Source organism: Nycticebus coucang, chromosome 9 (genome assembly GCF_027406575.1).
Source record: "Nycticebus coucang isolate mNycCou1 chromosome 9, mNycCou1.pri, whole genome shotgun sequence".
Classification (NCBI taxonomy): Eukaryota; Metazoa; Chordata; class Mammalia; order Primates; family Lorisidae; genus Nycticebus; species Nycticebus coucang.
The window spans coordinates 32922265-32987381 of record NC_069788.1 but is presented as its reverse complement, the minus strand read 5'-3'; the positions used below and the strand labels follow the sequence as shown (position 1 = coordinate 32987381).

The following is a 65117-nucleotide window of genomic DNA, read 5'->3' as shown; positions in this document are numbered from 1 at the left end:
TTGGATGATACCACAATTAAAGGTAACCTGTGTTTTTAAAACAAAATATTTTATCACCCAGAATTGCTGAGTCTTAAAGATACCATTATGCTGAATCCCTCAAATAAAAATGGTTTATTAATTTCTTTGGATGTTGGTAGTAGGGGGGAAAAAACCACTTTAGGTAAAAATGTTTAAGTTTACTTATGGGGATAAATAACCAAGCGGAAGACTTCTTGAAATATCATAGAAAATGTATTTCTTGATTGAATTAATCTCAAAAGTTAAATTGTGAGTTGGATATTTATATTTTAAAGGATTTCTTTAGCGTTAGTGTATATGTTCAAATTATCTTTGTCAAATCTCTTAGAATTTCTGAATTTTTAGCTTATCTACATAAAATTTAGCTTGTTGGATGTTCATGGTTATTGTATACTGTTCATAAATAACACATTGGTTCTTCAAATCTGAGGCACATTGAGAGTAAAACTCGCTCTTGGTGACTTTGGTATTATGTGAAAAATATACATTGATCAAAGAGAACAAAGAACTAATTGATAGCAGGCTTGTTAATATTCTAGCAGAATATATAATATTCTAATTTCATCATCTTTTAGAGAGACTTAAAAATAGGCAGAGTATGAAAAACAAAATACTAAAGAGAAGATAAAACCTTTCTCTGTAGGACTAATTCACTGTGATAATTAGATTTGTTCCCCTTCCCTCCTTTTAGAGAACATTAAATTTATCATAGTAGCACCCTTGTAAATAATTTTTTTGTTTTCATGTTTCTTTCTCAGCTTGAGGTTTTTCTTTTCTCATTTCAGAAAAGGAGTCTGGAAGTGATGTAGTCTTAACTGTGGATCCATAGATGTGACTAATCAGAAGCTGCTCTTAAACAAGTGACATCTTACCCAGACCAAGGGAATATTTGAAAAAATTGAAAATAGTTGACTATGTAGTGTATTTGTAGTGGTACTGTTGTCTCCAAAGATCTGGGGTATTTCCTCTGCCTTTACTGTCTTGTATTTCTAATCAGTTGGGAGGATTTATTTCACTAAACAATTTTCTAACTCATTACTCGCATTTCAAAAAAAACCCTATTTTGACATCTTTTGAATATAGTGTTTCAATTAAAAAGATACAGGCTCATGACAAGTGCCTTGTATGATGCTTCTAGGAGGATAGCTTTGTTAACAGTAATGTCTTCGAAATTTTTGTTTTCATTTTGAAGCTTGGGCTGTCTAATAAAACATTCGACTAACATTCTGTTTGAATTTGGAAGTATTCGAATATGATATGAGATCTGAATAAAGTTTATCCTTCAAGGTGTGGTGGTCTTATTATATTAAAAAGAATATAGGATTCTTAAGATGGTGAATCAGGAAGACTGTCAGGCCCAGCTCTCCCAGAGCAGCTGAGAAACAGGTAGTCAGGCAGTGTTTGGACCGGACATTTCGCCTGCGGCTGTGGCTCCGGGTTCGCTGCGAGGCCCCGGGGTGCTCCTCGCTGTAAGTGAACTGGAGCAGCAGGGCGGAGACCTCGCACAGGCCCCGGCGGGAAGGCTCTGCAGCAGCCCTGGGCAGGAGCTGCAGAGGCTGGGACTCAACGAAGCCTTTTTGCAGCTTTCGGTTCTCCGGGGAAGGGTGTTGAGTGCGTTGCCTGGAAAAGTCGGCAAACCTGAACAGTACATAGCAGCCAGATCTGAGGGCTAGCTGGAGCGGACTTGCCACGGGTTTGACAGTGGTAGAGAGAGCCCTTCTGGGGAGGTCCTGGCAGCAAGGGGTCAGCCCTTATGGCAAGGTCGTGCGTCCAGACCCCCTGCAGGAACACAGCCATTCTAGTTCCGCCTGCTAGGATGGGTCCTCTAGTGGTGACAGGCTCAGGGACTCAGCACCCCACAGGAACTGTTGTCTGGGGGTACGTGAAACCTGCCTCTGAAGGATTCAGGAGGGACCTGGGTTACCAACCCAGCAGAACCTGAATGCTGAGGAAATAACTAGGTGGTCACTGTGGACAATTAAGTTGGGAATCTGGTCTATGCCCGGGTTGTAGAGAGAGGTTACCAGCTGTGTTGTCCATCCCCTAAAACTACAGCGCCGCCTGATGTCCCGGCAGTATGTTCCTACTAAAGTCTGACCTTCCCACTGTATACATGCATATATAAAATTAATTTATTATTTTCGTTTCTTTTTCTTCTTGTTAGTACTTTCTCCTTTTCTTTGCTGTTCTTTCATTCATTACTGAGGTTGCTTATTTTTGGTTATTTAGAGCTTTTTGATACTTTGTGGTGATGTGTTCTTTTGTTTATTAGTATGGTTGGTTCTTAACTTCTATTTTTACTTTCATCAAGAGCATCTATGGCCAGAGATTCTTCTACCTTTCTCATCTCTCTCACAATATTCACCTCTGCAACAGCTAAGACATCCGCTTGTCATTCTCCTTTCATTCTTTACTCCGCTTCCCTCTGTCTCCTCTGTTAGGTACAACAGTATTTTTTAAATGAATTTCCTTTATTCACTCTTATTTTTTTCTTTCTGTCTTTTTTTTTTGCTGAGAGCTGGGAGGACATAGCAGTGATCGGGCTTATGGGGGCTGAGAGATCTTTGTACCTCCAGCCCTAAGAAAATAGTATTGGCAAGAACGCTGCAGAATTTTTCTATTTCATTTTCATTCTTACTTAATTTTTCCTTCGTGATTTTTGTTTTTGCTCTGTTTCTTCCCTTCCTAGTTTTGGCAGAGGAAGAGGTTGGCTCTGCTCAGGCTGGAAAGGACTGCCTCATTTCAAGGAACCCTCCACGTCCAGCTCCTTCAAAACCTTTGAGTAACAAGGGTGACTTTAGCACCATCCTGATCAATACCATTTCTTCTATCACTCTCAGCCTCTCTTCCTGACCTTCTCTTCACAAATTATTTTTTCCTCTTCTTCTGTTATTCCTCCTTACCCTTTTTCTTTTCTTTTATTCTTTCCTTCTTTTTTATTCTTTCTTTTTCCCCTGTTTCTCCCTGCCTGCTCCCTACCTCTCTCTTTTCTTCTACTGGGCTTAGGTTAGATTGTCCTTCATTTTCCAATTCCATAAGATAGTTTTTGAGTGTGCTGATGCATTTACTTTCTGTTTTATGAAGGAGGCATCTAGCACAATAAATTTTCCTCTCAGGACTGCTTTTGCTGTAACCCACAGGTTTTAGTAAGTTGAGTTCTCTATAGAGAACAACATAGATCAACATAAAAAGAGCCAACAATCCCTTAGATCACTGGGCAAGAAAGATGAACAGAACCTTTTCAAAAGAAGACAAATGGCTAACATGAAAAAATGCTCATCATTCCTAATTATTAGAGAAATGCAAATCAAAACCACCCTGAGATATCCTAACCCCAGAGAGAATGGCTCACATCACAAAATCTCAAAACTGCAGAAGCTGGTGTGGATGTGGAGAGAAGAGAATACTTTTGTACTGCTGGTGGGACTGCAAACAAATACAACCTTCTTAAGGGAAGTATGGAGAACCCTCAAAGAACTCAAATTAGACCTCCCATTTGATCCTGCTATCCCATTACTGGGCATCTACCCAGAAGAAAAAAAAAATCCTTTTACCATAAGGACACTTGCACTAGACTGTTTATGGCAGCTCAATTTACAATCGCCAAAATGTGGAAACAGCCTAAATTCCCACCAACCCAGGAATGGATTAACAAGCTGTAGTATATGTATACCATGGAATACTATTCAGCCATTAGAAAAGATGGAGACTTTACATCTTTTGTATTAAATTGGATGGAAATGAAACACATTATTCTTAGTAAAGCATCACAAGAATGGAGAAGCAAGAATCCTATATACTCAATTCTGATATAAGGACAAGTAATGACCTAATACACAGGGGTGGGGGAAGGGGAGAGCAGAGAAAGGGAAGGACGGAGGGGGTGGGGGGAATCATGGTGTGTGACACACAATTATAGGAAGGTCACACAATTTTTAGGGTGGGACACAATTATAGCAAGGTCTTTAACAAATGCAATCAATGTAACCTGGTTCTTTGTACCGTCAATGAATCTCTAATAATAAAAAAAAGAAAGAAAAGAAAAGAAGATTCTTGACTATCTGTGGTTCCTTTCTCCTCTATAGATTGGGGAAGTATAATAATGTTAATGTAAGATCTTATGTATTTGTCACTCAGTTACTCTTACGTATTGGTACTTTAAATACATTTGCTCATTTGAATCATTTGAGGTATATACTAGTATTATCCTTATTTTATAGGTGAGAAAATTGAAGCTTTTTAGAGAAGTGACTTGCCTAAGGTCAGATAGTGAGTGTCAGAGGCTTGATCACACCCACACCTATCTAACTTCAAAGCCCGTGCATTTAAACATGATTTTGCAGAACAGAGACATTAGCTATATGCTCCTTAGCTATATGTGACCAGGGCAGGATATGAAGTATCTTTGAGCCTTGATCTTCCTCATTTGTAAAGTTGTGACAAGAAAACCATTCTTACAGTGTTTTTAGGATTAGACATATTGTATGTAACAATGTAACCTGATTCTTTGTACCCTCACTGAATCCCTAACAATAAAAAAAAAAGGAAAAGAAAAGAAGATTCTTGAATATCTGTGGTACCTTTCTCCTCTATACATTGGACAGGCAATTGTAAATGTTTCTTTCCATAAAGTGTACACTATGCTAGGTTATTTTTTTTTTTTAACTTTAACTTAGTGGATATTTTCAGAAGTTATTTTCTTCTTTAAACATCAACATATGCCACCAGAAAAGGATTTTTTTATAAAAGTATTCTTTTTTTTTTTTTTTGTAGAGACAGAGTCTCACTGTACCGCCCTCGGGTAGAGTGCCGTGGCGTCACACGGCTCACAGCAACCTCTATAAAAGTATTCTTAAATGGAACATTATTCCAATTGGAATGTTTATCTATTTCTAAAATGAGTCAGGACAAAGTTTGCCAAATGAGCCTGGGGAAAAGATGTTATGTGTATGAAACATTATCAGACCCTGAAGCCTAATGGGAATAAATTAAGAACCTTATAAACTTAATTTCAGTTAAGTAGAAAGGAAAGGGTTTTGCATTAAAAACAATTGAGGTCAGTGAGTATATTACTTATTCCCAGAATAAAGAGTAGAAGAGTCTGGCTCACTAATGCAGGCAATATAGTTGTGAATTACCAGGAGAAAGGTCAGAGAAGATGCATTCGGGTCAGATTATGGGAAGCCCTCAGTTTCAAGCTGAGTTTACTAACTCCCTATTTTAAAAATTTAATCTGAATGTCTGTAGGAGAGAGAGAAGTAAAACTTCTCAGAAGGAATGATTTTGCACTTTACACTACTAAGATAGGTCTGAGATATAAAATCGGGATACACAGTAAACTTATAAACTGGGCAAAAGGGATAGAGATGAAAGTGTTAACCAGACTTGCATACTAAGTATTGAATATCCTTGTGCACATAGGCTAAATTAAACTCAGTTATGGAGAATTCGTAGGAATAAGACCATACTTAGACTAAAAATATAAACATAACTAATGATCAGCATAATTTCTTATATCCCTTGGAGAAGGAAATCATTTTCCATGATTCCCAGATGTGTAAGTGTATAAATTTTTAAGTTGTCTTTTTACATCCATTTAATTGAATGGAATAAAATAATACTAAATAATAAAAGACTACTGCTTTTATTACTACATATAGAATTAAAACATCTATTAAATAAAATTAATTGGAAAAACAAAGAAGTTAAATGTAATTCTGAATGTTTTCTTTCTTTTTCTTCAAAGCCATACGGCAAATAATGTGTTAAAGCTGGAATCCCAGCTGTATGCTATAATCTTCAGTAAGCGGAATGCATCAGAGATAAAGAATTAAAGAAAATGCAAAACAATTACCAATTTTCTTTAATCCACTGCCTCTGCCTTGTCTCCAGTATCTGTAGTCATTATATCAAAATTGTACAGTATCACAAATCCTGTGCTTAAACAATGGCTTTATTATTAGCTTTATCTAATTTTTCTTACCATGACCAAAAGTCAAAGAGAAATGCCATCCAATTCTACCTAGAATGTTATGTTACGAGAATTCAGCCTTCCTGCTCACAATAGAGAATAAAAGTTAAGAAATGTGTTTTTGCTGGATGTGGAAGGAGTCTTATGTCATTCACACAGGTTTTCACTGGCATTGTGCCTCTTTTAATATACTTGTCCATTATTAAAGTAATATAAAAGCAATTTTTAACTTTGACACTAAAAAAGATATCTTAGTAAAATTAAAATTCACGTTGGTATGATTTTTGTATTCTGCATTCTTTCTTTTACATTTAAATGAAAATATTTTAGCGTAAGCCTCAATTTTGCTACTATAGAATAGCCTACATTTTAAAATATGCGTTATTTGGGGAAATACATTAAAATCTCTCTCTCACACACCACACACACACAATTTTAGACAATTTTGAAAAAATAATTTTAAAAACCCCTTTAATCCTAATTCTGTTCCTGTATTCCTGTAGCGTTCTGTAGAGTGACATGTTGATTGATTGTGTCAATGTTGGTCCCTGGAATAAGATTCGCATTAGCTCCTTCAATTAGACAGTCCCACTGATCAAAATCTTTATGAAGTCCTGAAAAATACAAATGTCAATAAACATTAAACTTTTGAGAGCAATAAACAGTTCAATGCCTCTAGGTGGCACAATAGAATTACAAATTATCAAATTGCATAATGATTTTAGAGGCAAAGTATATTCCATCAGCTGCCTGAAAATGAGAGAACGAAGGGAGGACCCCAGCTGTTAGACTCCTCCAAGTGGGACCACTAACTAGCATAACCCCTATGGAAAACAGTATGGAGATACTTTAAAGAACTTAAAGTAGACCTTCTATTTGATCCAGCAATCCCAATATTGGGTATTTACCCCAAAGTAAAAAATGTCATTTTATCCAAAAGACATATGCACCCAAATGTTTATTGCAGCCCAATACATAATCACAAAGATGTGGAATCAATCCAAGTACTCATTAATATATGATTGGATTAATAAAAATGTGGTATAGTTATACTATGGAGTACTACTCAACCATTATAAAAATGAACTAATACTGGGCGGTGCCTGTGGCTCAAAGGAGTAGGACGCCGGCCCCATATTCTGGAGGTGGTGGGTTCAAACCCAGCCCCGGCCAAAAATTGCAAAAAAAAAAAGAACTAACACCATTTGTAACAACCTGGGTAGAAATGGAGACCATTCTTCTAAAGGATTGCAGCAATGGAAAAACAAACACCCCATGTATTCACTATTAAACTGGAACTAATTGATCAGTACCCATGTGAACATTTGGTAGTAAAATTCAATGGAAACCAAGCAGATAGGAGGGGGAAAAGGGGGACGGGTAAATTCACACCTGATGGGTACGATACATCCTATCTTGGTGATGGGCACACTTATAACTTTGATTCAAACTGCAGAAAAGCAAATCCACCAACCACCCCATGGTTCATAGAGACCATTAGCTTTAGCAGCTAGACTTGCTCTGTAGGATACACAGTCTGTAAAGCAGCATAATTAACTTCCTGAAATGTTTGCTTTCAAATTGATTTACTGCTTTATTCAACTGTAAAACAACTAGAAACAGTTAAAATGGCACGAAAGAGACAGTTTTGTCAAGAAAGAACATTAGTTTCTTACCTAAATGCTTTTGTAAGAATGCTAATGAAGCTTTGTTGCTAAGATCAATAGCTACATTTGAATCTATATCTCCTTTTAAGGCAAACATGGATCCAAATATTTTACCAGTTGCAAAAGTGAAGTCAGCAAAATTCTGATGGACTGAACCCCTAAAAGAGAAGTGAGGAATTTAAAAATCACATTGTTTGATAAAATTATTTTTGAAGTTAGGCTACAGGAAAGATACTGGCCTGGTTGGCCTGTTTATTGAGAAGCATGGACATAAAACTTATAATTTGATCTTCTTGAATGTATTTGAGGGTCACAGGCTACTCCTTTAAGGATCCTAACGTGTATTCATTTTCCTGCTAGAAAAACAACTCAAAGAATCCTGTATTGGTTGATGTCTTGATTTTAGATGAAATGATCTCTGCTTTTTAGTATACTAGAATGCTTCCAGTTTGAGACAGTGGAGTATGTTGTGTGTTGAAGAGGCCCTGAACTCAGCCACAGCCTGCCCACCTACTCTCATCATTGAACTTGCTATCTATTTGATACTACTCAAAACACTTTGGATTTAAGCCTTGAATTAAACAGATACCTTTAAAAAAAAGAAAAAAAAAACTTTCCCCATGCTAGTTAAATGGTACAAGGATTACTCACTTTCTTGTTTAAATTTATCAACAGCCTAACATCAAATGGAATGGCCTTTTTTAAATGCTTGTTTTCTATCACCTCTGGGACAGTTACCACTTGATGATTTTCTTGTGCTTTTTATTCCCTCTTCATTTCTTTGACTTTGCATGCTCCCTTCCAACCCTAAGCACTCTGTGTTCTTCCCAGGATCTTCCCCTTTCTTCCATGGGATCCAGGTAGGCAGTCCTCAAGATTCCATTCCCAGAACAATTCTTTTCTCACTTTGCAGTCTCATCTATGCCAAAGGTTTCATCTACAATATCACGCAAATTCTGTACTCGTCCAATTTGTGGCCAGACATTTCTGCCCAGATTTCCGAGTTCTCAAGCTAAGAAATCCCACAGCTAAAACACAACGTCTTCCCAGCCCCACCCGGTGCGACTCTTCTCTCCACTTCGCTGTTTCTTACAAGCAAGGCATCAGTCTTCTGCTCATCTCATCCCAAAACAGGGCCAGCCTGACTCCCTCTCACTCTTCCTCACACTCTAGTCAAAATTTGTGTGTCAGAAACATAAAAAAGGGAAACAGAGGGGTTGTGAGAGAGCTGAGAGCATAACCCAGGTTGCTGCCTGCAGTGGAGGACAGGCCTGAGGAGAAGGAAGGAATGAGCACAGAAACCACAGAAGGAGCAAGGAGCAGAAATAGAGGCGGTCAACAGTGTCCAGCAGCTGCGGAGAGAGAGGCTGCAGGGTGCTATGCTGCAGCCTTTCCTGTGCTTAGCAGGCCAGTTTCAGCACACACTGGAGGCAGCTCAGGAAGCTAGACCACAGCAGTCAAAGAGCAGATAGAAGGGCCTGGCATGATGGCTCACGCCAGTAATCCCAGCACTCTAGGAGGCCAAGAGGGGTGGATTGCCTGACCTCAGGAGTTTGAGACCAGCCTGAGCAAGAGGGAGACCCCATCTCTACCGAAAATAGAAAAATTAGCCACAGGCTTAGTGCCTGTAGCTCAGTGGTTAGAGCGCTGGCCACATACACCAAGGTTGGCAGGTTCAAACCCAGCCCAGGCCTGCTAAACAACCACAACTGCAACAAAAAAATAGCTGGGTATTGTGGTGGGTGTCTGTAGTCCCAGATACTTGGGAGGCTGAGGCAAGAGAATCCCTTAAGCCCAAGAGTTTGAGGTTGCTGCGAGCTGCGATGCCACAGCACTCGACTTAGGGCAACATAGTGAGACTCTGTCTCAAAAAAAAAAAAAAAAAAAAAGAGAAAGAAAAGATGAATTAGCTAGGCATTAGTGTCCACCTATAGTCCCAGCTACTTGGGAGGCTGAGGCAAAAGTATTGCCTGAATCTAGGAGTTTGAGGTTGCTGTGAGCTATGACACCAGGCACTCCACCCAGGGTGACAGAGTGAAAATCTGTCTTAAAAAAAAAAGAGTAAATAAAAGTAAGTACATGAAATATTAAATATAGGCCATTCTTTCAAGATTTCTAGCAGTCAAAGGAAAAAAAAAGATAAGGTGAGAGTCCATCAAAGAAGTAGTGCTATCCAGGAAATAAACATGGTGCTCCACGGTGCTCCAGTACAGCTTTGAGGGATTTATAAACTCACATTCTTTCACAGCTAAATATATTGCAGATCTCACAGATGAGCTGACTCTTTCTTTAAAGAGTTCCTAGCCTTGTCTAATAATGGAATACTTCTCCCCCTAGCTACACCCCCCAAAATGTGTGGGTACATTCTGGTATTTAGATAAAAACAGCATGTGGTGCCATGCGAATTTACTAGTGTGTGTACTATATACATTAACACTACTCGAACATTTCCATTTTCAAAGGTACATCTAAATGTATTCAGAACCTGAGATCATCCAATAAGAATTATCTAATATTCTCCTTATTGGCGGTCTAAACAACCAATTCGGCAATTCTGTAATGGCCACCAAAGGATAGCCGTTGATACCTATCCAAGTTCCACGTTTCTTTTTCAGATGATAAATTAAGTCTCTAATACTTACCTGATTGTAATCATTTTTCTTTCTTTATCTGGTGAGTAGAGTTTTTTCATTTTTGCGATATTAGCAGGATATTGGAACCGTTCAGAGTTGATAAAAAAGAGGGGCTGAGGAATTCTGGAATACACTTCATCACCCAGTGGAAACATCCATGCATCCAGGGCAATACCACATCTGCATTTGTTGACAATGAGGAAAGAAGGCTGGTTACACACTAGCCAGCATACAGGACTTCCTAACAAGGCTTAGATTAATGGACATAGCCACACCAGTTTATTATGGGTTATCTTGCTGAGTGCAAGAGATACAATACTTCAGTGTAGAAAGGGGATATGATTAGCTTTATAAGTTAACAGTCTTGCAATTATACAACCATTTTCTTTAGAAGGCCTCTAGGAATTACAACCTTTAGAAATATATATATCCCTAAAATTTAAAGATTTTTTTTAGTTATATTGTTTTCAAAATAAATTTTAAATAAGTAATAATTTCTTGAAAACCATGGGAGTCTCTGAAAAAGTACAATAAAAGCACATTTTCCTCGTGTTTCCAGAGCTTTAGAGCACTCTGTGAGTACACTGATTATACCTTTTTCAGAGTCACAGCTATGGACCCATTACTTTCTGCTTAGAGGTGCTTTACCTGAAACACTGAGTGTTGAAGGAAAACCTATGGCAGTCATTGAAAATGTAACTTTCTTTCTAAGTCTATACTATGTTTCTTGACCTTTTGGTAAGTGGATAAAAGACAATCCCCTTCCACTGAAATAGAGTTTAAGAAATTCAGGGTGAAGGCGGGGGCTGTGGCTCAAAGGAGTAGGGTGCCAGCCCCATATGCAGGAGGTGGCGGGTTCAAACCCAGCCCTGGCCAAAAACTGCAAAAAGAAAAAAAGAAATTCAGAGTGAAATGTCACACATTGATCCTCTCCTTTTTCTATGCAGTCAGTTCTACATGACATCATTGATCTGGAATGAAATAGTTCAAGAAAGAAAATGTTTCTACAAGTTAGAAAATTGGGGTCTGGTCCTCACTCCTCTTACCCAAACAACCATGTGATTTTAGATTCAGCACCACCTTAAAAATGGAAGGGAAAAAATAACTCTTTAAAATAAAGTTCTGCCAATAGGCAAGCCCGGCAATACTACAAGATGGCAATGTTATTATTATAATCATAGTGTCGCAAAAAAAGATAGATAAAGATGTAAGCAAACACGTAAGGGAAAATGTTATATGTACGAGTGGGGAGAGTTTTTAATGGTAGGAGTACAGGATGGTTTCTGCCTAGAAAAGTACATATAGAACATTTCATGGAAGCGAAGGAAGAGACTCATAACTCCATGGGATCCTTTCTTCATTAACACTATGATTTTAAAAAATGCAGTATGTTTTCTCACTACCCCTCTTCTAATAATTTCTGTCCTCTTGCTTCACTCTCTCTTGTTCTCTTACCTGAATCTGTGGTCTTCACTCAGAGCCTGAATCACTGTTGCTCCACCAAAAGAATGTCCAATTATTGCTATTTTGTCTCTATCAATGGCGCCCTATGTGAAAAAGCACAATATAAATTCAGAATTATCTCATATGGTATTCGAAGAACAGACTAAAGGATTTGGTCAATCACATAAGTTGTTCATGTTGTGGGCATGGCTAAGTACCTTGATTTCTTATGAAACAGAATATACATAAGCATATATTCCTATTATCCACGCATATATACACGTATGTATAAAACATATAACACGTATGTGAACGTTCAGAAATAAACGTAATGGTCTTCTTAGTCACCCACATTGACATTTGGACATTGATTCTGACTTCTGCCTCTTGCCACCCCATGTTTACTAGTTTGTTCATTCCATGAGTACTGATTGAGCACCTGCTCTGGGCCAGGCCCCAGTGTTTCACTTTCATTGAGCTCCCACTCTATCAGGGAAGAAAATGATACAGAGACATGCTGTAATACAACACATGGTACCAAGAAACACATAGTGAACCTGGTCCAGGGGCGGGCACCAGAGTCATAAAAGCTTCTTGGAGGGGCGGCGCCTGTGGCTCAGTGAGTAGGGCGCCGGCCCCATATGCCGAGGGTGGCGGGTTCAAACCCAGCCCCCGCCAAACTGCAACCAAAAAATAGCCGGGCGTTGTGGCGGGCGCCTGTAGTCCCAGCTGCTCGGGAGGCTGAGGCAAGAGAATCGCATAAGCCCAAGGGTTAAGAGGTTGCTGTGAGCCGTGTGACGCCACGGCACTCTACCCGAGGGCGGTACAGTGAGACTCTGTCTCTACAAAAAAAAAAAAAAAAAAAGCTTCTTGGAGGAAGTGATGTCTAACTGGAGTTGTGAAGATTAGGAAGGAGCTAGTGAAAGGGTAGGGTATACCAGGTCAAGGGGACAACATGTACCGAGGCATGGATACAGGACAGAGCAGCTGGGTGATGAGCAACAAACTTCGCTCTGGAGAGCAGACCACCGTCTTATCCTCTGCATCCTTCTATTCCCTGCACTGCACATGCCACACACATTTTTGAGTTTCTGCTCATGCTGTCCACTCTGTCTGATATTCTTCCATCCCCTCCCAAATTTTTGTCCAAAACTTTTGGCCAACTTCTCAAGATCAAGCTCAAAAACATGCAGGAGTCACCCAAGGAACTCTAGTACCTCCAGTGGAAGTTTTAAGTTGAACCATACAACACTGCCATTTTTGTAGATCAAATCTGATCGACTGCTGGCAATTTCTTGTACAGTTCGGCCTAAAATATTGTCCATTCCTGTCATTCTTTTTTGTGCAGCCCTTCATCATGTTGTACTTTGTAATATAATAGATATTCAGACAACAAAGGAGAGTAAAGAAATGCAGGACAGGGGAAAAAAAACTGGCTTTTTTTAAGTGCTTACCTTCAGTTGTTCCACATCAAACTCTAAACCTAATACATTCTTCACTGGCTTTCCATGATCAATGTCAAGAATCAAATCGAGAGCATTAGAACATTCCTTTGCTCTTTGATGTACCTAATAGGATTATTAGAAGAAGGAAACAACAAAGTAAAACATTACTACAATTATTTTAAAATGTGTATAGAAGTTGCATACAAAATAGTTGGTTAGTTAAAAACTCTAAATATCGTATGATTCACGATTAAAATACACATTAGCATAACAACACCAGCATCTGCTTTGCACATAGGTATGGCTTGGTCCAAATCCAGTCTCTGTTGTTCACCTACTGTGTGACTTCAGATGATTTACCTAACTTCTCTGAATTTCCATTGATTGTATAAAAATCCCTGCTCCAGTGGAATATGGACAGGCTTAAATGCAATAACATATGTAAAGTGCCCACTATCTCTCACTAAATGAAGCAGTCAATGCTTTATTCCACTGAATGATCCAAATATCCTTGTAAGATAGACACTGTTATTATTCACTATTTAGTGACAGATGAAACATGGAAGCACAAAGATTAACTTATCCAAGATCACCCCAGGATCTTGAATCAACAGAGCCAGGATTCGAACACAGAAAGTTGGATCCTGAGGCCTATACTCGTAATGCTATTATCTACCACCTGTGTGAAAGTCATATTTTTATATTGTCTCTGGTAGGGAAATTATTCGTTTATTTTGTAGCACTTTTGAGATTCTAAAATTAGAGGAGTTAATGCAAGAAAATTCTGAATATTCACTATCACCCCCCTTAGGATTTTTGTGTTTGCCTTTGTTTTAACAATGAATCAGATATTTCATGAAGGGAATTTTATGACTTAGAGAATCCACTGACAGATCTTTGGGAATGGGAAATAGGACAGGTAGGCACAGGACTTGCCCTGTGTAAAATTAAGTTAGTAAATGTCATCCTTTTGTGTACACTTTTAGGTCGAGAAGCCCCCCTTCTCTCACTGCACCGTACCTGCTGATTTCGTACAGATAGCTCATCCTCCTCTCGTCTTAGGGTTTGAAGGTAGAGCCAAGTCTTGTTCCCTATTTCCGCAGCTAACTGGTCCTTGAAATAGTAAGTTGCAGATGCAGATTTGTCTCTGTGATACAAGCAAAATTCATTACTCATACATTCTCCCTCCCTTCCTCATGTGTCCCTGAATCAACCTCTCTCTGATCTTTTGATTTCTCTTTTTTTCTTCCATTCTGTGTGGGTTTTTTTTTTTTTTTTTTTTTAATTAAAGAGAACCCAAAGTAAGTTCTAGAAGAAAGGCCTTCTTGTCTATTGCGGAGGAGTTATGGGTAAACTAGGCCACTCTGTCTTCACAGTTCTGGGAGGCAATGTTAGCTGTGTTCAAAACTCACCCTGGGGAAGCAAGTCTCAGCGCTGCCATTTACTAGCTGTGTGACTCGGGCAAGTTACCTTTTCCTCCCCTTCATTTTCCTCTTCCTTAGACTAATGATAATAGTCACCTATTATAGTCACCATTATATTATGACTAAAAATAGTCATAATTTTTATCAGTAAAAATCTGATAGGATTTTTACGACGACTAAATGAGATGGTGTGTGGAAAACACCTCCCATATAATACACGGCATGCAATAAACAGTCTAAAAATGTGAAATGTTTCATACATCTTAACAATCTAACTCAATATCCTTTTTGTATTACGTCATCATCTTTGAGAATTTCATTAACATTTTTTTGTTGTTGTTACGGCCATTCACATTCCCTGGATTTGGCTAAAGAATCCAGATGCATCCGTCAACGTACCTGTGCTCTACAGCAGCAACTATAAACCCGTAAGACGCCAGGTCAATGCCAATTGCAGAATAAATTGTCCTTCAAAACAAAAAGAGGGAATCATTACAACTACTGATCATGATTACAAGGCTGGGACCCCTAATAAAACTAGGAACATGGAGGCCATTACCTCCCTGAGTAGTGCCCTGCTGCAGAGTGGAGACCTGTGGTTCTCAAGAAAGAGGATAATTTAGTCCCATAGCAGATATCTGATAATATCTGGCAATATTTTCATTATCATGAATTGGGGGAGGGTGCTACTGGCCTCTAGTGGGTGAAAGAATGCCATTAAACATCCTTCAGGGGACAGGACAATCCCCCACAACAAGAAGTGATCTGTTCCACAATGTCAGCTGTACTGAGGTCGAGAAACCTTGGTACAGTGATTGCAAATATGGCCTTTGAGATTTGAGGGGTTTAATCTTGGCTCTGCCACTTGCCAGCTAGATGATTTTAGGTGATTTCTGAATTTTTTTCCTCATCTGTAAAATGGGGCTAATAGAGCCTGTAGGATCGTTGTAAGGTTTTGGTAAGATAACGTATGTTGGAAAGCAAAGAACGGGATCTGGAGTCTGACTGCTGAGTCTGAATTCTGGTTCCACCACGTATTTGCTCTGTACCTTGAATAACTTATCTTTTCTTTGCCTTGGTTTCTGATCTGTAAAAAGGTGAAGCTATAATAGTATGGAATCTCACAGGTAAGGATCAAGTATCTCATAGGTAAGGTAATGTGATACATCTTCAGGGCTTATAACCATATCTGAAACAGGGTACATATTTTACACATCACATATTGTTTAAATGATTGGACTAGGTGAAATGGTGAAAAGCATCATGTGCAACTAGGTTTATACCATCTTCCATGTCATCATTCTACACAATCTTTTTCTCACATCATACATTCATAGGAAATGACCATAAAGAATAAAAATGAGGTGGCTAGGAGTGATGCCTTCTGCTGAAGATACAGGACATTTTCAAGAGGGGGAAGTGATCTAGCATAGAGATCAGCAAACTTTTTCTGTTAAAGACCAGACAGTAAATATTTCCATCTTCGTGGGCTATATGGTCTTTGCCACAATACCTCAACTCTGCAGTTGTAGCACAAAAGTAGAGGAGATGATATAAAAAAATGAATGGGTGTGGCTGTGTTCCAATAAAACTCATTTACAGAAACCGGCAAAAAAATGAATTGGACTTGGAGTCTAATTTGCCAATCACTAGTATATTAGAAATCAAATAAGTAGCTGGACTGCAGTTAAAGGGCAGGTGCTATCCAACTTCCCAGCTAAAAGCCACCTTTTATTCCCTGAAGGTCTTATAATCTCCTGAAGTAGAAGAAGGGAGACAGGAGATGGTAGAAATGAAGAGGGTGTGCTTGTCATGTAAATGCGCTACTCGGGTGTCATGCTACAGAGAGTAGAGCTTACTGAACACCCATGCACCGGCCCCTCCGGCTCAAGACCATGTCCAAGTGAATCCTGGTTCCACCACTTATTTGCTCTGAACCTTGGTTACAGCCAAGGGACACGGCACAGCATGGGTACTAACACAGGCCTGTTCCTGTGAGGCAGGACTCTTGACAAGAGACTTGGGGTCAAGCACCTCCTCCACTGGCCCGGCCCAATCTTTCTGAGAACTGTGCTGCCATCTGACCCTCCTTCCTCAATCCTTCTCCCTTCCCCTTCTCCTTTCCAGGTGTCCGACCTGTGTCACGACCTGAGACCTCTCGCCATTACTTCCTGTTCCTTCTCATCTAAGCTTCACAGTTATTTCTCTCCATAAATGTCTTTCACACACAATCCAATCTTGGTGACTATTTCCTGGACGAGCTGACCAACGCACAGGATGGTTTGAGAATGTAACTATTCTAACACAGAAGGACAGCAACCAAGACTGCAGCAATTCTCTTCTCTGCTCCGGGGATAACCCCACCAACAAGTAGGAGGGAAAGGCAACTTGACAAGACAGGGCTGGGCTGATCAGTAGACCACAGTGAATTACTCAAGAACAGCAACTCTTCCGGGACAACGGCCCGCATGGCATTATGAACACCACTATTCCTTTTCTGTAAAAAAAAATAAAAATAAAAAACAAACAAACGAACAAACAAAATTGTCATTGATCCCTACAGGCATTTTGTTCAACCTCTCAAACATTACCTGAATGCTCCAAGACCATGAGAAAAAACAATTAGTGGATATTTTTCACCAGTCCTCAGAGGGGAATTCCAGTTCGCAGGAGTTGTCATGGAACCTAGACAACAGTGGGTGATTACAGTTAGTGTTTTCTCTGACTTGAATGGTGCTAGTTAATTTAACTTACATGTCCTTAGCATAAAATCCTGACCCCTGGAATTTATATCTATATTTTATGGATTGATAGTAAACTCATTAAAAAGTCTGCTACTAGATAGTGTTAGTGCTTTTTTCAGATTGAGGGAACATTAGGGTTATCAGTTGTGAGCTGCATGTTCTTTCTTCAAACTGTAGGATCATGAATTATCAGTTTCACTGCCAGCTCTGAACTTAAGGTGAGAGATTTTCCTACTTGCAGGCATATCCACAAAGGCTGTTACTATTACCATTCTCAGGTTTTGGAAAATCCTCCAAGGAAGTGTTTGGAAACCAAACCACACAGTAAACCTCAAGAATGTTACACTGAGAGCCAGAATCTGAGAATCAGAGGTTCTTCTCATTATGATTTGGTCATGATCCAGTGGAAGATGGAGAAACCATTGACTTCATGCTAAGGTGTGGCCTTGGAAGCAGCTCAGCCACTCAGTAGCTATTGACCTTGGCCAAGTTACACCCTCTGAGCTTCAGAATCCTCTTCTGTAAAACTGAGGAAATGACACCTATTTCATAAGGTCTTCCTGAGAGTTTTATTAGGTAGCGTATGTAAAGCACCTATCCTTCTATGGTAAGGAGCTTAAAAACCAGAAGATCATTATTATTAGCAATTATTATATTTTGTGTTTCATCTTCCCATCTAGAAAATGGAGATGTGGTCCTGACAAGTGAATGTGACAAGTGCTGGGCAAGTGATGTATACGTTGTGCAGCACCCTAACGATGTGTGTTTATGGTATTTTCATTATTTCTATTATAAAGTGGTTTTCAAGAAAACTCTAAGGAGATGTTCTTAATGAAGCCCAAAGGTTGTAGGTAGTTTTGAGGGGGATATTTGAAGACATAGTCAATGTTAGCCCAACAGTCATGTCTGGTCAAACAGATAAGGAAAGAAAACACTATTTTGCAAAGTAGGTGATGAATGCACATCAAATCATCTTTGTGAGAGGCTGGTCCCTCCAGGGTAGGTGATGGGAATGAGAGGAGAGTCACTTCATTTTTGACGAGTAAGAAATTAGCTTTGTCTCCTTTGCTTTGGATCTGGAAAGTTATGACAGCTTCTCTTCCCTTCTCTTCGTGCCTGACTTTAGCACAAAGCCTGCAGGGTAGTGGTCACTCGGGACAACCTGCTTCTCTCACATGTTCTTCCTCCCTATTGGATGGTGGAAGGAAAATGAAAGAGCAGCCAGAGGAAGATGCTCGAGCCAGTCAGATACTTCCAGCCACTCTCCTCAGAGTCAAAATGGATACAATGAGAACGCTCGATTCTTTCACAGTTGCTCAGGCTTTTAAGAAAATATTTTCCTTATCATCTTAGGACAAGTTTAGACCATCAAAAAAAAATCAACTTTGCTCTTAATTGCTTGAAATTCTTGTTTTCAAGGTTTTCTGATATACTAGAGCAGCGGTTCTCAACCTGTGGGTCATGACCCACAGGAACCGTATTAAAGGGTTGCGGCATTAGGAAGGGGAGAACCACTGTACTAGCGGCTACAAAGTAGGATCAGCAGAAATCTTACCGAATAATAAGCTCAAAATTTTTCCCATAAGCTGATGTGTTCCAAGAAATCTACTGAGACCCAAAAAATACTCTTTGTTTGGGATCCAGAGGGTGTCCAGGCGATTATCATCTTGAGATGGATAATACAGGCGTAAGAAGGTGCCCTATGGAGGAAGAAAATGAATGCACTTTTAGTAAAGTTTCTTCTTAAACATATTCCAGAAGCTACTTTGCATATTTTAATAAAAACAGTTTATAAACGAATTAACTGGACCAAAATAAAGAAGTAAAGAAGGACTATAGTAGCAAATGACTTCATACAAAGCAATAGAAATGGCAAACGGTTATTCTCAAGTGAGGGCAAGGTCACGTTTCAACACCTTCTAGAGCAGCAGTTCTCAACCTGGGGGTCGCAACCCACAGTAACTGTATTAAAGGGTCGCGGCCTTAGGAAGGTTGAGAACCACTGTTCTAGTGGGACATAGCAACAGTCCATATTAGACCTGAAGGATAAGTTGTACTAATCAAAGCTTTACCTCTTTAGTGTGATCAAACATGAAGTCGGTACAACCAACAGAGTAAGACCCATTTCCTCTGGGGATTTTACTTTGGCAATAGTTGGCTGTAGCCATCGGGGCATGTGGTTTATTGATCCATACTGAAAAACAGAAAAATATTATCTCATTTGTCATCCATCACACCCTAGACTTCGTGATGCAAAGGAATTCCAAGGGATTCAAGTTACTGCCCATCATTCCTGGCCTCCTTCATTTCTAAATCTAACTAGTAAAATACAAAAATAACTCCTGAGGGCCTGCTGAGTGCAAAGGACTGTGGGGGGAGGGGATTGGAAGGTAAAGAGCTAGAGGTAGAGTGGCCCTTCTTTCAAGAAGCTTAGGACTATTGCCTAATACTTACAGCCTTGCCCTCAACTTCTACCTAGGGTACTAAAGATGACTTCCCAAATGTGTCTTTTCCAAACATAAACTTTATCTCCCATTTCAGATTTATATTAACAACTTCTTATTGGATATTTCTGCCTGACGTCCCTGCCATAGAAACGTCAAAGCCAAAGTTCTAAACTACAGGTAAATGACCACTTCCGAACTCTCCCTCCTCATCCTCTATCCACACAGCCTACACCACCGGAAACCCGCATCTCCGGGGTCCCACGCCAGACACCTGGGCATCATTCTACTCTCCTACCTTTCTCCCCATCCCCTACCTTCAACCACATCTCAATTTCTAATGTTTGTTTTTCGCTGAGAATTATCTCCCCGATTTATCTTGGACCCTATAGCTCCAATGTCTCATTTTCACCCCCACTGTCTGTTACTTGACCAGGCAGTGGCTGCCTCTCCTAACTGTCCTTTCTACTTTGGTTCTTGGCCCCTTCAAACACATCCTTGCCACAGCTCCTCGTGTGACTGAAAGCACACGTCTCCCTGAGAAATTCACAAAATCCTTCAATGGCTTCCTATCACCACCTGGTTTTTCTTGAAGGAGGAATGTGTTGGAATCTTCGTGGAGGGCAGTTTGCAGGGGGCAGTTAAGCCTACACTTGGCTTCCTAAGCAAATACTCTGCTACTTGAGGCATAAATGTGGCCTATCCTTCTAGTGTCCTGGGGGTGGAAACATGTTGCGGTTCAGAGGTGTGCAAGTTAAATCCCAAATTCCTGGGCACTGTAGGAAAGACCACCACCACCACCACCCCATGACCAGGGGGCCCACTGTCTCAGACTCTTTCTCTGCCTCTTCCCCTGCAGGTATCCCCCTTCCTGTGCTGTAACACTCCTGAGCTCCACATGGGGCTGTGTGATGCTGCTTCGCCTTTGTAACTGCTACTGCTTGTGCTTAGAATCCCCTTGGCCAACTACTATTCAACCTGTAACACCTTGATAGAATGTCCTGTCTTCTCTGAAGCCTTCCCCGATTCCCCCAATAAATGTAATTGTTTTATCCTCACTAGCACATGGATTCCCTATATATGAATTTTAATTATTCTTCTTATGACATTATATTAAAATTACGTGTCTGCATGCTGCCTCCTACACTAGGCTATTTCTTAAAAGCCATGTCCATGTCTTTGTATCCTCCAATCTTTACAGGGTGTTTGGCACCTGGTCAGTGCTCAATAAATATTTGTGAAAATGAGCTGAACTAAAGTGAACTGCCACTGGTCTCTCCTGTTCTTTCAAACCTTTTATTATATGCCGTCTTTTACCCACCCACTCCTGAAACTCCCTTTCTCTCTCTGCTGACAAAACACTTCCACACACCCACAGTTTTTCTGTTGTCTTCTTTTCTAAATCCCAATCAAGTCCATATTTAACTTCAAAATGTTGAGCTCAAATATCGGTGTAGCCAGAATCTCACTTTTCTTGATGCATTTAACTTATCCCCCCCACCTTTTCTCTGTTGGACTGTGGGGGGATTATTACTCTGCTGGACAGACTCATTTGTATTTTCCATCACATCCTATGTCTGCCAGTCAGACACCAGGAACTATGTTAGGGCCAGCACCTGAATCAATATTGTGGGCATATTGATTCAGAACCTCCAGAAAGGTTTTGAGTCACGGGAGGAAACCTATTTACATCTCTGGTGACTCACGTGTGAAGCACCTGCCTGTGATGAAACTGTCAACATAGAAGGCCTTGCTACTCAGCTGGTGCAAGGACCAGCAGCACTGGCCCCACCAGGAGCTTGGAAACGCAGACTCTTGGACCTCACCCCAATTCTACTGAGTCAGAAAAGGTGCACCCATTAAAGTGTATGAAACACTTTAATGCTACTTCTGCTGAAATAGCAGACGACCTAGCCTAACACACGGTGTGTAACACATGGACAAATGCTAAAAAAAAAAAGAGGTAGTTCCAAGGAAGGCAGGGGGTGTTGAGATGAACAGACCCTGGGAATCGGACCCCAGGTGAGTTTATATCGGGTACCTTTTACAAGCTACAATACTCTGGCTGAGACAAGTCACTCCCCTTTCTGATTCTCATTTGTAAAATGGAACGGTTGTAAAGATGAAGTGATAATGAAGATCAAGTACCTATGACATATAATAAGCAGACAGCCTATCCCCTTCCCCAGCGTTAAGTTAACTGTAGCTAGCCAAAGTCACAGAGAATTCCTTAGTACTAAAGTGAAGCAATCACTTCTGGCAGATTCAAACTTCAAGGTGCTTCCTCAAAGACCATTTTTTCAAAAAAAAAAAAAAAAAGTTACCTGTAAAGTGAACATTTCAGGGTCCCCCCTTCTGCTCATTATGAAGTAGAAGAGATTGTTTCCCCTTTGATCCCGATATCCTAAATTGTAATCTTCTCACACCATGCTCCACTACTAACCAGGCCATGGCTTCATACAGACACCTGCTTCTTTCCCCTTGGTGCAAATAGGTTTGGGGGCTGTCTTGGTGTGAACTCCTGTGCGAGGTTGGGAGGGGTTAGGAAAGTGAGCGAGAGCAGGGTGGCACTCAGGAAGTTCTCCATGGCCACTGATTACAAGTTGAGCTTGTATCTCAAAATGTCATGTCCCAGTCTGTCCTGCAGTCATGATTTTGAAGACTGCAGGTGCTCCTTCAGTTTCAGCTGAAATGAAAAAGTGAGGCCCTGTCCCCGAGCCCAGGAGAATAGACGGTCTCCATGAGCATTTAAGAGGACTCGTTTAAGGAAGTACCAATGTGCAGCTTCTCTGGGGCTTGTTGGAGTCTGGTGACAAAGCAGATGCTCAAGCCCTTGAAAAAATAAATATTCCTCTTACCTGAGGATTTATCATGGGCAACAGGATTTAGATCTTGCCAGTCAAGAGGATGAACCAGTGCAAGGCAGCTGCAGAGGCAGAAAAGCGCATGCAATTTGCGTGGCACCATCTTGGGAGGTGAGCAGTGGTTTCAGCTTAATCTCCTTCAAAGCAGATGATTGAAAGAAAAAAAACATGCAATGAAGACAATTTATACAGGCTGACAAATCAGAGAGATAGAGGTACTAGACACATTTGGGAAAAAATGAAACATGCGTTTTCTGGGCTGGGATTTAAATAGGCATTAGGGTGGCCAAATCCTTGGTAGTGCTGGATTTAGAGCACAAAAGTAATAATTTTAGGCAGATTAGGTGTTTGGTCACTAGTTTCATAACAGTCTGGTTTGGTTACAGAAATAGCAACAAAATATAATTAAAGCCATCTATCATCATCCTAATATCTATAGGTACGTCTAGCACATAGTCAATAGAAAGTTTTGGCTGTTTCCATCAAGCAGTGATTGTATTTCCTCTTCTGTGCTGTTCTTGGTGTTAACGATAATATAGTTTTGCTGATTTCTATAATCCAACTATGCTGTGAGATTCTGAAAAGCAGAGGTCTTATTTGCTGTCCCAGTGCCTCACAGGGAGTTGGTGTTGAACAAATGTTGAATCAATGAATGAAAAGCTAAGAGTATCAGACTTGTGATAATAATAAAGTATATTACAATGAGATGGGATGCTACCATCTTATTAGCAAAAACTGTCTTGTATTTGCGTATCACTTTCCCCCTTTAAAATCTGTCTGTTAAACTTTGGGGGTGATGGATATGGTCCAAGCCACCACCATCTCTCATGGATTATTGGCAGTAATTTCTAATTGCTTTGCCTGCTTTGTTGTCCTTCCATCTGTAGTCTGTCCCCAACATTGCAGCCACAGTGATCCTGTCACTTTTCTGCTCTCAGCTTCCAAAGGGCTTCAAGAGCAGAAGCCACAGGAACTATGTACTTATACTCAGCCAACTCCCAGTACTGATCTTATTTTAGGATTATATTTAATTTATATATTAAATATATAAATTATATATTGATTTCAAAAATCCAAACCAAATAGGATAAGGGAAAAAAGTTGACTTGCTTCTTTACTCATAATAACTTGCTGAAAGATATTTTTCCAGATGTATTTCTGTGCTTGAATATACACACAGAGACATAAATATATATATACACACGCTTACATACAAATATATGTACTCATATAGTTTTAGAACTTGTTTCTAAAGCTTCATACTTACATTCAGATTGCTTTTCATTTGATAATATATTGTGGAAATCTTTTCATGTCAGTACATAGCACTATAATTTGTCTTTTATTTTAAAATGGCACTAGGAGTTGCTCAAAAAAAAGTTCATTCACTAAAGAAATAATGATATTGCTAACAATTGAAGGCTTATTATGCACCAAGCATTTTGCACAGTTCCTGGCAGAAATGATCCTATGTAATCATCACCAAAACAATCTACGAGGGGTATTGGATTATCTCTATTCTATTGATGAGGAAATTCCAGCCAGTGGAGTTTAATTGGTTTGTCTAAATCACACAAGGACCAAACAGGAGAGGCAGGGCTTATAACAGAATGTCGGAGTCCCTGTCTTTAAGCAAAACACTAATTTGAGTAATGTCAATCTCTGTTTGCTCTAAAACTGCGATTTCCTAAAATTAATGAATAGAAACACCATTGAAATGATGCCAAGGGTATTCACAAACTGCTTCCTAGATGACTCAACGAGCTAGAAATTACTCTCTAAAGAGATGGGAGTCTGTCACATTGTTCTTGCCCTAGATTGTATTTGGAGCAACATGATGAGACCCTTTGGGAACCACACAGGACTCTGTACAAATTCAGAGAAATAGCAACTGAGTATTCTACACAAGCAACAGAAGAAGATGACCTGAAGCCAGGCTGTGTTCACCAGCTTCCACGATTAACTCTCTTCTTTTTGAGACAGGGTCTCTCTCTGTCACCCTGGGTAGAGTGTCATGGTGTCATAGCTCACAGCAACCTCAAACTCTTGGGCTTAAGCGATCCTCCTGCCTCAGCCTCCTCAAGATTAACTCTCTTATGCTGTCACAACTTGGTTTTTCATCAAGTGACATCATCCGCAGAAAATATTTAGAGAGTCAGTTAGCAGAGCACTTTACAAAATCCACCCCTCATACTTACAGCCTGTGACCGAACAGGGGGAGTATCCTTCAGCTCACAGGAAAGGTCGCTGGGGATGAAGAGGAGAAAAAGGAAAGCCAAGTGGAACACAGGAGAGAACTAATGGGGATTTTTAGGAACATCACTCTCTAAGGCAGAGGTTAGCTTGCCCACAGCTCTCTGGTCTTCATCAGGCTTTTCTTGCCAATAATCCCAGACAGTATTAGCAACAACCGGCAGCTGGCACGGCTCCCCGGAACTGTTCTGCCCTCCCCACATTTCCTAGAAGACCGGTGCCAGAGCCATCCCCTTTGGTCCTCAAAGTAGAGCAGGGCAGAATTAAAGCCAAGTGACACAGCATGCCAGGGTTCCCAGCCTGAGCTGACAGAAGCCACAAAGGTTGTTGGGGAGCTTGGAACATACTCATTCCTGAGACCTAGCCCAGGCCGGTGTCTTTAGAAGGCAGCCTCACGCATATGCACACTTGCGCCCTGGAAGGTAGTGGTCGGAAACTGCTAATCCTAGAAGGTAGGGTTGGCAACTGCAGCACTGCAGTAAAAGTATCATTTTCTTAGTTTATTCACTACCCTACCATACGTAACATCTGATCTTATCTTCAAAGTAATGATCCTTTAAATCAGGAGTGTCCAACAATTTTTTTTCTCTGCCACACATTGGAAGAATAAGCATTGTCTTGGGCCACACATTAAATACACAAACATGAGCTAAAGCTGATTACAAAAAGAAAAAGAAACAAGTCCATACCTACTTTTTGTGATGTCCACCACCACAGACAAGCAAAAAAGTCCTCACAACGTGGGCCTCCTGGTCAGGCACTCCTGCTCTGAATAAATTAATCCTTGGCTGACTCATTTATCGGTCCATTTATGTTTTCATTGACACGATTTTAAGAGGGCTGTGTATCAGTCACTGTGTCTGGTATACAAAGATATTTCTAATGAATGATGTAATGGATTATTTACGAGGTATAGTAGGAATGAAGGAAGAAAAGCACATGTGGCAGCTCCATTTTTCATTTGGGGAGAGGAAGATCAAGGGAACGAAGAGAGGCTATGCAACCTGCCTAAGGCCACATAGCACGTGCTGGGCATGGGCAAGTCTTCTTTCACTCCAGTGCCCTGAGTGGTAGAAGGGGCCAAATAAACTCCCCTCTCTCTACCTTCCACTCTGCCACAAAGTTCCTTGCCCTCCCTGACTGCCTCTGGCTAGTACATTCACCAAAACTGTCCCCAGTCTAATGGCAAGACAGCCATGTCCTGAGTGGACAACTTTCATAAAGCTTCCCTGCAGTCAGAGAAGAAGGTCTACTCTGGCCCTGGCTTAGACCTTTAAAACATATAATTGGCATGGACTTTGTACCTCTCACCCCCACCCCACGCTCTGACAAACACTCCAGACATTTTCGAGTGTCCCCTGGAGGGTCTGCAGCCCGATGAGAACCACTGGACTACATAAAGGGTAAGCAGATTTAGGTAGCAGGGGTATGAACCTGACCTGGAAGATGGAACAAACCAAATACACAAAAAGGAACAGGGCTGAAAACCATCTACTTTAAGAAAAATAAGTGTAACTAGGAGCCATCTCGCTAAACAAGTAGGCTTATCCAATATTAGATATAGGATGTTTTCTGGTTTCTTTTTATTTTTTTTAGGTTTACGAAGATGTGTGATTCTTTTTTTTTTTTTTAATCTTTCTACTTGTTCTTTATTATTATTTCTATTGTAATTCAAAATGAGAGAACCAAGACACACTGCTGTTTTAATTTACAATTTCAGATACTATCCAGGGATCTTAACTCTTAACACCGTCCCCATCTCTTCCCTATCTTCTCAATGTTGTTAAAACACTATTGTTGGCTGTATAAATAGTGTTCCTTAATATACTTAAATAAATGCTCCTACAGATGAACTATCTACTTATTTTCTTCTCTTTCCCTGGCCAACTGCCATATGAGAAATACTTTGCCATACTCACCCCTCCATCCATTCCCCCAGATGCCTGCCTCAGAACCCCTTTCATCCTTTTTCTCCAATATGTTAGATGTGTGACCTTCATGAATGCATTCAACTTGTGATACACCTTTCATCTTACTCTCCAATCAGTCCAGTTGAAGATCTTGCTCCCCCCTGCTCTCCCCAAATTCCCCAGCCAGAAGCTGCTGCCTCCTCCCTATAATGCCACCGCACTGTCCTTGCTCCTCTCCTGGGGTGCCTACTTTTTCCACAGTATATTGTACCACAATAGCCTACGCACCAGACCATCCACTAGTAAACCCATCCAAGCATTTCCTAAGCACCATCCAGGTGCCAGGCAACAAACTTACTTCAAATACTTTAATCGGAAACAGAAATGAGTTATTCTCAGTTCAATAGACATGAGTTTTCTTTTCATTTTTTGGCAAAGTGCTGTCTTTATCTTAAATTCCATGTAGAGAATGAGGATGCTATGGTAGGGGCAGCACTTGTGGCTTGTAAGCATCTTCATCTTGCTCTGGGTAAGTGCTGAGAAGGCACAGAAAAGACCGCAGATGTTTTTAAAGTGTAGTTTGGAGTAAGAGATGTTTTAATAGGAATGGGTTCGGTGCAGGCATAAAGGAGAGTGGCCAGTTCTGGGGGTGGGTGGTGCTAGAAGGTATGCAAAGCCTCCTCAGAAGAGCTCCTGGGGGAGCTGACCTTGTGAGAAGCGCAGCGTTAGTGGACTGACCTGGGCTTGTGGGAAGAAGAGGGAAGGTTTCACGCAGAGGAAACGTGGAAGCAGCGTGGTGACGCAGCCAGGGACTCGGTAAGATGGGTGGCAGGAGGTGTTAGGAGAGGGGTATTAGGAAGGGGCGAGAGGGAAGCTCAAGTGTAGGGGTCAGAAACCCAGGGAACCTTGCACGCAATACATCTGAGTTTGGACTTTTGTCCTACAGGGAATGATATTCCCCACACCCAGCAGTGAGGGCCTTTCCCCCACCAGAGGTACCATCCATGTGTGTTGTATTAACACAGGAATCACTTCTGCATTGCAGGATGGTGGGTTCGTAGTCCGATTACACATGTGCATGTGCATGTGTGGATGTGTTGGGTGTTAAGGGAGATGGCGCTTAGGAGGGTCTGGAGCTTCAAACTGTTCATTGATCATAGCTGTGCCCATGACCGCAGTTCAGCTGTATTTGTGTCCTAGTGATTTTGTGGTAGCCCCTTACTCTTTAGTACACCTCCCCCCATTAGGTTAAAGTCTCTGCTTTAATAGATACACCCTCTGCCATCTGCCCTCCTATTCCTTACAATTGAGGACCTGAAAACAGTCTTCTCCAAAGATAACAGAGAACAATGAAATTACATTCCCTCCTGAAGCCCTGCTTTTCGCCTCTGATTTGGTTCTGGAACAAATTTCACCCTTTCCTCTCTGCAAACCTCTTGCTTGTCCACACTATTACTTTGCATTTAATTCATACACTGCTTTATAACATTGGCTATCTGATCTTACCCATTTTCTTTCTCCAAATACAATACCTTTCATCTTTTTAAAATTTCCCACAGTTCTATGTACCTGGTATTCCCTTCATACATTCCTCTGGTTTCTGATCCATCTCTCTACTTTATTTCATATATAAACTGTTTTATTATTTGATGGGATTTTTTGTAAGCAACTGCCAATCCTCTATAGAAGTATTATAATTTTAAATAAATAGGGATAAACATTTCCCACGGTATTACAATAAAAACAGCTCTTCCTGCTTTTCTGAACAAAGCACTACTATAAACAACCCCACGTCCTTGGCTCCCTTGGACACAGAGTTCTTTTTTCTTCTAACAGTCATTGAGATCACTGAGAGGATGACCATAGAAGCTTCCGAATCTGAATAGAGAAGACTAATTCACCAAAAATCTTTTAACGCTTACATTTCTCTTTCCACATGTAAGCACCCTTTTTTCAACCATAAGGTACAGGTTAGCTAGAAATGTATTTACATTTGAGAAGTAGGAACCTTTAAACACTCTCTTAGAACTGAAGAATCTAAGGTGGTACACTAACACCCCAGTCTTCATAATCATAATGCTAAGAAAGTCCATTACCACAGCCACCACTGGCCAATACTAAAATGTAGCTTTCATTGAGGAAGATGTAACTAGCCAAACAGATCAATAACTGGTACCCCGACAGCCTGGGAACAGAGGACATATGCCTGAAAACTACAAATTTTATCAAAATAAAATCAGCAATGCCAATGGGTATACACTGATTTTAGAATGGCAATTTGACAAGCTTTAAATTGTCTATACCCTTAACTTTTTAATTAAATTTATGGGATCAGTAGAAAAAAATCTTATATACAGCAAAATAAAACTTAAAAAAGTTAATGCACTACAGTGTTTATTCCAACTCTGTAAGTGCCAACACATACGTGTGTACACAGCTATGATGGAAACCCCACAAATGTCAATCAGGGATATCATCAAATGGGATTCTATTCAGTTATTAACATGATAGTAACAAAGCAAGAAACTCTTTACAATGCAATTTTAATTGAAAAAATATATAAAATTGTCATGTAAAAATTCATACTAAAAAAGCAATTGTTATTAAAAGGGTTATGGATGTTTTTCCCATTATGTTCCACATCTTTTATAAGAAAGTGCCATTCCCTAACCAAGAAATCATTTAAAAAGTGACTTGTAAGTCCCTATTTGTTGAGATCATGAAGAGCGTTCATATTTAAATATTAAGTAAAATGAAGGTAGAAAACTAGGAGAATTGTCCATCCCAAATACACGAAAGAAAAGAATAAGAAGAAAGAGCAGCAGCGGCAAAACAATATAAAGAAATAACAAGTGTTTACAAAGTTTATCTTCTTTTGTATAGTTAGAAATTAAAGGTAATTTTTAAATCCTCCTTTCTCATTTTCTCTTTTCAATATTATAAATTGATAGCAACAGACTTTAACAATCAATAATTTTTTAAATAATAAAGCTTGAAAATAATTTTCCTCAGTTTTGGCCCCTTGACCACTAGTTAAAATATGATCCTGGCTATCAAGAAAGGCCTTTCAATGAGCACTAAGATACAACAGTCTATTTAAATCCATTAAAAGTTGATACCACCTTCCTGCCTCTGTTCTGTGAACTTCATGTCTCCCATGGGAACCACACAGCTCTCTACTTATTTCTCAGACCTCAGCTGAGCTCTCCACGTACGTACTACCAAGATTGCCACTAACCCATTTGTCACTGTCAGGCATAATTTCCCTTTTTGAAACTTAAGACGAGCAAAAGATCCAGTTTCTGGAATCTCTATTAAGAGCTGACAAGTACACCATCCAAGTAAAACCCATTCCTGGCAAGAGAATAAAGCAAGTATGCCTCAACTCTCTTGTTGTTGATAGTCAGAAAAGAAAATGCTCCTTCACCAGTGTCAATGCTCTCTTTACCAAATTCTTTCTTATTAACTTTTGGAATGGGAACAGGTGTCAGACTGAATAACACACCCCACCCCAATCACCACCACTACCAAAAAATGTCTACATCCTAAAATCTGGAACATATGAATATGTTATGTTACATGGCAAAGGGAAATAAGATCACGGGTGGAAGTGATTTTGCTAAGCAATACACCTTAAATTAGGGAGATTATCGTGGATTATCTTGGGTGGGTACAATGTAATGACAAGGGTCCTTAAAAGTGGAAGAGGGTAGCAGAAAAGGAGGTCCAAATGATGTGATAATACATTCTATTTAAATCCATTTAAATGGCTGGCTTTGAAGGAGGGGGGAAAGGGCATGAGGGAAAAAATGTGGGTGTTCTCTAGAATCTGGAAAATGTAAGAAGACAAATTCTCCTTGGAGAAGGAAGGAACACAGCCTTGCCAACACCTTGATTTTAGCCCACTGAGGCCACGTCAGACTTCAGACCTACAGAGCCATAAGATAATAAGCTGTTTTGCTTTAAGTGACCAAGTGTATAGTAAATTGTTATCACAAAAATAGAAAACTAATATGGAGCATATCAGGTTACAGAATGAGACTAAAGAACAAATAAGGGGCCAATTTAGTAAATGAAACTAAAGTCAAAGAAAGTGGTTTAAATATCTCAAAACTGACCCATTGCTAGGCTGAATGGTGAAGAAGATAAAATCTTTTGCTTTGGGTATTTCACAATGAGATGAAGGCCGGAGAAGGCAGCTAGAACATCACCCCATAGTACTGACTTCCCCAGAGGACACTTGCAGTATCTGGGGATATTCTAGATGGAGGTGCCACTGGAATGTAGTGGGTGGAGGCCAGGGGTGCTGCTACACAACCTGCAGTGCACAGGACACAGAACTATCCCCAATGTCAAAAAGGGGGTAGTTGAGAAATCTTAGGCTAAGGATGATGGGGCAACTTTACCTTCCTTTAATAAGGAAGAAATATTTGTTTCATTCTGAAACATGTTATAGGGAGGCAGATGCCTGGGCATTAAAAGGAAGAAAGTTTCCATAGTTAGGTCATTTGTAGTGTCTACCACACCACGTAGAGAGTTCTCTGTCATGAGAGGAATTCACACACTGCTAACTGGCCAGAAGCCATGGATGCTGAGAAAGGGATGGATATGTTTGTCTTTATCGAAGACTTATGATTTTTTTTAAAAGCATCTGCAAAAAGTTTCTTGTTAGATACTTGCTCATACTGAACCCAAAAAAGAGAAAAGATAATGCCTACTCTGTTAAAATTATATTCTCTCTAGCATATTAGCTAATGGAATCAAAACTTATTCTAGACATCATCTCAAATGTATGACATTCAAGTGACTTCTGCAGAAGTGCCCAACTCCTGTCATTTTGGGCACAGTATATATAATTCTTGCATAATCATTTCACAACCTAAGAAAAGAGGTAGTCAAAAAAAAAAAAAACCCAAAACAAAATAAGAAACAGTTCCCTGTTTTGGAAGTACTTTAATAGCACAACTATTTATAAGTGCGAGTACTGTACTTAGAAGCTACAAGTAAAATAAAATTAATTGCTTCTACCCTCCATTTTGAAAACAGGAATTTGAAATTTGAAATGCATCTAACATGCAAATGTCTAGATGTCTGCTTCCCTCCACGGTCTAAAGATAAAAAAGGAAAAGAAAATTTAAGATCACTGGGTAGATTACCGCCATGCTGGGAGTTCCTGATCTTACGCTCTGATTCAATCCTTCAGGCTCCTGCCCAGACAGGTTCACCTGGCACTGACACCCCAGCTACTGTACTCCCCGCAGTCTTCCAGTGAGCTTAAAGTTAATGAAGAATGATTTTTCTAAAGAATAATTATGGTTTCTTTTTAAAGGATCAGAGGTCCTGGCATTATGAAAAACTAAAGCCACAATCAACCCTTACCCTTATGAAATAATGCACAAATGAAACACAGCAGAATCATAACACATACACACACACCCATGTATATAATATTATTTATAAGAGTAAGAGTAACTGGATCTCTTGAGAGTTGTATGCATAAAAGGTTAAGGTCATGAGTAGACTCCTGGAGAAAACCTACCTTGTGGCAGAATAATAGAGCAGTTTAGAAGTGTAGCTGTAACTTCTGGCAGCCAAAGCTCAAATCCTGAATCTGCAACTTACAGGTTTGGTGATTGTAGCTGAGTTTTTACATACTTTCTGCTTCTCTCTCCCCATCTGTCAAGGAGGAACCCTGATGATGTGGCTATTATAGGGATGTGAGAACTTAGAAGAGTATTATTATTACTCCACATCAGCCTTGTAGTGACTGGTGTGTGGGATGCAGGTGCCTGGGGCTGAACAAGCAATAGGCATGGATTTTCTTTCACTAAAAGAATTCAGTGTTCATGTTCTGCAAAAAGGGAATGCACCATTAAATCTAAATCTATGCCCCAGTACAGATTAAACTACTAAAAGAATATGAAAAAAATGATAATGGGGGCCATGGATAGAAGGCAGTCTTAGAAATGCTTGCTAGCTCCTAAAAACATCCAAACGCACCAGAGCACCTCCTACAGACCAGATTAGAAACGAAGTGCTATCTCATAGCCTTGACTGACTCACTTATCTGATGTCTTCTGTACAAACCAGTATGAACAAAGTGAGGCAGATAAGTGAGATGGTGTTTATGTGGCAGTTAGCAATACTGATAGCTTACTCTGAGGGGGCACCGTTTTCAGCATCTTATATGAGGGAACTCATTTAGTCCTCAGAGCTAGTCAATGTACAGTGAGAAAACAGAGACCACGAGGTCAAATAACATGCCCAAGATCACAGAGATACGAAATAGCTAAACCAGGATCTGAACCCAGGCCCTGACTCTAAAGCAAGGACTCTCAACCTCAGCACTGCCGACTGGCTAGCTGTTCTCTATACTGTAGAAGGGGCGGCGCCTGTGGCTCAGTCGGTAAGGCGCCGGCCCCATATACCGATGGTGGCAGGTTCAAACCCGGCCCCAGCCAAACTGCAACCAAAAAATAGCCGGGCGTTGTGGCGGGCGCCTGCAGTCCCAGTTTCTCGGGAGGCTGAGGCAGGAGAATCGCTTAAGCCCAGGAGTTGGAGGTTGCTGTGAGCTGTGTGATGCCACAGCACTCCACCAAGGGCGATAAAGTGAGACTCTGTCTCTACAAAAAAAAAAAAAAAGAAAAGAAAAGAAATCTATACTGTAGAAGATTTAATAGCATCCTTGGCCTCGACCCACTAGACGCCAGTAGCACACCTCAAACAAATGAGTCTCCAGATACTGCCAAGTGTCCCCTGGCTGGGGGGTGGGGGGCAAAAATCACTCCCAATTGAAAACAACTGCTCCCTAGTTACATGGCTGTCATACACTGAAGAGTTCCCCTATAAACTCTCAGGAATGATCTAACTGTAAAATAAGCCCTAAAAGTAAAAATAAAAAATGGGCCGGCCAAGAAAACCCTAAAGACATCTTAGGTTGTATAACAGAAGTAAAACATCTTAGCGAGAGGAAGGCCACCGTCCCATTGCATTCTGCACTAGTTAGACTGCGTCTTATTTCATTGGTGGGACAACAGGGATTTTAGCAGGTGAAAGGTCATACAAAGGGACAACAGCCCAACAATAATCAGCATGATAAGAAAACAAGGCAACCAGTCACACAAGGAGCTGCTGAAGAATGAGGGAAGTTTACCATGGGGAAAACCCAGATGGCATGTGACAGCTACAGTTCTGTGCAAAAGTCCTAGACAGGCTCTCTGTGGACCCAGATTGTAGACCTCTATTAACAGGAGCTTTTCAACAATTAGCATTATTCTCTTTGCCAGAGGAGAAGAAAAGTACGGGTCTGGGGGCACATGCAATGGTACAGGAATTGGGAGCCCTATGTTTGATTGAGGTTTGAACCAGGTGACGAAACAGCCCTAAACCTGAGGTTAAAAATCAGAAGTCTATAAAGGCCAGCTAAGCAACTTAAATGAGTTAAACAGGCCCATGTACTAGAGTAAGGACTCGCGGGGACTGTGGCAAATGGGACCATCCAAAAGAGGCAACCACCAGGGTACTCCAGTTGACTGCTCCCAAGTAGGAAAGACAGCACCGTGTGACTACAACTTCTGATTGTTTTCAAGAAAACATTCACTGATTTTTAAAGGACAGCAACTGATACAGCATTTCAAAGTATTTTACAAGTCAAACAAAATAGCTCTCTGGTCCCCAAAGAAACTGTAAAACTCTTCCTTAAAGATGTCCCAACCACTCCCCCCAGAATCCTAAGGAACTAGGCTGGCAGGCATGGCAAAGAGAAATCACACTGATCCCAGAATTACTCTCCCGTACTGTCTACAGTCTGAGTCCCTAGATGAGCCACTGCACGCTGACATTCAAACACACTGACCAACAAATAATTAATGGGCTCTGGTGACCGAAAATCACCCAGAGACTACTATGTCACAAGGAGCTGAAGTTTCCACTGCCCACAACATAAATGAGGAAGGGACTGTTTTTCTCTAAACAGATGTATCTCTTAGTAAACTGCACGTCAGCCTGAGTCAGGAAAAAGAAACAACCTTGCCTTGTGGCTGTTTGTTGTCCTGTCCCTCAGAAGACATCCCTGCCCCAGTTGGTGAACAGCTTCAGAATTCATCCTGATGCCCTAAAACTTAGTGATCAACCAAAGAAAGTTCAAGAGTTTCCTCTGAGAATGCCTCACTAAGGGAATGAATCCTCTTCCACTCCCTTCCATGCCCTCTCCAGAAATTCTGCTGTCACATATATACTTTTTAAATGACCTGCAGGTGTCTGTACAGCTGTATCCAGGAAAAAAGCGAATCTGTCTAAAATTTTTTTTTAAGTTTCCAATTTCCAGCTTCAAATATTGTTTTTTTTATTTCACCTGAGCATTATGTTAGCTTTTATTTTTAGCATTAATTTCACTATATTCTATAATGGTATGTTTTATTGGTAACTCTTAAAGGTTTCCAATGCTCTCAACAGAACAAAATATTTTTATGTATAATAAATTGTTTATTGAAAGCAAAACAAAATATATATTCAAATTAATTAGAACAAATTTTAAAATGAAGCCCAAGGAATTCAATGTAATATGATATGAACAAATAATAATAGGAATAAAATCTTACATATCTTTAAGAGCCTATTCATTAGCTTATTTTGTTTTACAGGTGGACCACGGTAGCAATGTCATCCCTTTTCCCCAAATTTAGATGGGAAATTTGAGACAGAGAAACATTAACTTTGCACTCTACCTTCAAAAAATAGCTAACACCCTCTGATGGCCTTCACCCTCTACTAGGTGACCATTAGTGAACTGCAGCTGGTTTCCTAATGTCACCTCTTTTTCCCCCACAATCCATTCTCCACATGGCACCCAGAGTAATCTCTTAAAAAATGTAAATCCATTATGTCACACTTGCGCCTTAAACTCTCTTTTGGTTTGTTACCCCACTTAGAATAAGATCCAAACTGTTTAGCTTGGCCTATGAGGCTCTTGGTGACCAGCTGATGCCTCTCAACCTCACTCTTCCAACTCTCCCCCTCCTTCCCCTAATTCCAGCCACAATGGCCTTCCAACCGTGCCTCCAACATACCACTTGTCTCCAAGGCCAGGACTTTAGCACTTGTGGTTTCCTCTGCTGGAACAATCATCTACCTTCCTGGGGTCTCATCTTAAGGCCATCTCTCAGAGAATTCAAGAATCCAGCCCCTCCCACCTGTCCTCCGCACACACCCACTCACACACACTCTCCTACAAAACAACACTCTACCATAGCCCTTTGTTTGCTTTTGCTTTCCTTCAAAACATGTTTCACTATAGATTCACCTTGCTCAGCCCTGTGAACTTCTATAAGAGCAGAGGACGTATCTGTCTTACTCACTGCCCTATACTCAGTGCCTGGCACCTCAGAACTGCACGATAAACATGTATGTTCTGAAATGAATGGAATGAATGAATACAGCTCCTTCTAGGAGCCAACCAGCCCACTTAATTCAATGAACATCCGTTCTTATAGTAGATTTTTTTCCCTCTCCTCAACTACTAAATTTATTTTAAAACAAAAACCTACATGCCTATAATTATTAGCCTGTTTCTATTAGTGTGTTATGACTCACTCCCATAAAATTGAGCGCAGCGCCAGTGAGTATGTAACAGAGCCCAGCTTCACAGGGAAAGGCAGTGAGAACCCACTGATCATGCCCTCAAGCCACAAAGCGGCCCCAGAATTCTGGAATAAGGTAATTTTAGAACGACATTTTCCCCTTCAATGCCTTGACACTCAATACTTTTTCTTTAATGCTTTATTTGCTTTTATGGAAATTTATCAACGTTTTGAGGGTTCAGTCAGGCTCATTATCATAGATCTTGGGGGAAAAAAGCAGGGTTAACATGAATCTATATAAATAACCTGATAATCTCCTTCCTTTCCAGGAAATATCCACCTTCTGGGGTGTCAGGAAAAGGAACATGGGTTAAGGGGACCCCTAAATTCCATCTGTCCTTCCCAGGGCTCCCCCTCCAGTTGCTCCGGGTGGGCTCTTTTCTTAATGGTCCATGCTAAGGGAGCCTCCAGAGGGCGATAAATTTTGTTCTTCTGCAAACGTGACTGATGAGGGAATGTGGTGGTATCCATGGCTGTTCCTCACAACTAAAGTACAGAGTGCACAGAGAAACAATGGGGAGGAAATAAGGACCCCGCTGCCGGGGTTCGGTTTGAGGGAAAAGTCCTGCGGTGTTGAGCAAGCCCTCCACACCTCAGAAGGGATTTCTCAACAAGGAGTGGCTGAACCAGATTAACATCCTGCCTGACTCTGCTCCTTCAGCCTCTGTGGCATAACTGGCAGCGACAGTCTGCGGGGACAGGCTGTGGTTCTAGCCTTGAGAACGGAGGGCTCAGTTCAATGAAGAACATCATCACCCCCGCAGCAGCTTAGGGGAAGCACCCTCAACGCCAAGTGCACGGAGCAGGCACGCTGGGAAAGGCCAAGGCGGCGGCTCTCTCCCCGCCTTCCGTAGGGCGACCAGGTTTCCCTCTGGGAAGAGATCTGCCTGGGTGCTGGCAGCTGGGCAGTGCCCCTGGGCCAGAAGGCCATGTCCTTCTTGGTCCAGGCCTATGCCTAATGCCTACATCCCCGAATTCAATGCCAGCCCAAAATTAGGTCTGGAGCCTCTTGGGATTGCCAGAGCCTCGGGGGATACATTTTCCAGCTCCTTCTCATACAGACACCAGTCTCCCAGCTCAGCATTCTCATTTGGGTCAAAGGTAATTCAGCGCAAGGCTGATTTGTTAACACGCCCCTCCCAAACCTGAGTCTGTGTGCCCTTTAAAGGTAGCCAGCTCCCACCTAGGAGCCCCACGCCCCTCTCCGCCCTCCCTCACTGCCTCCGCAGGGAACCCGAGAACCACAGGCATCTGTGAAAATGAAAAATGAACTTTTCATTTTTCGCGACAGAAGGTCCTGGTAGCAGGTCCATGAGACGATGAGATAGACGATGTTTTTTGGTTTCCTAATTTTACTGACTTTTAAAAAACCGGGCCTTGACTCAGAGTGGAACAGCCCTGGTTGTGTCCGGCCAGCGGCAGGGCGCCGGGCGGGGGAGGTATTGCCCTGATTGGTTCCCGCAGAGCTAGTCAGAACCCGGCTCCAAACCTCTAAGTAGGAGACCCACTGATGAGAAAGTTCCGAGCTCCCTGTCCCTCTGGCCTGAGTACCCGCCTTAGCTCCGAATTGTTAGGAAAAGGTTCCGCAGAACCGGGTTGGAATTCCATCACCTACCGCGCAACGATCCCAGCGCTGCTTCCGAGGGCGGCCGGGCGGTGAGCCCAAGACCGGGCCCAGGCGGCTCCCCGCGGCCGGCCAGTCTCCGTTCCGGGGCCCGGCCTCCCGCCCGCGTCGGTCCTCTGGGTCTGGCCGGCCCCTGCCCCTCCTCGCCCGGGGTGGGGCAACCGGGGTCCCTGGGCACGATCCGCTGCGCTCCGACGGGACCCAAGCGTGCCAAACCCGACTGCTCCTCGCCGCCGGCACCGCGGGCCTCTGGCCAGCCGCAGTCACCGCGGTCGCGGGGCGGCAGGGCAGCTCCGGCGGGGCAGCTCCGACCAGCAGCTGGAGGGTGGGCTGTGCCCTGGGCCCGCCCCGCGCGGCCTTTTCGCCGGACCCCGGCGGGGGAGGGGCCGGGGAGGAGCGTGCGACCGCCGGCCTCCCGCCAGCAGCGGCGACCGCCCGCCCGAGCGCGCTGCGGTGCGCCCTGTGTGCTCTCCAGGACCGCGTCCCGTAGCCTGGCCCGGCGGGTTAGGTTAGCGGCCTCGACCCGGGTGGATCCGCACCATGCCTCGGCGGAGCTGTGTTCCCAGTTCCTGCTCTCACACCTGACTCTGATCAGATCTGTTTGTTCGTGCGGAATCCACCTCAAGCTCACTTTGCTTGTCTCATTATGTTCTCTAAATTCACTACATTTCTCCGAGTCTGCGCATTGGGTGCTCCAGTACACCGCACGCCGGGTGCCCATTCAGAAGTTGTGCGGACTCTGCTCCGGATTGGAAGGCCTCCCTGGCAATCAGGAATAGCGCCTCATATTCAGGGGAAACCGTTGTTAGAAAGGGTCATCTTACAGCTCCGTTTAACTCAAAGTTATTTAGAGCTTAACGCCTTCCTTCATTTTCCAGTGCTTGCTTCTCGATGATATATGATAAATTAAGAAGCATTCATTTATAACGTCAGCTAGAAACTCAGGCAAAGTAGTCAGAGGTTTATGTGTGTCGTTATTAAAAGTTTATATTTTAAAAAAGTTTGTTTCTTGGTGAGGTGCCAGAACTGAAAATGAAATGTTATTTGTTTTATTTTGAACCTGAGGACTCGGCAGTAAGAAGACGTGGGTTGTAGCTAGTTTCTCCTACGTAAGCCATGTGACCTTGGGCAAGTTCTTCATCTGCTTCTCAGTATACTCATCCCTAAAGTGGAGATAATCAAACTCAGCCTGTCAGAGGCACTTTGCGACAATGAAATGCAAATACTTAGGAAATGGTTAGGACAGAGCCTGACACAGGGGAACCATCCAGCCCCTGTGGGTTATCAGATACTAACAGCTGTAAAAAAGCGGTTCCTTATTTAAACCTAACAACAGATAAAAGTTCTTAAAAACTACATCAGTCTAATAGCATTTTCCTGTACTTTTTAAACTAACTCACTGTTAAACAAAATGCCCCAGAATATTAATCTAAAAGAGTATACATACACCCTGCCAAAGAGATCTTGAAGGCCTTCTTTTGTTTCCCCTTACGACCAGATGAACTTAAGAGACTCAATACCACACCTAAAAAAGTGGTGGGCTTTGAGGGGAGGTGTTGAAAACAAGTGTGAAATAGCTTATTCGCTTCTCTTATTGCCAGCAACATATACCAGCTCCCATTGTCATCAGATCATATTTTCTGAGGGGAATTCCACAGTGGTTGACATTAGGCAGATTAGTGCCTGGAGAAGTACTTTGAGAAGGATAGGGTGTCCAATTATAGCAAATAAAAATTCAGGCCACTTAGTTAAATTTGAATTTTAGATAAGCAACAAATAGCTCTTTAGTATAAGTGTCCCATGTACTATTTGGAGCCTATGTCCACTAAAAATTATTTGCTGTTTACCTGAAATTCAAATTTAACTGAGCATCCTGTATTATATCTGGTGACCCTAATAAATGGAATTAATAAAGAATATTCTTCACATTCCAAAAGGACAAGTCAACTCAGGCATACAGATTATAAAGTGAGTGGCCAGGCGTGGTGGCTGATGCTTGTAATCCTAGCACCCTAGGAAGTTGAGGCAGGAGGATCCCTTGAGCTCAGGAGTTCAAGACCAGCCTGAGCAAGGTAGGGCAGGGTATGTGGAGCTTCACATCTCTAATAAAAATAGAAGAACTAGCTGGGTATTATGGTGGGTGCCTGTAGTCCCAGCTGCCAGGGAGGCTAAAGTAGAATGATTGCTTGAACCCAGGAGTTTGAGGTTGCAATGAGCTCAGCTGGTGCCACGGCACTCTAGCCTGGGCAACAGAGGATGCAAAATACATATGTACATACATAAGTCTGCTATGGGTTATGTTTTAGTTTTATAAAGCAAAGAAAAAAATAATGTAGTTGTTTTTATGAGTTGATTCTTTGTTGAGCTATTTCTTACCTCTCACTTTCTAGTCCCACTTCTCACCAACACAGCAGTGCTGATTTACTCCTAATATGAGTGAAGTGATGGTTCTTCCCTTCTATCAAGATATTTGATTAAATTGTAACAATGTACTCAGTGGACAACTCTATGGCAGGTACCATTTCAAGGAGGATAAGGAAATAGCAACATAAAGTGCCAGCCTATGTAGGCAAACCCAGAGGAATGTGGGAGTTCAGCAAAGTGAGGTTAATTGTCTTGGGAAAGGTGTGGGCATCAGGGACAGCTCATTGTATGGGACCCCAGGAAAAGTGGCTCTACCTGAAATGAGCAGAAGAGGGAAGTCCCAGAATGGCAGCAAATGCTCAGGGGCCTAAAAGTGAACGACGTACCTTAGGAATGTCAACTTCTCCACTGTGGTTACCAATGCTTTAGATATAGGGACAGAACAGAGAAAAAGTAAGGATGAAAAGGTGAGTTGGAGCTCCTAAAAGAGTCCTCTGGGTACAGCAACAGAGTCTGGACAGTGAGCACCTGGAGGACAGAAGCCCTGCCATTGTTACTCCCCTGTATTCAGTGCACAGTCCAGACACAGAACTTGTAGCGCACCACGTGTGCTAAAGATAAGAAAATGAGGGAACTGATGGTAATTTGAAAAGATAGCATTTTTTGCTAGTTAAAATGTAATATTCATATTGCTAGAAATCAAAACAGAACAGAAAAAAATAGAACATGCAGGTTGCCCTGAAACCCCAACCTCATTAGAAAATTATTTAACAGTTTGGTACATATCTTTCAGAGACTTTTCTAGATGTAAGCGTAGTGATTAAGAGGGCAGAGTCAGACAATCCAGCTCTACCTGTACTACTTCTAAGCCCCTGGGCAAGTTACATAGTCCTTTAACCCCTCAGTTTTCTAATCTGTAAAATGGAAATAACCTAGGTCATGGAGTTGTAGTGAGGATTAAAAGGAATAATAGATGTAAAAAATAATCCATGGAAAGGGCTTAGAACAATGTTTGATAAGCAGAGTGAGCACTTGATAGATGCTAGCTATTAAGGCGTGCACATATGCACAGTTTATACATATATATGTTGTTATTTTATATACATGGTTTTCATCCATGGCTCATGGCTCATAACTCCCATAACCCTTGTTAAAGTCTTTTTTTGTAAGGTTGGGCACTTTAGGCCTCAGGAACAGGCATTGGGAAACAGAATCTCTCTCTCTGACCTTCTCCTGTCCTTCTTTCACCTGCCCAAGGCAGGACTCTAATCTGATTATTGATCAAGGACCTTCATTCCAGAGAGGGTCCTGCTCCATGCCCTGGAGAGGAAGGAATGCTACATAGAGGCCAAGGAGCATCTAGACAGGCCTTGCTGGGTTCATATTGGTACTTTTTGTGTAGTCATATCTCTACATGGTTGTCAATCATGTTTATGTAACAAAGCCACCATAAAACCTCCAAAGACAGGGATTGGGGAGTTTCTAGATAGCCGATATGCAGAGGGTCCAGCAGGGTGGCACCTGAGGGAAGGGCATGGAAACTCCTCGCTGGCCCTTCCCCATACCCTGCCCTACACAGCTCTTCACCTGCATCTTTTGTTATATTGTTTGTAATAAACCAACCAGTAAGTCCTTCCTTGGGTTCCGTGAGCTGCTCTGGTTAATCAAAAGCCACTGGTCGATCAAAGGTTCCAGAGGCCTAAACTTGTGACTGGCATCTAAAGTGGGCAGGGGGGGGGAAGACAGTATTGGGCCCTCAATCTGTAAGATCTAATAGACAGTGTCTCTAGATAGACAGTGTTGGGATTAAATTGGAGGACACTGATTCAGTGTCCATTGCAAAACTGTTGCTCACTTGGAGGTGGGGAGAACTTCCCTAACACACATTTAGTCACAGAAGTCTTCTTCCGTGTTGATGAATGTTGTGGTGTAAAAACAAACAAAACAAAACAAAAATGTGATTTGAGTTTTTCTGAAACACATGCACATAAATTCTACACATACATACAGATATTTTACATACACGCATAAATAACTGTGGGAGAGATAAGATAATTCATCTATATATGAATATGTATATGAATAGCTGGAAAAAACTAAAAAATACTGGGTTTGGGTGGGTTGGAAGGAACCCCCAGGGCACAGTGGCAGAAGTAGGGAGGTAGACTATCATGGTCAGAGGCTGGGACTCACCACTCCGAGAGCTCAGAGGTGAAGCACTTCCAGAGGACAGCAGGTCCAGGATAGCCATGACTCTGAGTTTCTGAAAGAGAGAAGATGAAGAATCTTTTATTTAATGTTTCAGCCAATTCCAAAATTTATTATCTAGGGCCAGGCTCAGCCTTCGTTCCTTACTGGCAATGGACATGGTTTACTTAGAGTCCCTGTACAATCCTGGCTTGTTTTGTATGCACTCAGTATCTGGTTTTTACCATTTGGCTTGCCTAACCGGGCTCTAGGTCCTTTTCCTTACTCTAGTCATTAATAACACCCCTTACAAACCTCCACCAAGATGTAGGAGGTATTACATTGTGCTAGGTCCAAGCCTCCCATGTTTTTTTCAATGGCACTATGATTCAGTCACCCAGATCCTTTATCTCGTTGCTGAGTCATTTGATTCTACATGCACAATGCCATCCAGCCTTTCCTCCCATTCTTACTGTTGTCACACTACTCAAGGCCCTCTACCCTTCATAATTATGAAATGATTTTTTTTTTTGCTTACACAAGTTAAACATGCTTCTTATAGAAAAAATAGTATTTGTTAATACAGTGTATATCCTTTTTAAAAGCTTTTCTCCACACATATATTGAAATTATTTGTCCTTTTTTAAGGTTCTATTTTCACCTGGCAACACAATACTAACATTTTATCAAGCCAGTAAACCCACATCTACAGCATCAGTTCAAAAGGCTGCTAGTGGAAATTTGGGTTGTTTATAACATTTAATTTTTGCAATGGTACTTCAGTGAATAGCCTTGTAGTTAAAACCCTGCACATGTTTTTAATTGTCCTTGTGATTAATGCCTAGAAATGAATTTTTTGAGTTAGAAAAGATGGGCAATTTTTTTTTCCTTCTCTTTCCCCTTCCTCATAGGTGTCTGTCACCCCCAGAATACATTTTACATTCTTGTGGAAAAATTACTTCTCCAAAAGTGATGGCCTTATCATTATTTTACTTCCTCATTCAGAAACTGTCGGTGTTTTCCATTGCACACAGGGAGAAATCAAGTCCAGACATCCTGACATGACATTTGTGTTCGTCCAGGATCTGGTTGCAACCTCTTTTTCATTCAAATCTCCCAAGTTCAACTCCCTGTATGTTCAGCCATTCCGGACTTTATGCTGTGGCATCCCCTTTGCCTACATAATTCCCACTTTATTGGCCCAGGTCCTGGCAGCAAGCAGGTAGCATGCTCATACTGTATTATTCGATGAGTGTTTAATAAGGGGTCTGTGGACAAAGGAGAAAGAGAACATAGGGAATCCAACAAAGCGTGGTGCAGTCCCTTTATACAGACCACCTGGGAGAGCCCTTAACCCACTGGCCGGAAGGAGCAAGCAGAGAAAATAGGGGTTGGGACCTGGGGAAGTTAACTCTATGGGGAAGAACCTCCCTGACAGGGGCCATGACCTTCACAGCAAACCCATGGCAGCCCAGGGACTAAATATTCCAACCCCATGCTCTATCCACACTCCATTTTCCTGCTGGAAATTATTCAGGCCCAACTGGAAGCCAGCAGCACCAGAGCCTGGGGGTGCCATCCATACAGCTTAGCCTCCCCGAATAATGGAGAGTGGATCTGGCGAGACAGATGGTAGAGTCTGGCACACCTACTGCTCCCTAAATGCCAATCTTAAAGGGCTTTCCTGCCTCTCTTGTTCTCTATCACATGTTATCACACAATACCTTACTTCCTCAACTAGATTAATAGCTCCTTATAGAGAGATGTTTTTTGCACATGTGGTCAAATCCTCAAGAAATCTTTGCTGTGAATTTACCCCCACAAAGGGGCTCTTCAAGGTAAGTGACACAGGACAACAGGTCCATAGAAAAGATGATATGCCTGGACAAGGGCTGCCAGGTAGAAGAGACGTGCATTCACGACAGGAATACAGAGCACTTTTCTAAGTCCCATCCAGGAGTTAGTGTACAGGGCAGTGACACAACATACCTTCTCTGAGAGCTGAGAGGCTGAGAGGACAGCCTCGTCTAGGTCTCACAGTATCTTAAAGGAGCGTGGCACGCCTGGAAATCCTACCCCCAACAAGGAGTTGGGATTCCCCAAACTCCTCCATGGACTGGTACACACCTCCAGCTCATCTGGATCCCAGATCCAGCACCTCCCTCTTCTCCAGTCTGATTGGAGGTGGTCCGAGATGTCATCCCAGGCCTCCTTTCTGACTAGGGGGACCTGTGACAGCCCCTGCAAAGTGTATAGACAGAGGGGGACAAATGATCCAGCATTCCAAAGGGAACCCAACTCTTTGCTTCCCTGTCCCAGATGCAGGCAGCCCTGGGACACCTGTCCACCACCCATCCCACATCTGAGCTGTGTGAGTCACACCGTCAGGCACTGAGTTTGAGCAGTACTCGTACCCTAAATTCTCAATGGGAAGTAGAGAAGTAGAGATACTTTTTCTAAGTATAAGCAAACCCTCTGAGCCTTGGTTTCCTGACCTGCAAACTATCTATAGTTCAGGTTTGGTGTTAGGATTGATGAGATAATATCCACAAAACTCCTAGAATGGTGCCTGAAATACAAAGGCATTTAACAAATATTCCATTCCCTTCCTGCCTCTCTTAGTTTGCAGATCACCATTTTGTGCACCTCACTGTGCATGGTATTACGTCTCTTATACGTAATGGTTTGAAGTTAAAATTGCTTCCATTCCCGGGTGGAGCAATCTTAACTTCAATACCATTTGACTTACCACCTCGGTGTAGCACCGTGGATGAAAACATGGGTGCTGCAGCTAGACTGCCTGGCCTGTTTGATTACTGGCTTTGTATCCTGCTGCGAGTTACTTGATTACTGTGTGCTTCAGTTATCTCTTCTGTAAAGTGGGGATAATAATTGTACCTGCCCACACAATTAAATTCGTTCACATGCATTCAAATGCTCAGAAGAATGCCCGTGTAGTTTTTTTTCTAATCATTTTCTTTAGAACTGGAGTGAGGTAGGAGTGAATCACAGTGTCCTGTGGTCCAGGGGTCAAGAGCAATGAGAAAGCCTGCAAGGGGGTGGCACAGCTGCCCAGCCCATAATTAGTCCCTGAAGAGGCATCACACCGTGTTTAGCTGGGGTGGGGGAGGTGGAGTGGATGAATTACAGCATAGTAGCAGTGTTACTTTGAGTAAATAATGTAATGTCAGAATTTTTAATGTTCTTATCTATAAAATGAGGTTTTGGCTCATCATCTCCAGAGTTCCTTCCTGATCTAAAAATGGCCTTGATCCTATGGAGAAAAGGTTTCTTGGAACTCGCCTCAGCCAGAAATTTTAGTCCCAATGCTTGAGACAATGTGACCAAAATCAATGGCTGACCTATAGATACTGCCCAGGTGGCCTCTGCAGCTTATCACAAAATCAGTGGGAGACTCTGGAACGTAAATATTTGACTTTCATCCACTCACAAGATCACATTGTCAGCACTGAAAAACTTTCATCATAAAACTTGAGTATTCCATTAGCATATCTTACTACTTGCAAAGTACAAATCATTAACTATTTTTATAAGGTCAGGATTTATTTTGGCTTGTTTTTGTATTTATTTTTACTTATTATATTGCCTTGTGTGTTATATCAAAATTATTTTTGATTCAGAATACACCATAATATTTTGTACCTTTGAAGGGCATTTCTTCTTCTTCTTTTTGATATAATGAAGTAGCTCCCTCTTGACTGGTGAGAAGTCCTGGGGCACCTCCCTTTGGTTGCCTCACTCCTTTGGCCGGCTCATGACTTATCAAGAAGCTGCATGTCAGAAACCTGTTATTAGGGGAAGGTGACATGCAAGATGGAGCAAGGGAAACTGAGGCCCTAGATGCATGTGGTTTGCTGGTGGCAATGACAATAACTTCTTAGCAGCTGTTCCTTATCACAAGCTCCTTGAGGGCAGGGCCTGTTCTGTACTCTTCTATCACGCAGCAGATAACGCGATCCATCACGAGTTACTTGACAAGTATTTGTTCAGTGAAATCAAGCTAAGCTGAAACTTTGATGACACTTAGAAAGGGTGATAAGACCCTGAACTCTTTGAGAATGGGGAAGGGGCATCACGTACATGTTTCTGGCTTGGGACAGACATTCATTAAACTCTGCTGTCTTGATGAGGTTGGCTACTTCTCCTACTAACCACACTTCTCCCTTGGCTACTGTGAGGCTCTGTTCTGATTTCCTTTATACCTCCCTGGCTTCTTAATCTCCTTTCTAATTCTTTCTCTGCTACTAGATCTCAGGACCTCAGGGCTTGGGTCTCCCCTCCATAGCTGCTATCCTATGGTTATCTTATATATTCCTATGCTTTTAAATATCACCTATGCTGAGGATGCCAAAATATACATCTTTATCTCAAAATTCACAGAACTCTGGATACCTACGTGAGATATGAATGTCCCACAGGTATATCAAACTTAACACATCAAAACAGAACACCCAATTTGTACTACCCAACCTGGCCCTACCCCTCACTGCCACCACCAAGGTCACCACCTTCCACCAGATTCTTCAAACCAGAAACCCAATGATCTTCCTTGATTCTTCCCTTTCCCTCACTACTCAAGGTTAATCCATCAACAACTCATGTCCATAGTCCCTGCCAAATAACTCTTTTCACTCCCTTCATCTCCAGTGCCACCAGTCTCCAAGTCACCATCCTTTGCTGTCTGGACTTTTACAGTAGTTTCCTCAGTGGTCTCCCAGCTTTCAATTTCCTCTTCCTTTAGTTCATTCCTCACATGACATCCGAAGTAACTTTTCAAGAAAATATAAGTTGCACCATCACTGTCCTTTTTTGTACTTGGAGTAAAAATCCAAAGTCCTTACCATGAAGGACTGAAGGATCAAGTCCGGGCCCCTATTATCTCTTCCTCTTCCACTCGCCCCCAGTTCATAAGACAGCTATGTCCTCCTCTTCTTCATTCCTCATGCAAGGCAAGCTTCTCTCCTCCCTCTGTCCCCATCACCCTCCCAGCTGCTCAGATGCCTGCCTTGTTCTCCTGTGCCATGTCTCAGCTCAAACGTCACCTGTGTCGGTTGTCCATCATCCTCTCCTGGTATTCTCTGCCTGTGCATGGTGTTTGTTCATGGCACTCACACAAGTTCTGACTTTACAAGTTGCATTTGCCTATTGTTTTTTTCCTCTAAGTTATAAGCTCAAAGAAGATAGGAACAATGAGTGTCTTGTTCTTCATAAGGCCTAGTAGAGTTTCTGGCAGATGTGTGGTATATATAGTCAGACCGCATGAAGGAAGCAGGCAGGACGCTGATTGAAAGTACAAGCTTGCAAGAGGTGAGGCTCACCAGAGGTGCGGAAGAGCCTCAAGCAACCTCCACAATGGCTATTGAGAGGATAACAGGTATAGGGAAAGCCCAGTAATGATGTACAGGGGCTATGTGCTTAAGGATCGCCAAGTGTTCTTTTCTCATGTGCTCTTTCCCCACACCCCCACAATGAAGCACCTAAAATGTTTAAGGTTTAACATCTGCTTACTAAGGAGTGGCTGATCTTATCTCTTGCTGGAACACTGAGTCGCTTGGGGGCTTGCCCTCAAGCTACAAGACTTCTCTAGGCTTGCCAGGAGAGCATCCTGCTCCCAGCTGTTTCCTTGGATGTATTAAGAACCGGTGACTGTCCTCGTAAGCATGGTGTCCATTCCCCTACTACATATATTTTGGAATATATATACATCGTTGTAAATTTTATATTTATATATATTTACATAGTTGTAAATTTTAAATTGTACGTGAACTTTATGATCATTCTGTATATATATGTGTGTGTGTGTACGTGTGTATATGTGTGTGTGTATGAAGAACGGAAGAGAGAGAAATAGATGGTGACTGAGGGGAGTAGAAGGAGAGAGATAAAGAGAAATGGATGGAGGAGGAAGGATAGGAGCGAGGTAAAGAGAGAGGAAGAAAAGAGGGTGGAAAAAGGAGAAGGAGGAAGAAGGAAAATGTCTTGTAGGCCAGCATTGCCGTGAACGTAGTAGATGTTTGCTTAGAGCAAGGGGCAAAAATGGAGGTGAGGAGAAAACAGGGATTTTTTATTGGCGTTTTTCTTTTTAAGTATCCACCCTATTTCAAATGTTTTATAAATTATTTCAGCTAACCATCTGTAATAGCCCTGAGAGATGTTAAAATTTTATTTTATTGAAAAAGAAAAAAGAAGCTCTGCAACATTAAGGAACTTGCCCAGCTTCTCACAGCTGGTTCTGAATGTGAAGGCCCCTCTTGTCCTGTCTCCGTGATTCCACAGGGGCCAAACGTCCCCTATGCACAGTCGGTTACTAAACAGCTTACCTCCTGCACAGTCTTGTGTGGACTGGCAATTATTGGTTACTTTTTAAATTTTAGTTCTTTTTCTTCAAATGCTATTTGAAAGAACCTGTCAATGACCAGCACATTTGGGCTAAAAAAGAAGAATGGAATTGCGGAAGAGTTAGGATGTGACAGAGGGGCAGACCCACCCCACCAGACGGAGAAGCTGCAGTTGATTGGCAGGCTTTCATGAGGAAGGAGGGGTCTGTTTCCATGGTGTGAACACAACAACACTCCTGACAGTTAAGACGCCTGCCAGGGCAGAGCTCCTTGGATTTCACGGGAGACAGTAAGTATTTTTTACATTACCCTCTCTTATTTACTATAGTTATAATCGACCATTCGTATTTATCAGGACTTATATTTGCTGACTGCTTTGCAAACTGAGATACATATACTAGAAAGATAGAAAGTCAAGTGTAACTAAGCAAAGTCACAAGGATTTATATAAAAGAAAGTTTGCTACATTTTAGTAGTCAGTGATAGGCTAGTGAGTATACATATTTTTTGCAAGAGCTTTTCTCGTATCATAGAAAGCCTCTGATTAAGTGATTGAGTTTCAAAAAGCAGCTTTATTAGAATATAATTTACATACCCCAAAATTGAATTCATGTAAAGTACACAATTCATATGGTGCCTCTTACAAGGATACATGTGAAATTTACTAAATGTAGACTATAAATCTTAACACAATAACCAAGAGGGTGCCGTGAAGGCTATGTTAACCAGTCTGATGAAAATATTTCAGATTGTATATGAAACCAGCACATTGTACTCCACGATTGCATTAATGTACACGGCTATGATTTAATAAAAAAATAAATAAAGTGAACGATTCAGTGGGTATTTTAGAGTTGTGAAATCAGCCCCTACCATGATCTAACCTGAGAACATTTCCTCACCCCCAAAAGGAATCCTGCCCTTACTAGCAGTCACACTTCCACCCCACTTCCAGCCCTCGGCAGCTAATAATCTACATTCTGTCTCTATAGATTTGTTTATTCTGGGCACTCCACACACGGGGACACAGACAACATGTGCCTTCTGTGACTCATTTCTTTCACTTGGCATGTTTCAAGGTTCATCCATAAAACATGCACCTGTACTTCATTCCTTTTTTATCACTAAATAATATTCTGTTACATGGAATTCTCAAATTTTATTTATCCATTCATCCACTGATGGACACTTGGGATGTTTCCACCTTTTGCCTGTTATGAATGATGCCATAAACATCCATGTCAAGCATGTGCTTCTAGTCTCTTGTGCATACTTTCCAACTTCAAAACTTACTACAAAGCTAGAGGAACCAACATTGTGTGTCAGATATACAGAGCAAGGGAATGGGGTTGAGGGTCTGGAAACAAACACTTGTATGCTCAATTGTGTCCTGACAAGTGTGCCATGTATAATGGCCAACACAAAATGGATCACAGACCTACATATAAGACTTAAAACTGCAAAATTCTTAGAGGAAAACACAGGAATACGTCCTTGTGAGGCAGAGAACCAAGTTCATTGTTACATCCACTTGCCTCAGCACAATTTGCTGAAAAGACTGTTCTTTTCGCATTGAACAGTCCTGGCACGCTTCTTGGAAGTAGGAAGTATGAGTCCTCTAAGTATGAGTCGTTCTTTTCCAAGACTGTTTTGGCTATTCTGGGTCCCTTGCATTTCCATACGATGTTTTAGGATCAACTTTTTCATTTTTCTGGAAATAAATTGTGATGAAAACTTCTAGTTGAATTGCAACTCATCCATGGGAAGTTGTGGAATCTCCTTGGTATGAACTCATATGTGGGACAAATGGAGTTGGTTGAAGGCGTGTATAAAAGACAGACAAAAAGGCTTCCATACAGCAATTCTAAAACGGTTTTGTTTTTAGTGACATGCTCAGATTGCAAATGATCTAGTGTTTTTGTTTACCATTTTGTCCTTGATCAAATACTTCAGTGTAGGAGTTTTCTATCAAAACGAATTTTTTTTTTTTTTTTTTTTTTTGGTGTAGTTTTTGGCCGGGGCTGGGTTTGAACCCACCACCTCCGGCATATGGGACCGGCGCCCTACTCCTTGAGCCACAGGTGCCGCCCTCAAAAACAAATTTTAATAGTAGAATTCAGTCTATGCTATCTTCTCCCTTATCTAACATAGTACATAGCTCCTGTTCACACTGGAGATTCTGAATGCTTTGAGGCTGAGGCCCAGACATCTATATTTTTAAAAGCCTGATAGTGATTCTCATGTAGTTTTGAGAATCAGCTGCTACGTCCTGACTCCCTCCTCAGGTCTCCAATCTTGCTCCCAACCAGACCATCCCCTACCTTTCAGCCCCGGGAGAGAGATTGCTTCTCAAAGCCTTGTGAAGGGAATAGTAGCTGCTCTGGGAACTTCTCACAAATGCAGAATCTCGGGCCCCATCAAGACCTACAAAGTCAGAACCTATATTTTAGCACATGATTTATATACCCCAGATCTGACTCACCCCACTTTTGAATGGCACCGCAGGAGGCTGTGAGATTCCCAGAAGCAAGCCCGCAGCACCCTCTGCCCCATCCACTCCCAGCACTTGCCCCTGCGGCCCACAGCTGTGCCTGGACGCTGTCAGGGCCCTCTTTCTGGGCACCACCTGCACACTGGGGACTCTGCTGTTAGCACCTGCTGGGACCAAGAAGTGGAATCTCAGTATGGGAGTCGTGATTCTGGGACTTGCATCTGGCCACCTGTCAACTTGAGATAGCCTCTCCAGGAGGAGGGATTGCTGGCTGGGATCTGGGTGTCACCAGGGCAGACAATGAAACTTACCATACTGCCTCAGGACTGCACTCTTTGTCTCAGAATGTCTCCAGCTGACGGTTACTGGGCATAGGTGGGGTGGGGGGCCTGGGGCACTGATCTACCCCAGGAAAATGGGGCAAGGTGGGGCAGGAGTTTTCTCTCCTGTTAAGTTCCTACATAACAGCCTCGATTTTGCTTCTTGGCATAAAAATATCTACTATTTGTCCTTTTGCAGAAAGAGGTTGGTCAACCGTTGATCTCCACATTGAAGTTGGAACTATTTGCATTTTGCTGTGTGTGCCTGTCTGAGCTCGGGAGCGTCTATCACTCTCAGTCGCCAGGATGTCACTGACCCATCCCTTGGGACCCAGCTTAGGTCACTTTAAGAAGAAAGCTCCTTTTAGTGTCCAGTCTTCCACAAAGACTCTTTCTCTCTGTGCCCCGGGCGCTTAGGGCACTGCATTCTAATTATGTTTCCTTTTCTCGTTCTCCTTCCAGGGCCTTTCTCACATTTCAATGTACATCAGACTCACCTGAGTTTCAGATTCAGCAGGTCTGGGGTAGAGCCCAAGAATTTGCCTCTCTAACAAGTTTCTTCAGCTATTGCTGCTGGTGGTCACAGTCGGTAGCAGGGACTCCAGCTCTTTCGCCATCTCAACTTAAACCTTAAGACTGAAGAGGCATCACCAGCGGCTTCTTCTCAAGTGGCTCTGTCCCCACTCTTGTTTTCTGTCTCAGCTCCTTATTTATTTATATCAGCAGTTCCCAAATATTTGGTCCTAGGAATTCTTTACACTCTTAAAAATTATCAAGAACTCCAGAGAGTTTTTATTTGGGTTGTAGCTGTCAATATCACTCTATTAGAAATTAAAACAGAGAAAAAAATTAGATGTTGATTAGTTCACTTAAAAACTATAATAAACTCATTGCACCATAATCTATATTAGTTAATTTCATAATTTTTATGAAAATAACTTTATTTTCCAAAACAAAAGTAATGTGAAGAGTGGCGTTGGTTTACTCCATGCCTCCCTCAATTTCTTTAATACCTGGTTAATAGAAGACGACTGAGTTCTCTCATCTGCTTCCGCATTTAGTTTGTTGTTTTGTTGAAGTATATACAGGAAATCTGGCTTTATGCACACACACACACACATGTTTATATATATGAAGCTGGAAAAGGGAGTAGTCTTTTTAGTTAATTGTGGATATTCTTTTTTTTTCTTTTTTTTAATTTTTTTATTAAGTCATAGCTGTGTACATTGATATGATCATGGGGCATCATTCACTAGCTTCACAGACCGTTTGATACACGTGGATATTCTTCTGTGATACTACACCAAAATTGGACAAGTGGCAGTGTCTTAAAGTTTAGTTCTCAGATATTTGCATTTGTTTGCTTGGCGAGAATCAGGCCAATAGATATGGCTAAGTTGTTTACAGCCAGGGAGGTTATTAGTTGGCACAAGTAAGGATAACACTGGGAAAAAATAGTTCCCAAAGCAGTGTGTCCCTGAGCAAGGAGGCTGGGCTCTGTTTATAGACAAAGGGTGATGAGGTGTGATCTGATTGGATCTTGCAATGAAGGTGCTGGTGTGATTTGACTGGATCCTACCATGGGGTGTCTCCTTCATAATTCAGCCCCCATTCCTTCGTTCAAGCACTGAGGCTCTGCTGGTGGTTGAAGGCTTGATTCATCTGGGCATGCTCAGGTTACAGGACCTTTAACCTGAGGGACCATGGCAACTGAAAAACAACTCACAATTTTGTTACATAAAAGTTGAGCCAGATTGGCCTGATGTGGTTATGACTGCAATGTGGAATCTGAAATAATATCAGTGCATTTTCTATACTCTGTTCAAGTAAAATCCATTGGTCTATCACAAATAGATCTTTTTACCCATGCATTTTTGTAATATCCTATACTTATAGGCCACCATTCGTGAGGATGTCAGTCAGCAGGCTTTATGAAGGAAGAGTGGAAAGAACACTTCTTAGGAGCCAGCTGGAACATTTCAATCCTGATACTACCACTTACTAATCGTCCCACCTTAAGAAAGTTATTTAATATCTCTGGGCCTCAGTCTATTCATCTATATAATGGGAGAATAGTCATGGGATGGTGATTATTTTTCAAATGATGGCACATTTTATTATAGGATATCTTAAAATAACATTTATCTAATCATGTAATAAAAGGTAAATATTTAATGAAAATAATGCTAATTTTTCCATTTAGGATGGCCCTATGAAAGTGGCTTGTTTTGTTTTGATTTGTTTGTAACTGTGTCTGTGTGGTGAACAGCATGACTACTACCCCAGTTTGCATCACCGCCTTGTTTTACGCTCAGGCACCAGCTGTTTTCTATACCATTTCTTTTAAACCATCAGGACAATTGTCAACACAGCAAACAAGGCCAGTAACATTTTAATATGATGAAAATAGTTCAGATCCCCTGGAAGAGCCCCAGAGATCTCCAAGGTCTATAGAACATTAGTTTGAGAACTACTAGTTTATGGCAAGTATTAGTAACTATTTTTAGCTATTTATTTGTGTGTTTTCATCTTTTCATCTCCCCAACTAGTGTATTAATAGTCTTTCATTGCTTTACAGCACCTGCTCTGTATCCAGTATAAACTTTTCATGTAGATTGACACTTTTGCAACAAGCCTGCAGAGTGTGCTTCTTCTACAAATAAAACAGTTAAGATGTAACTATACCATTATCTTAAGGTAACACTACTAGAACTTTGAGGTAAGAATAAGAAACAGCACTGGAAGCAAGTTTGAGGCCAGATAGCAGAGTGTTAGCCCAGGAGTTTAGACAGAATTCTGTAGGTATCAGTAGTTTGGGGGGAGAGACTGGCACGCACTAATCACGATAGCTAAGACCTAAGTACGTACTCAGCAGAGCACACATCGGTATCAACCTACCTGCAGCCATGAGGCTGGAAAGAAAACGATACAGAAGTCCATGGGCCCATTAAATAAAGGATTGTGCAGAATTTCCTAAGTGACTTGTCTCCCCCACAGTTCTTTTCTGTCATGGAGTTGGCCAAAATGTCAGACATGACAAAGCTCCACCAAGCTGTGGCTACAGGGGACTATAACTTAGTGAAAAAGATTTTGAAGAAAGGTCTCTGTGACCCAAACTATAAAGATGCAGACTGGAATGACCGGACCCCACTTCACTGGGCTGCAATCAGAGGTGAGTGGGCAACGCCCAGGTCAAGCCCTCCTTCTGAGGCCACCATTCATGAGGATGTCAGTCAGCAGGCTTTATGATGGAAGAGTGAAAAGAACACTTCTTAGGAGCCAGCTGGAACATTTCAATCCTGATACTACCACTTACTACTAATTGTCCCACCTTAAGAAAGTTATTTAATATTGTTGGGCCTCAGTTTATTCATCTGTATAATGGGGGCAGGAATGCTACCTTGGAGTACTATGATGGGAATTCAGAAAGAAAGGCAGTGGGTGCACAGTGCCTAGCACATAGTCTGCTCTCAGTTGATATTAACCCTTTGCCCTCTCCACCTCTACCAGGAATGAAACATCATGGAGAAGAGTAGAGACTTTGTCTCATTCATCATGGAATCCCCTTGCCTAGCATGGCTCAGTTACAGAATTGGAGGAGGATAGTTGCCAAAACTCAGCCAATGGGCTTGTTGAGGGCTTTGGCATAGAATATCACTGAAGAATGTTAAGTAACAATGTTTTATAGTCAACTCTGCTTTTTCAAACTTTGTTTTGACTCCTGTGTGGAGAATGGGTTGGGTAGGAGAAAGCCCAGCTGAGAGATATTAGTTGGAATATTTTTGCAGGATTCTAAGTTCTAAAGCACCTTTTAGTAAGCATTTGCAATGTGCTAGGTATTATGCTGTGCACCTAATGTCTGTGATTTAATTTGTACTCCACAAGGATTCAATGAGGAATATCCTTAATTTACAAAGGAAGAAAATGAGCCTTAGACATTTGTTTTTTGTCCGAGGTGCCACTTTTCAGGAAGTGGTATTCTCAGGATATGAACTCACATCTGTCCACCAGAAAGCCTGTGCTCTTAGCCTCTGCTTACTGTAATGTAAGTGGGACTTAAAAAATATTCATTTTTGAAGTCAGCATTGAGACTGACTAAAGCATAATGAGTCTTTGCAATAGACAAAGAGGAAAGCAAGATTCTGCGGCAGGGCCTGAGACAGGGGATGGGGCAGAGGAGCCTCCTGGGAGGAGTGCTGGGGACTCTGGGAGAGCTCAGGTTCCAGGTGGGGCAGGGTTCATGGGGTGAGGGTCAAGCATGGAGTCTGGTAAGAAGGGGCAGAAGTGGGGAGGGCTGATGATAGGAAATTGGAGGCTCTTCATAGGCAAACGTTTCCCCTTCTGTTGTGTTACCTAGATTGGCCCTGCTCTCAGGCCACCATAGGCATTTTTATCCTTTGCTCATCCTGTTTCTTCTTGGCACATATCAGGGCAAATGGACGTGGTGCACCTCCTGATAGAATATGGAGCCAGGCCCTGCCTGGTAACAGATGTAGGCTGGACCCCAGCTCATTTTGCTGCCGAGTCAGGCCATCTGAATGTCCTCAGAACTCTCCATGCATTGCACGCAGCCATCGACGCCCCAGACTTCTTTGGTGACACCCCAAAGAGGATTGCACAGATCTATGGGCAGAAAGCCTGTGTGGCATTTCTGGAGAAGTAAGTTTAATTTTTTCTTTTATCTATATAAGGAGTAGAGAAACAGGAGTCTATGATCAAGGTCTCAGCTGACACACTGATCTAAGGTGAATGAAAATGAAATGAGGAAATCTAGACAATGGACTATTATTTTTATTGATATTTTAGATGAGTTATTAATATTGATCTCTTGTTTAGATTATACAAAAATGATCTCAGATAACAGAGTTGAGAGATCAAGTTTAAATATGGGACATGGTACAAGAATCATGACCTCTGTCAGCTTTTCAAAAGGAATTCAAAGTGCGTGGCTTTATGCAAGTCAAATCACCTTCCTGCCCCTCAGTTTCCTCATATTTAAAAAGATGCCACTTTATTACACTTTTTCTATTTTTAAGGAACTTTCTATCTTTAAAAACTTCTATGTTCATCTATGAACCCTCTACCTATCCACACCTCAAAGATAAGAACTTGTCTACCATTTGCTCATTTTACCAAACATTTGAACATAATTAGATACCGGTTATGTATGTAAAAGGCATATGTCTGAGAGGGATGGAAGTGAAATTTAGTAATAATTTTATTGGGTCAACAAGTAATTTATGCAAGAAAAAGTAGACTAAGGGAGGGGGGCGTCCTTGGTTGGAAACCAAATGAGACAGACAGGGAATCTATCTGGAGGGGCGGTTCATGGCAGGAGATGAGGGTGACAGTGAAATGTCCTCCTGAGAACTTCAAAATATGGTTATCTTCAGAATGTTAAATTAATAAGATCTTTGTCTGTGATGAGATTGGTTATATGTAGAAGTAACCCAAAGACCCTCTCGTGAAAGTGATACATCACATGAAAAATATCCAAAATCACAGATCAGGAGATTTGGGGAGTAAAGAGGCGGAATCTTGCTGGAGTCCTGACTCACAGACTCTCTTCTCCCCAGTTTCTGCTGTTACCCCTACATTCAGTCACCTCCGTTGGTTGTGGGCCTCAGCATCAGCAGATGCTGATGTTCTCTGAACTTTTAAAAACTCAGAGCTCCCTCGTTTTATCAGTTCCTGGGTCACCACACAGGTCTTTGAATTCATCAAGATCTTTTGTCACTATTGATACACTATTCGTTTCACTGTCTGGATGGCAGGAGGGAATTAGTGAAACCTTCAGGCAGGCGATAGACTTGGAGAAAAAGAAGCTGGATGACAAAAGATCTTGATGAATCCAGACAGTGTGCTACACTATTCGTTCCACTCTCTTCCTGCCAGTCTTAACTCCCCAACCCTTGCTTCTTCTGCAGAATGTATCCCAGAGTCCCCACCCTTGGATACATTTTGTTGTCCCCACTTCTGTGCCTGGTCAGCTAGAGACATCTCCACAGTAAGTCGACGGATATTCCCAGAAGTTGTGTGATTTCCATCTGTAGCAGAGCCCTGAGAGCAGATGAGCTATCTTTCCTCTCCTGCTCTCCTTGACAATTCCAAGTCCTTATACACCTCAGCCTCTCAGCGGTAAACCTTCTGCTTCAGAGAGAATATTGAAGCCAAGCAGGGCACATTTTCAACCCCTACATCTATAGATTTTTATATACACCAATATCAATCCCTTCTTGACTTCCTGTCCCTGTGAAAAGCATTATCCCTCCATATCGACCCCTGATCCCACCTTTTATGTCCTCCACAAGACCATCATTCATGTATTCTTTGTTGTATTTTTATTATTTCTCCTGTAATTTCATTTTTTCTATTCCTTCCCCTAACTTCCTTTTGGTGTGTGGTCATGTTCAGATAGATTCTATTAAACATACAAACTGTTAAAGGCCCCCTAACTTCTTCCATGCATTTATTCTTCCCTACATTTCTAAGCTACTTAAAGGTTAATCTGCACAATTGTCTTTACTTTCTCACCTCTTGCTCACTTTTTAGATTTCTTTTCCCCATCCTTGTACTGAATCAGCTCTCCCCCAAGTTACCAGCGAGCTCCTTGTTGCTAAATCAATGGACTCTTCTCAATACACATCTTACCTCTACTTCCAGCATTTGATATTTCTGAAACTCTTCTCTTTTTTTATCTGATGCTACTTTCTTTTAGTTTTCCTTCTAGCTCTCTGATCCTATCTCATGTTTTTAAATACACATATGCTTTTCCTAAGAGTGAATCTCATGATTGATTCTTGCATGCCTTTTAGATGCTGAAATTCCTCATGGTCCTATCTTTGGCTGTCCTCTACTGACTTTTCCTGAGTAATCTCAACCCTTCCCTAGTGTCTTCTGTGGGTGGAAGAACATGAGATATGATCTCAGTCTAACAGAAGCAGAGGAGGAGTGCCCTCTCCCCAATATTAGGAACTTTATTACCATGGAAAGTTGGCAGGCAGTGATGAGTAGAAAAAAAAACAAATGTCAATCACATAATGTGGGACTCATTTCTATAATACTAACTAGAATTTCTCACTAGGAACTTCCCCTCTGACAGAGGGTTTAGGCAAGGGTGTCCAGCCTTTTCTTTTTTTCTCTTTTTTTTTTCATTGGAAGAATAAGAGTTGTCTTGGGCCACACATTAAATACACAAACACTAGTGAAAGCTGATTAGCAAAAAAAGGTCTGCACATACTTCTTGTGATAGCTGACATCATAGATAAGCAAAGAAAGTCCTCATAAACTCAGCATGTAGCGTGCAGGCTCCAGGTTGGACACCACCAGTAGAGAGAAGAATCCTTGAATTGGGGGAAATTAATCTGGACCTTGAAAGATAGCTAAGATGTGGCTAATGGAAGAGAGAGAAAAACTATTGATTAGGAGTGAAGGCACCAACTTGGAAGGCCAGACATAGGTGGTATGTCCATGTGAGGAGGTGGAGAGATTGGGGATGGACAGTGGAGAGGTGATTGGGCTGGCTAAACAGAGCATTCACTCATGGTAGAGAGGAACAGAGGTTAAGGGTGGGAGGGGATGGGTGGCCACATGAGCCTGGCAAGCAGCTGAGTGTGAACTCATCAGGGGACTGAGAAGCTGGACTTGATCAATGCCTTGGGAATTGACTCAGGTGGCGGGGTGGGTGCCAGAGGTGGGTGTAGGGAGAGTGAAGACAGACTTCAGGTAAGGAGATCACTTATGGAATTTTGTAAGAATTCATGTTGTACATGAGTTCTTGGGCAAGGAAGATGAAGAAAAAGGACATAGGAGAATTCAAAAGATGTGTAAGACAGCATTTCATACTTTTCTGATATCCTGGGGATCATTGTGGGCCACTTCAGCTTTCAGCCTCCCCACTTGAGAAACCACTCGTTCAGCAAATGCTTTTGAGTCCTACTATGTGCCTGTCTTTGAGTAAGACACTAAAAAGGGCCTAAAGATAAATCAGATACAGGGCTGGACATCAAGAAATTCCCTGTCTAGGAGAGGAAATCACCACAATAAATCACACACATACAAGACGGAGAGGAACAAGGCAGTGGGGATGCTCTGTGGTGTGAAGATTAAAAGGTCAGATTTGGGAGGAGTGGTGAAGGTCAAGCAGGTTAGCTGTACTTTGAATGGACCACGCTTTTTTTTTTTTTTATTGTTGGGGATTCATTGAGGTTACAATAAGCCAGGTTACACTGATTGCATTTGTTAAGTAAAGTCCCTCTTGCAATCATGTCTTGCTCCCAGAAGGTGTGGCATGCACCAAGGCCCCGCCCTCTCTGTCCTTCCCTCTCTCTGCTTTTCCTTCCCCCCCATAACCTTGTCATTAATTGTCCTCATATCAAAATCGAGTACATAGGATTCATGCTTCTCCATTCCTGTGATGCTTTACTAAGAATAATTGGACCATGCTTTTTTATAATGGTTTGCACTTGAGATGCTATATGACCTGCCCATGCTATCTGTCAGGGCCCTGCCCCAAGAGCAGCATCTGCTGAGACCTGTGGAAACTGGTGGCGATCAACTGAAGAAATATAGAGTTAGAAGCAACGGTAAAGAAAGACACAAGAAGTAGAGTAGAATTAAAAGCGGGAGCTCAGGGATCCATTGCCCATAGAATTCCGGCAATGGCCTGGAGTGTTTGCTCCACTCTGATTTTATTGCAGTGTATTTGCCCAGAAGGTTAGGATGAGGGAGGGATCAAAGATGTCAGCAGTTTCTGGGATTGATCATATCAGCTTCTATTGTTATTATAATTAATCTTAAGGGTGGCCTTCAGTAATCTGAAATCTGAGCCTTGTATTGGGAGAGCCTCCTGCTTGAGTCACACACACAGATTTCTAGGGAGGTGTTACGCGCCACTAGTAAACTGCTATCAACATTAATCTCCTCTGAGGGATCAGTGGGAGGGAAGCATTTTCCTCCCATCACCACCACAGAGGATTTTCCTCTGCAAAAAGGGATATAAGCTCTTCTACCCATATCTCAGAGCTGGAGCTACTCCCTTGGTCCATGCCCCAGGCAAATGCAAATCTCCATAATGGGTATCTGCTTTTGCCTGTACAAGATACAAGATACAACCCCAGAAGATGTATGTTTTTTTAGGACTTGCCATAGCCTCTTCTATGACCATTTTTGTCCTCGGAAGGCTCACAGACCCAGCAGGTGTTTGTAAGCTGTATCCCCAACAGGCTAGAATCTCAGAAAAGGCAAGAAGCTTGATACCAATGGCTAGCTTAAAAGTAAACTAGCTGACTTTTCTTTGTTCCGACTCCCTCAACTTACTTTTTAGTTTTCCTCTTTTTCTGGGGGTGCTTTCCTTTGCCAAGAATGGGGTCTTCAGTCCCCATTCTCCAGGCACTATCAATTATCCTTTCAGATTCCATTTGTTCTCATGTTGGTTCAGATTTTATCTCTACGAAGTGACCTTGATCAATGGTTTTAAACAAGTTGTGTACTCACTTTTGGCCTCATATACAAAGCTTCCTATTGCCCATGTGTGTATGATTATCTATTATCCATCAATCTATCTACAATTATCTGTTTTTTTTTTGTTTGTTTGTTTGTTTGTTTTTGAGATAGAGTCTCACTTTATTGCCCTCGGTAGAGTCCCGTGGTGTCACACAACTCACAGCAACCTCTAACTCCCGGGCCTAGGCGATTCTCTTGCCTCAGCCTCCCCAGTAGCTGGGACTACAGGCGCCCGCCGCAAAGCCTGGCTACTTTTTTGTTGCAGTTTGGCCGGGGCCAGGTTTGAACCTGCCACCCTCAGTATATGGGGCTGGCACCCTACCCACTGAGCCACAGGAGCCACCCTACAATTATCTGTATTTTTACATAATCTATCCCTACATATAACACATATGTAATTATGAGTGATTTTTATTTTCTTCCTTATGTTTCTGTACTTTTAGATTTTATACAAAGAACATACCTCATTCTTATATTTAGGAAAAATACAATTAAAAACAAATTATGGCAACAGCTCCCAACAGTACACAGGCTGCTTTATAAATGTGAACACTTTAAGAATTAGCAGCATCTCCTTCAAGCTCAGTGACTGTCTTTGAGTCTATGTAGTGTTAATAGCCTTCTTGGGTCACATCATTTTTCTTTCCCTCTAACTAGTTCTTTTAGTGTATGAGAACCTCCTTACATGTAGACTGGGTAATGTTCAAACTTGGCCTCCTTCCTTCTGCACCAGACAGCAGAATTGCCACAGGGGTGTGCAGCATGCAGGAAGACAGGCTGGGTCCGGGCTGGGTTGGGCTCCCCTCTACACGTTCAGAAGCTGCCCTCTTCTCTCCTAGGGCTGAGCCCGAGTGCCAGGACCACCGCCGTGCTGCCCTGCAGAAGGGGCTGCCTCTGGATGACCGGGATGGAGACTGGGAGGCCAAGAAAAGGGAACTGGAGCTGTCTCTTCCCTCCCCAAATCAAAACACTAATAACAAGAACAAGAAAAGCCCAGGCCGCACCAGGCCCACCCATACCAAGAAGAGGAGAGCGTGAGAGCAACTTGAACACAGGATTTCTGCAGGCACGTGAGATTATCATGTGACTTTACTCATGAGCCCTTGCCCAGGTAGCTTCTGCCAGAAGGGCTTGACAGTCATTCTGTTTGAAAGTCTTGCTTGGGTACTCTTTACAGGGATGGCTGTTTCCTTCCTAAAACCTGCTGTCCACAAGAATTACCAGGACGGGACAAAAGCTGCTGCTTTTTGTCACCAGTGATTTGCATCTCCTGACCCTCCTTCCCTTACCAGCACAGAATTTCAGAGGATAAGAAGATAGTTCTCCTGAAGAAACTTGATTTTTCTCAATGTTAAAAAAAAGTAAAAATATGGGCGGCACCTGTGGCTCAGTGAGTAGGGCGCCGGTCCCATATGCCGGAGGTGGCGGGTTCAAACCCAGCCCCGGCCAAAAAAAAAAAAAAAAAAGTAAAAATAAAAATCTCAGACTTTGTCAATATCATCATAAGTCAATCTAGGAAAAAAATTATTTGTTGTCACATGACCAAGCAAAGAAGTAAACAAACGCATCTTCCAGTGTCTAGCTATTTCTTCCTTTGTGGGTAGGAGCCTACAATCCCAGCATGGAAATTTTTATCCATGATCATCTCTGCATAGGAGCAGTCTCGGTAATAAACCAGCTCAGTGAGAAATAACTAGAAACCCCTAACTTCGTTTCATTCCACCCTATATAACTAATGAGAGATAATGTAAAATCATGAAACATGTCATTATAGGCTACTTTTTAAACTATAAGTTTTAGAATATTTAAATACAGATCGGATGCATCCAATAAAAATATAGCATCCAAACTGAGATGTAATACATGAGATTTTGAAGACTTAGTACAAAAAATATAAAATGTCTCACTAATAATACTTAATATTGATTACATGTTAAAATAATATTATTTTGGATGTCAGGCTAAATAAAGTATGTTACCAAAATGATTTGTATCTCTTTCCTTTAAGTTTTTAGAATATGTGACAACTAAGAATATTTAAAATTACCTATGCAATTTGCATTTAATTTCTGCTGGAAAGCACTGCTGTGGAACTCAACAACATATAAAACCTCCACTAGTAGATTGCTCTGGTGTAATTTACTGGCTACTCCACATTCCAGATTTACTAATTTCTCTTAATCAATGTCTTTGGCTACTGAACATCGTTATTACATATTCTTCTATTAATCTTCATTTGATACAGACCATACTTGGTCTGAGTGTTTTATATTAAAAAAGTGTTTGACTGTCTGTAGGAAAACAGTGTAGTTACAGAGGATGCCTTTTGTAGTGTTTACCCACCTCTGAGCATCAATCCCTTTCTGTTATTCACAGGGTGGATGCTGCAGGCCACGTTTGTGCTGGTCCCCAACCAGAACAAACATCGGAAGACACCTGACCTCCGATTATTATTATTAGCTGCACTAATAAGATTGTTCTCCTGAGTATTTGAAAAGAATTCTTCATGAGAGATTTTACCAGTAACAGATAACTTTAGAAATATAGAATGGCTATTTCTACAAAAGGGCTGAGGAAATGTAGAGAGGTCTTTTACAAAAAAGAAATTCTGTGAAATATGCTCATAGTAAAATTTCCCCTTTCCTTACAGTATATTGAATTAACTTTTTTCTCTTGCAATCAACCAAACCGTTCTAATATGTACGGTATTTTAAGGTCACGGGCTTATAAATAAAGCAGACTTAGGTTTGTATCTTCCTCTATTGAAATAGGCAAAATAATCCCCATTTCTTGGCGTTGCTGTGAGGCTAGATGAACAATAATACATTATACGCTGGCATTGGTGCAGTATAAATGCTCCGGGACATGGCTATTGTATTAGTGTCACTGCCCAGCCAGGTTCATCCGCCCACTGCCCAAAAGAAAGACAATATCCTCAGACAGCAGGGTTTATAGCACTGAAGAGTTTATTCCACAAAGCGCTAAGCAGGGAGACTGGAGAAACTTCTCAAATCTGCTTCCCCAAGAATTGGAGGGACAGGGATTTTAAAGACATTTCAGTGGGCCAAAGGTTAGGCAGTCAGGGTCTGCTGATTGGCTGGTTTCAGGGCGGAACCATTAGTTCTGTGTTGACCGCTGCCTCTGTCTAGGTGGCTCAGTTACTGCAATGCAGAACCAAGTTGAGTCATCACCTGGGTGGGTCAGTTAATCCCCTGGAAGGCAGGACCTGGAAGATATCTCAAAAACTACCCTGAGGTTCTGAGCAGGTGATGTTATTTACAGAGAAGAGTTAAGAATCTTTACAACTACCAGCTGTGCCCTCTAGAGTAGCAATTATACAGAAGCAAACAAGGGAACAGCGACTATTACCAAGCAAACCGAGGAAGAGTGGCTGATTGATTCTCATTATTTTAACTAAGCCTGTTTCTTCACAGAACTGGATTGTTTTCAGTATTTTAGCCAGGCCTGTTTCTTCACAGAGTTTGGGGGCCCTTGCTCTGGCTCTCACCTTTATCAGTTTGTAAGGGTGTTTTCATGACTATAGGAGTGACTCAGTGTTCCCCCGAGAATCCTGGGGGGGTTCAGGAATAATGCCCTTAACAGGTCACCTGAGGCTTTCCACTGTCCAGTCCATCAATATCCCTTGTCTAGCCTTATGGCACGGATAATAGACTGTTGTCCATGGACTAACCAGATCTGCACCAATGTGAGATAAGTACAGTGTCCTTGGGGGTCTCCTACTGTTTCCAGAACCCCATGGCCTCCCTGTGACCTCACTGTGCCCCCCATTCATACTTATTCTAATAAAGGT

The 65117-nt window shown here is 41.8% G+C and overlaps 3 protein-coding genes across 7 annotated transcripts in view; 2 read left to right on the top strand and 1 right to left on the bottom strand.

Moving 5' to 3' along the window:
- The window catches only part of TDRD6 (tudor domain containing 6), a 14484-nt gene extending 13195 nt beyond the window's left edge, over positions 1-1289 (top strand). For all 3 annotated transcript variants that reach the window (XR_008382496.1, XR_008382495.1, XM_053602656.1), the window contains exons 4-5: positions 1-22; positions 807-1289. The exon at positions 1-22 is cut by the window's left edge. Coding sequence is in view for 1 of the 3 variants with exons in the window: in XM_053602656.1 (XP_053458631.1) it covers positions 1-22; positions 807-850 (66 nt within the window). In the remaining 2 variants the exon portion in view is untranslated. The remainder of the gene's footprint in view (positions 23-806) is intronic.
- Positions 1290-6152: 4863 nt separating this feature from the next.
- On the bottom strand, positions 6153-38304 carry PLA2G7 (phospholipase A2 group VII). 3 transcript variants are annotated; one of them, XM_053603277.1, is made up of 12 exons: positions 38073-38304; positions 22651-22793; positions 19421-19542; positions 18904-19048; positions 17196-17289; positions 15004-15072; positions 14201-14327; positions 13190-13303; positions 11748-11839; positions 10302-10472; positions 7669-7817; positions 6153-6606 (listed from the first exon to the last, which is right to left on the bottom strand). In XM_053603277.1, exons 2-12 carry the CDS (start codon positions 22757-22759, stop codon positions 6470-6472), a joined length of 1329 nt encoding a protein of 442 aa, XP_053459252.1. In that variant the 5' UTR covers positions 22760-22793; positions 38073-38304; the 3' UTR covers positions 6153-6469. The 3 variants fall into 3 exon arrangements, with proteins under 3 accessions (XP_053459252.1, XP_053459253.1, XP_053459254.1); XM_053603278.1 differs by lacking the exon at positions 38073-38304 and adding an exon at positions 23924-23942; XM_053603279.1 differs by lacking the exon at positions 22651-22793 and having other exon boundaries at positions 38073-38220.
- A 10947-nt stretch (positions 38305-49251) lies between these two features.
- Positions 49252-62670, top strand: ANKRD66 (ankyrin repeat domain 66). The gene is made up of 4 exons (XM_053602180.1): positions 49252-49280; positions 54800-54974; positions 56233-56461; positions 62146-62670. Exons 2-4 carry the CDS (start codon positions 54812-54814, stop codon positions 62342-62344), a joined length of 591 nt encoding a protein of 196 aa, XP_053458155.1. The 5' UTR covers positions 49252-49280; positions 54800-54811; the 3' UTR covers positions 62345-62670.
- The last annotated feature ends 2447 nt before the right edge of the window (positions 62671-65117 follow it).

Bases quoted from the DNA above. Each gene is read 5' to 3' on its own strand.
- PLA2G7 (XM_053603277.1), bottom strand. From the start codon at position 22,759: ATGGTGCCACGCAAATTGCATGCGCTTTTCTGCCTCTGCAGCTGCCTT. The intron at 19,543-22,650 runs GTAAGAGGAATA...TCTGTTTTTCAG, and splicing joins TGCCCATGATAAATCCTCAG to TATGGATCAATAAACCACAT. The intron at 11,840-13,189 runs GTAAGCACTTAA...TTTTTCACATAG, and splicing joins TTGATGTGGAACAACTGAAG to GGCGCCATTGATAGAGACAA.
- ANKRD66 (XM_053602180.1), top strand. From the start codon at position 54,812: ATGGAGTTGGCCAAAATGTCAGACATGACAAAGCTCCACCAAGCTGTG. The intron at 54,975-56,232 runs GTGAGTGGGCAA...GGCACATATCAG, and splicing joins TCACTGGGCTGCAATCAGAG to GGCAAATGGACGTGGTGCAC. The intron at 56,462-62,145 runs GTAAGTTTAATT...CTTCTCTCCTAG, and splicing joins TGTGTGGCATTTCTGGAGAA to GGCTGAGCCCGAGTGCCAGG.